Source organism: Lontra canadensis, unplaced genomic scaffold (genome assembly GCF_010015895.1).
Source record: "Lontra canadensis isolate GAN:19392208 unplaced genomic scaffold, GSC_riverotter_1.0 scaffold108, whole genome shotgun sequence".
NCBI lineage: Eukaryota > Metazoa > Chordata > Mammalia > Carnivora > Mustelidae > Lontra > Lontra canadensis.
Window position 1 is genome coordinate 157,259 of NW_022631102.1, and position 67,466 is coordinate 224,724.

The following is a 67,466-nucleotide window of genomic DNA, read 5'->3' on the forward strand; positions in this document are numbered from 1 at the left end:
GAGTTGAAAATGAGTCTGTGTTCATCTTCCACTTGTGGACTGTCCCAGGATGAGTGCCTTGAGAGCTGGGAGGGCGTCCCCTCCATATAAGCCTGGCATGCCGTTACACACACACACACCCCAAATGCTTTATGGTGGCTGCATCTTTATAGGCAGGAACTTAGTACAAGAGGAACTTCTCTGGACAACCCGGGCAGCTGGGTGTGGTTGGGGAGGAATCCTGGAGGATTGGTTGTCCAAAACCCTGGAACTCCAGAAGGGCTCTGTGACGGCCTTTCCTGAGGACCTGACAGTCTGCTGGAACTTTCCTGGTCTGCCACCGTTTTTTAAATGAATTAAAGCCTCAGGCTTCCAACTGGTGTAATGGACTCATGCTGTGTTGCAGGCAGGAAGGGGTCAGGCTCAAAGCCCCTTTTATGCCCCCACCCCCACTATCACTGAGAGCCCCTCTGCCTGCAGGTCAGGGCTCTGGGATTTCTGCTTGGACAGTATGGACTTCTGGCTCTTTGGAAACTCATTCATCTCTTTAGCCTGACTTAAGATTAGACCACCCAGGTGTGGGAACATGATGAGGCACCGGGCAGGTGTGGACCCTACTGGCAAGAGGTTCCCTTATGGGTGTGGGGGCTGCCGGGCTCCCCTTGGTCCAGGAACTGGGCATGCATCTTTCCATCAGAAGAGACACAGGATCACAGGCACAGGTGGCAACAGAGGGCGCGCTGGTGGCAGACCTCTGCTGTGCTCACGGGTGTTACACCCCAACGCAGCATCAGGGGGGCAGCTCAGCCTCTCGGGTCGGTGGCCTCCTGTAGGGCCCGGGCACTGGCCAGCTGGATGACCTCTGCCTGTTCCAGCCAGTAGCTTTGCCAGCTTTCTCTGCTCTTCCCAGGAGCCAGGCTGAGGAGGCCGCCCTCGCTGGAACCAGTGCTTATCTAGTGTCTGCTCCCGGCAGGAGGACAGGACTTTGAAACTCCTGCACGTGGCCTGCGTCCCAAACAACTCCCTGGTTGGAACAGCGGTGTGCCCGAGCCACATTGCCGAGGTGGGCACAGAAGGCACAGCAGGCCTCCAGGAGCGGCCAGGGAGGCAGGCCTCCTACAGGGAGAGGAAGAGTGGTCGCCAGGGACCCAGGCAGCCTCCTGACGCAGGGCAGGTACACAGGGGACGGTGTGATTGGGAAGGTGGGCTGCTAGCCCCCGGGGTGTGGCTGAGATGCTCCAGGAGGACTGGAGTGGGGAGCGGGCTCTTGGTGTACGAGCTCAGAGCACCACCACTGTTGCCGCTCCCGAGCCATTAGCCGCCACTGCAGCTCCAGAACCCACCCCGCGCAGCACGTGGCAGGGAACCCTCTCACGGTTGAGGCCAAAGGTTCAGATATTGGCTCATTTGTTCACTTAATAAATGATGATCAAGCCAGTTTCAAACCTCGAGAACCCAGGAAAGAAAACACAGAAAAGCTCTTACTCTCATGGAGCTTACCTTCTCCCAGACAAGGACTCTGAAAGGTCAGCCTACACGTAAAAACGCTGCACTTGTGGGTGGGGTATCACGGGGGGGGGGGGTGAGACGGGAGAGTCTGTAAGGGTTGGTGAATGGGTTATGACAGCAGATCAGGGTCTGCTAAAGGCGAAATCGGTGAAGCGGGAGACAGAGCTGGAGAAATTCACCAGATTGCAGCGTGGACAGAAATCCCGGAAGAGAGGCGAAAGGTGTGGAGGCAGGTATGAAGGTGTCTGATGCATTCACCCGGGATTCCGGAACAAAAGGAACAGGGTGACAGAGTCGGGGGGAGTGCGTGGAGGCCATGTCACCCCTGGGACGTGTCAGAGCCGCGCAGCGTTGGGAGGGAGCATTCTGAGCAGGAGAGCAGAGCGTGGAGGCCGCAGTCAGAGCCGGTGCTGGGCCGGGAGGCGGGCGGAGGGTCAGGGGGAGGAGCCCATCAGCCACAGTGGGGGGCTTTACTCTCCCCCCAAGTGGGCTACCTCCACAAGACTTCCCACAGCGGGGACAGGCCGCTTGCTCCCTGCTTCTGAGGCAGCCCGGTTGTTCTGCGGAGAATGGGCTCCGGAGGCTAAAGTGGGTGGAGAAGACACTGGGGGGCATGGACAGGTGGGAGGCAGGGAAGGGGTGGGCATGATTGTGGGTGGCAAGGGTTTTAATGCGCGAATAGGCTGGACGAGGAAGATGAGGGTGAGGGGCGCCAATGAACTTGGTGGCCACCATGTTGCTCATGGCAGCGGGTGACGGGAGGACACAAAGGGGAGACCAGCTGTACCCGGTAGCCAGATGCTGATGGTCTTAATGGGCCCGTGAATAATGCCACATCGATAAAGACCACAGTGTATCTGGGAAAGTGCTTCCAGCAAACACTCCACCTGCAGACAAGTATGAGGGAAGCCCAGACAGGGCAAGAAGGGGTGGGGAGGGGAAGTCATAGACGCCTGGAAGGAGGGAGCGGCAGGGGGCCCTGAGCAGCCCCCGTAGGCTGACCCACCTAGAAGCCCAGAGACAAGGGAGCCCCTACTTGGTAGGGGGAGTAGCTGCATGCACATCTGCTGAGTGGCCAGGTGGGTGAGGAGGAGCTCACGGAGGAGGAGACGGTGAGCCAAGGGGTGCCGCCCCATCCCCTAAAACACCTGCAGGAAAGCTGGGATCCTGTTCAGAGGAGCAGAAGAAAAATAAAATACCTGGGAACAAACTTGGTCAAAGTTAGAAAGTGTTAGAAAGTGTTAAAATTCTGCTGAGGAAAGTAAGAGAGGTTTACTCAGTCCTAACTTGAACCTGAACTGTGAGCATGTAGTCAAATTAATTCTCAGATGTACGTGCAACACTGAGTGCGAGCATAAGGCCAGGACGCTTTTGCAGGAGAAGAGGGAGGAGGGGCTGCGTTGACCCTAAGGATGGAGTGGCGGGTGTCACGAAGTAGGGACCAGCTGGGGGCCGGGGGCAGAGGCTGAGAGCCAAGAATGCGCCTCAGGCACTCAGGAGCCCACACGGTGGTGACAGCTGCACGGGGATTATCAGGGAAAGATGGGTTACCCCAAAAATGGTATGGGACAACAGGCTGGACCCAAAAAAACAAAAACAAAAACAACTTAATCTTTACCTCGCTTTTTACACCAAAATAAATTCCAGACGGAGCAAGAATTTAATCATGAAACATGAAACAATAAAGCCTCTAGAAAAAAACTGGAAAAGAATGCTTTATATGTTTTTAGTGAGGAGGGTTTTTATAAGCAAACCACAAAGCTCTAAAAGAGGAGACTCACCATTTTGTTCATGTTCCGAAAAAGCCAAAAGACCACAAACTTGGAAAATTTGCAAAAGATATATCAAAAGAACTTTTTTAACCCCTAAAGAGCTCTTGCAAATCAGTACATAAAAAAAAGAACCAAGTAGAAAAATCTGCAAAAGATAGGACCCCCGTTTCACAGCCAGTATTAAAAATTAAATTATATAAATTTACAATCCAATAAATGTCATGAAATATAAAGGTAATAAACACACAGGAGTCGTACTGCTAAGCGTAATGCATTTTTAGGACGCTCTGTGTTCCTCGTGTGTTTGCGTCTGGCGAAAATGCCGCTGGCCGCTCTCCCTGAGCTCACGTGCAGAGTGCCCGTGGGCAGCTGGAAGTTGGCCATGTGGGAGGGTCTACACCGCAGACGCCAGCAAACCCCCAGGGAGGGGGCGAGGGCCCGGAGTCATTGCTTTCCCTCAGCAGTGGCTAGGAACCTCGTGCCTGGAAGGTCTTGCTGCCAGAGCTCCCGCAGGGCTCATGATGGTCTACTTTCTGGAAGCTTCTCCCCTCCAAACAAATCCTGTCCCAAGAGCGTTGGACGCCCCGTGGCAGATGCTTCACTTCCCAGGACAAAAGACAAAGGTTGTGAAACAAAGACATCGGGGTGCCCTGTGGTCGGCAGGAACAGCACAAGCGTCCAGAGAAGAGCTTACTCCGTCCTCCCGCGCCAAGCACCTTTCTGGACTTATCCTCGCCCCCAAACCCACCATGTCAAGCACGCCGCCCGAGATCCCAGGTCCCGCACCAGGTGCCTCTTCCAGCGCCCAGCAGAAAATGAGCAAAGGACACCCCCGCCTTCCTCTGATGATGCGGTCTTGGCTAGGAAGGAGGGATGTGGACAGGGCACTCACTCGAGAGGGTATGAAGCACCCTCAGACTTTATGTCTGCACAGGCCACGGCCTCTGTCCGTCCACTCCGTCCACTGCCAGGTCTCCCTAACTTCGCACCGGCTGGAGGCTCCCACCCCTTCCTGAAGGTCCCTGGCTCCGCCCGTCAATGGCCACCCATCCCTCCTCTCCTCCCGGCCAGGAGCTGGCCCATTCTCGGTGGCTTTTCTTTTTAACAGCTTCATTGGCGTAGAATTAGCCCGTAACAGAACCCATGGGGCGCCGGGGTGGGTCAGTGGATTAAGGATCTGACTCATGATGTTGGCTCAGGTCCTGATCTCAGCGTGTCGAGGTCGAGCCCACACCGGGCTCTGTACTGGGTGTGGCATCCGCTTAAGGACGTCGACCAGAACCCACCCATTGAGAGGGGACGATCAAACGATCTTCATACCTTTGTAAAGTTGTGCAACCATCACCACCAATTTTAGGCCGTTCTCAGCACCCCGGCCCCCTCCCCATGCCCGCTAGCTGTCCCTTCTGTTGTGTCTCCAGCCCCTGCAACCACCGCCTGCTTTCTGTCTCCACAGATTTGCCTTTTCTGGACGTTTCTCCCAAATGGAAGCGGACGGTATGTGACCCTCTCATTCTGCGCGGAGCTCCCGTGGTTCCTTCCCGCGCCCCTGGGAGTGCTTTGTTCTTCTGATGACCAGCCTGGCGATGTCCCATTGCAGAGATGTGCTGCTTTCTGCCCACGCATTCACCGGCTGGAGGACGTAGCTTTGCTTCCAGCGGCAACTACGAGGACGAATGCCGCCATGAACATCCATAACAAGTCTTCGTGGGGACCCAGGTTTTCCTTCAGGCAGACTCCTGGAGGAGCAGCTGTGTAGCACGCGAACTCTTGAAAAGCGAGACTCGTCGAGAAACTTTATGAAACGGCGGTCTTCTTCCAGAGTGACGTCACCATTTTCCCTTCTCACCAGCAACCTGTGAGGGTTCCTGTTGCTTCTCGTCCTCAGCGGCACTTGCTGTCTGTCTTTTTCACTATACTAGGGGTTGCCAAACAGTATCTCCATGTGGTCTGACGTGCGTTTCCCTAACAAACAACAATCTGAGCATCTTTTCATGTGCTTTTTGGCCCTTTGTGTGCCTTCTTTGCTGAAATGTCTCATCAAATCTCTTAATTGGGATGTTCACTTTTGTGTTATTGAATTGTAAGAGTTCTTCTATATTCTGGAAAGGAGCTATCTGTCAGACTGTGATTTGCAAATATTCTCCAATCTGTGGCTTGTATTTTCATCTTATTAATGCTGTTTTCGGAAAAGCAAAGTTTCAAATTTTGGTGAAGTTCAATTAGTCAGTTGTTTCCTTTATGGTTTTGGTGCCAGATTCATGAACTCTTTACCCAAACAAGGTTCTGGAGATGGTGGTTTTGGTACTTTCTCTAGAACCTCTTTGGGATTTTCTACATTTAGATACTGTGCTCATCTTCCTGTCCAGTCTACACGCCATGCTGCCACTGTGTTTTTTTCCCCGAATTTTTACTGTTTTATTTTAGTTCCAGTATGTTACATTAACAAGCAGTATTATGTTTCCGGTGTATAATGCAGCGGTTCTACCTTCTGTACAGTCCTCGGTGCTCACCGTGGGCAGTGCACTCTTAATCCTTCCCCTGTCTCACCCGTCCTCTGCCCGACACCTTCCTTCCGGCGGACATCGGTCTCTTCTCTATATTTCAGTCTGCTTTTCCTGTTCTTCTCCTGTTTGATTTGATGCTTTGTTTCTTAAGTTCCAGATATGAGCGGAATCATACAGTCTTTGTCTTTCTCTGACTGACAGACTTCATTCAAACTCTCCAGCTCCATCTAACCTCTGCTGTTTCAAATGGGAAGATTTTGTTCTTTTTATGGCTGGATGATATTCTGTTGTGTATCTACACCACCTTTTCCTTACCCATTCATGTATCAGTGGACACTCGGGCTGCTTCCACAGATTGCCTATTGTAGATAATGCCGCTATCCACACAAGCATGTATGCTTGCGAATTAGTGTTTCTGTATTTTTTGGCAAATACTCAGTAGTACAATTACTGGATCATAGGGTAATTCTGTTTTCCAGAGCGGCTGCACCAGCTTGCGTTCCCAGCAACAGCGTAGGAGGTTCCCCTTTCTCCGCGTCCTCGCCAGCATCTGTCGTTTCCTGACTGGTTAATTTTAGCCACTCTGACTGGTGTGCGGTGGCATCTCAGTGTGGTTTTGATTTGTGTTTCCCTGACGCCGAGTGATGTGGAGACTTTTTCCTGTGTCTGTTGGCTGTTTGTACGTCTACTTTGGAAAAGTATCTGTTCATGCCTTTCACCCATTTTTAAATTGGATTATTTGTTTTTTGGGGTGTTGAGTTGTATAAGTTCTTTATATATCTTGATTACTAATCCTTTATTGGCTATGTCACTTGTAAACATTTTCTCCCAGTCTGTCAGTTGTCTCTTACTTTTGCTGACTGTTTCCTGTGCTGTGCAGAAACTTTTCGTTTCGTTGAAGTCCCAATAGTTCATTTTTGCTTTTGCTTCCTTCGCCTCAGGAGACATATTTGGTGAAAATGTGTAAGCTGATGTCCAAGAGGTTACTGCCTATGTTCTCCTCTAGGATTTTGATGGTGTCTTACCACACATTTAGGTCTTTCATTGAATTGGAACTTATTTTTGTGAGTGGTGTAAGAGAGTGGCCTGGTTTCATTCTTCTGCATGTTGCTGTCCAGTTTCCCAACACCGTTTCTGGAAGGGGCTATCTTTTTCCCTTTGGATATTCTTTCCTGCGTTGTTGAAGATAAGTTGACCGTATAACTATGGGCTCACTTCTGGGCTCTCTATTCAGTTCCCTTGATCTGTGTGTCTGTTTTTGTGCTGGCACCATGCTGTCTCGATCACTGCACCTTTGTAATAGACCTTGAAATCCAGAATCGTGATGCTCCAGCTTTACTTTCTTTCTCAAGATTGCTTTGGCTAGTCGGGGTCTTTTGGGGTTCCCGGCACATGTTAGGATTGTTTATTCCAGCCCCATGAAAAATGCTGTTGGCATTTTGATCGGGATGGCATAGAAAGTGCAGATTGCTCAGGGCCGTGTAGACATTTCAAGGATGCTGGTTCTTCTGCTCCGTCATGTGCTGCCATCATCTCGAGCCACTGCACTGGAGGCACAGAGTGACATAAAAGGGGGAGAAAGAGAACCGTCAGCCCGCTGTCCCTCGGGCAGCCTCAGGGCTGTACCTCTACCATCTCTTTCTTGACATATATACTTTGTTTTTTTCTCCAAAATCTGGGCTGAAGTATATGGACTGGGTTTTTTTCACCTAATAACACACCATGAGCTTTTTTATATCCTTGACTGCTTCTCGGGAGTGTAGCTTTCAATAGCCTTTTGGTGTCTGTGATGTGGAAATACTATAACGTGTTTACCCAGGTGTCCCTGTGGTGCATTTAGACCAACACCATATATGTGGCAAAGCATTACCAGCATCTGATTAAATCAGTCAATTATTCCCTAAAACGTTAGTAAGGGCTATGGGAAGGAGGAGCTTGTATTGTCACTATTAAGAGAATTTGGTTATGTTCTGACAAAACGTAGGAGGAAACCCAGAAAGCGCTGGGACTGTTCCATGCTCCAGGGAGTAAAGGGAAGGTCCATCCCCCAAACAGCGAACAACACAACAAAATGCATCTTGTGGTGAGAGCTGGGTGGGACCAGCGTCTGTTCTCACCTCTCCCTTGGGACAGAGCCTTGCATTGAGGGCTGGACACAAGACCCCCGCCCCCAGAGGGGAAGCCCCCTTTCTCAGCTTTCCAGTGGACGCTACGGGCATGTGCCTGGCTTGTGAAGGAATATGTGACTGTGTGTCAGTGACACCTTGTTTCTCAGTGAGGAGACTGATCCAAAGATGGTGACGGAGGAGGGTGGGGACCCCTTCGTGTGTTGGCGCAACTGGCCACAGGCGCCCAGGTCAGACATTCCTCCTGGGGCGGGTGGGGGTGGAGGGCTCCCGGGGAGACTGGCATGTGGGTGGGGGGCTCGGTGAAGCAGGTGGCTGTCCCAGGGTGCTGGGCCCCATCCGGTCCAGGGCCCGGATAGAACTAAAGGTGGGGGAAGGACGGATGTGCCCCCTTTTCCCGCCTCATCGCTGAGGGGAGATGCTTCCCCTCCCGTCCTGTCCTCTGACCGAGACTCACACCCTGGGCTCCCCTGGTTCTCTGGCCTCAGGACTCAGGCTGCGTCACACCGTGGGCTCCTCTGCGCCACGGCTTGGGGATGGCAGATTGCAGGACTCTCGGGCCCCATGGTCACAGAGCCAGGTCCTCATCACATGATCTCATAGGGACTCTCCTTGTCCATGTGCTTCGTGGGGGTCCGTGTCTCTGGAGACTTCGGACTGCCACAAGGAACTTGGGAAGCTGCTGACAGGTCCTGCTGGAAGGAGAGCTGCCTGGTTGTCCCAGAGGGCTGTCCTGAGTCCTCTCAGCAGAGACACGGGGCCTGCCACACCATGCCATCAGCCAAGCTCACGGTGTGTACCGAGTGAAGCTGGAGCTCATTGTCAGCACTGGAACCACACTTTGGAGGAGAGCAATTATCCTAACCGACGTGTGAGTGTCTCCCGAAATGGCCAGGGCCACAGCAGCGCTGGAAGCCACAAGGAGACAAAGAGGGCCGGGCAAGCAGGTGGACGGGCTCTCTTCGCGCCGCCCGCAGGATAATCAGATATCAGCCCTCCCCTGACAAAACGCCAGCAGGAGACCCAGACGGACCTCCCCGTGAAGCACAGCAAAGCCACCTCCAGGCTCGGGGGCTCTCTTAGTGTAGAACCTCCGAAGGTCATTCCTGGCTGAGGGCTGGACGTGTCAGAGGTGTCCATGGCCAAATCCACTGTCAGCAGAGTGAGACAGTGAGTGGGGGAAATGTGTCTATGGTCCCCAGCATGCTAGCCTCCCGCGAATGGGTAGGAGCCGCGGAGAGGCTGGGAAGGGTGCCCCCGCCAACGGTGGGGACCAGTCGGAGTCACAGGCGAGAGATGCTCCTGTTCCTTGCCAGGGTTCCTGTGCTGGTGCTAGTGTGGGGGGTGGGTACCAGCACCCGGGAGGGGCTGCATCAGCACCCCCCTCCGGGAACCACTGGAGGCGGGTCAGAAGACCCTGCGTGTGGCAGCACCCCTCAGCGACACTTGCCAGCGACCCCGAGGTCAACGTCAGCCCAGTAGGGAATGGGGTACAACTGCAGACCCAGCCAGCCTGCCTCCCAGCGGGGGCCCTCCAGGGTCACAGAGCAGGGTGCAGTTAGGTTACACAGCTGGCCGGCAAACGTGGCAAACACGTGGCAAAAACGTGGGGAACCATATGCGTGCAGATGCCTAAAAACAGAATCCACGGTGTGATCTTTGGCTAACGAACACGTGGGCAGGTGGAACAGGTATTTCCAGGCAGGCGAGTGTGCTCGGGTTAGAGACGGATCCGACGTGTTGAGAAAGTACCCTGCATGCTGGGCACTCACCCAGCTCGATTCCTCCTTTTTGCTTGTCTTTAGTTCCTGTTTTCTCTGCAACGCACACGCATGAATTGGACACTGCACACAGAGGGCAACCGTGCCGGCTCCGACGTCAGAAGCCAGCAGACCAAGCCGACCGCCGGCCGGGCGTTGGGTGCCCTCTGGCTGGGCTCCACCCAGGCCCGGAGAAAGCAGCCACACAAAGGGCCCCCACCTCAGCTCATGCTCCCACAACAAGCAAGAGTGCTTTCTCGCCAGGGTAACACCCAGTATCTAAGGGAATCATGCAAATCTGCAAGGCGGTTAAAAGGTCCCAGTGTGAAAAGATCAGAAAAGCAGTAGAAGATTCACAAAAGATGTCAGACGGAGGGGCACCTGGGTGGCTCAGTGGGTTAACCGTCCACCTTCGGGTCAGGTCATGATCTCGGCCCGAGTCCTGGAATCAAGCCCCATGTCAGGTTCCTTGCTCAGCAGGGAGCCTGCTAATGTTCCCCCTCTCGGTGTCTCTATGTCAAATAAATAAACAAAATTTAAAAAAGCAAAAAAGCTGTTGGGTAGAGACACCACATTGCTCACTGGCACCAGAATCAAAAATTGCAAGTTAAAAAAAGATGCATGTTTCCCCGGCTCTTGGATACACATGAGCGTGGACTAAATGTGGACCTCTGGTCACCAGGACACTGTGGTGTCTCACTTTGCTCACGGCAGGTGTCCACCCCACTCCTTAGTGCAGGCGGCCTCTCTGGGGCTGGAGCAAGCAGCCCTCTGCAGGGTGGCTCAGCTGCGGGTCTCGGGTGTCTTCAGGCAGTACAGGGAATGTCAGCAGGGGTAGGGGAAGTAGCACGTGCGACATTTCAAAGAGTAGAATTCGGGTAGAGGAACATCTGACAGCCGAGGACGTGTCAGCATTGGGGGTGCATAGGGTCCCCAGCAGAATGGACACCCTTGAAGTTGTCCCGCGATGGGGAGATGCTCTGCGCACATCACGTGGGAAACAGCGACCTGCACAGCCGAGCGCACAGCACGTCCCGGGTTTGGGCACAGGGCACGGAAGGATGCACGCATGCCTCCTGCCTCTGCCCTGGCTGCTCTCCGCCCTGAGAACAAGACCACCTTTGTGTTTAAACCTTAATCCTTCCCTGTGTTTCCCACAGTGGAAACAGTGTCACCGTTTGCCACTACAGCAGGTAAATGTTGGAGAAGAAAACCGCGAGGCCCTAAAACAGCCGTCTGCAGGGGTGCTCCCAGATAACTCGCTGGAGGTGGGAGAGCAGCAGCCGCTGGACCTCGGAACCACCCACCCAGCTCAGGGCTACTCAGCGGGTGTGGGGCTGACTTCTGGTTTTCCTTGGGACTCTCCTTATTTTCCTAATGTTTTACAATTAGCAAAAATGATCTTGGTGATCTGAAGGCAACAGTATTTTTTTCTTTCTTTTTTTTATGTGTCAGAGAGAGAGCTCAAGCAGGGGGAACAGGCAGGCAGAGGGAGAAGCAGGCTTCCCACCGAGCAGGTAGCCGGACGCAGGGCTCGATCCCAGGACTGAGCTCACCCAAAGGCAGACACTTAACTGACTGAGCCCCCCAGGAGCCAGCAATGGTGTTTCTTCAGTCGAAGAAGTGAAGGTGGGCCGGATGGCGGTGGGCCCAGGAGGTTGGGTTTGGCACCAGGGCAGAGGTAGGAGAGAATAACACAGTTCTGAGCCAAACAAGGCCTGAGAGACATGCACTTTTCACAGCTTTGTGGGACCCAGGACACAGGAGGCCCAGGGGGTGCCTATGGGTGGCGTTGCCTGCTTGGCCTGGGTGGAGACTGTGAGGTCCAGAGGAAGAGCCTCAGGGAAGAAGCCTGCCCGTGACTCGGTGACAGGCGGGGCCGTGGCAGGAGGACAGGGGGGACAAGCCAGCTCGGGGTGGGAAACAGTCCCCAGGAGAAAGAGGAAATTCAGGAAGGGGGAGATGTGGTGCAGAAGGTCACACACACACACACACACACACACACACCACGCCAGCGTCTGGATGTGGGATTGTGCGTGGGACGTGCTGTCTGTCTGTAGCACACGTCTGCAAAGTAGCCCGGAGTCACAAGGATGCAGAACTTCTGGAAACTTCCAGACAGTACAAACGGGTGGGAGTCACCCTGACAGGTTTGATCAGTGGAGGACAGCAGGGAACTGGTCGGCGGCTGCCTGCCCAGGATGGAGGGACGGGAGTGGGCTTTGTGGGACCTGCCAGCCCAGAAGACAGCAGGCATGGCATCACCCTTGTCCGGGGCGCAGATCCTGTCTATCCAGCAGGTAAGTAGTGGGCGCCTTACCCTTTGGGCCAGGAAATCATGTGTTTGTACGTAATTTTAAATCTTGCAGGAGACTGGGAGTCTGCGAATAGGGATCCAAGTGTCCTACCGACTAATGTTGCACCGTTGCCTGGCTAATCCAGATGACCCTGGTTCAGGGGCTGTGTCTCCACCTTGATGGCCCCTCTCCCCAGGTCCTTCCCTTCTGGGAACGTGTGTTTGGGTCACTGGATTCAGCTGAGGCTTGGAGACATCAGGACATCCTGAGAAACTCAGTTCTTGATCTGAGCTGCAGAGGTGGGTGACCGTGCTGGGTCTGGACGTGGGAACGCATGCCCTGGCCCTCAGCTCCCGTGGAGGAGGATAGACGGAGCCCCACCAAGCCTCACGGTGAGGGAGGGGTATTCTGAGCTGTCTGAAAACAAAACCAGTGTCCATAGGATATTGGTTGCTCCCCCAAGTACTCCTACAAAATGAAGACAGAGGGACCATCACCCCTATTATGCAGACAGGAGGAGAGTTTGGAGAACTGGCCCGTGGCCGTGTATTGGGTGGAAAGGCGAGGTGATGGGAGCCTTAGGATTGGTCTCTGGGCTGAAGGGGTGGCCCCTAGTGGTCTGGAACCTGGCCCTGGGGTCATCCAGGGCAGAGGGATAGTGTCCTGGACTGCAGGAGAGCAATGACATGGGGCAGACGGGGTCTGTCTAGGGGTTGGTTGGTTTGTGTATCAAAGGAGAGCCCAGGCCAGCGGTTTGCTGTCTTGAGGAATGAGCTGACCCTGGGTCTGCATGGCCACAAGGCACCAAAGCGTCATAAATGTAGAAAATTAAAGAAATGGCATGACGGATACAAAAAGCTGCGAGGAGGGGGCCATCTGTGGAGCCTGGCCCTGGAACCCGACTGGCCAGGCTGGTTCCCAGGCCCCAAGGTCAGGAAACCCTCTCTGCTTCCTCTCCTGGGCGGATCAGCTTAGCTTAAAGCCAGTGGCTTTCCAGTCTGACAGCCACGCTGCTTTCTGTTGTCCCCTCTAAGGAATGGTCACATCCTGAGCCCCCGGCTGGGGCCCAGCCTGGCTGCTCATGTGTCCCTGGGATCAGAGAGAGCAGGAGAAAACCCAGGGCCCTTTTCACGGTTGACTGGAGGGCACCACTTGCCCTTCCCCGGCCTGACTTCTGCTCCCTAACCTGCTCACACGGGTGCCCTTGTGGGTGCTCGGGGGCGGGCGTCATGCCCTCTGTCTCCCCATGCTTGGCCCTTTGAGCTTGTGGCCCAGCCCATCCGAGGGGCTCAGTGAGCATCTTCTGTGTGCCAGCTGCTGGGGGCCGCCCAGGGGGGCCTGACAGGTGCCCCAGGGGGGCAGCTTCCCTGCGTTCTCACTCACTGGCTCCGGCTCCATTCTTCGTGCCCACGCCCACCTTCGGGGGGCTCACTCGCTCTGTGGTCCGTCTGAGCAGAGCCTTCTTGGCCCAGGGGTTCCTGGCAGGGGCGGGGCTCAGTCAATAAGCGTCTGCCTTCGGCTCAGGTCATGATCCCAGGGTCCTGGGATGGAGTCTCGCCTGGGGCTCTCTGCTCCGCAGGGAGTCTGCTTCTCCCTCTGCCTGCTGCTCCCCTGCTTGCGCTCCCTCTCTGTCTCTCCCTCCCTCTCTCTCTCTCTCAAATAAATAAATAAAATCTTAAAAAAAAAAATCTTCTTGGCCCTGACGGCACCCCCTTCTCTCCATCACCCAAACCAGCCACACTCTTCAAACCTCTTGCCCTCGTGGGTGCTGCCATCCCCAACCCCTGCCCCGTGTTCCCTGAAACTCCCCACTCGCATGCGAGGGCCAGGAGGGCCCCGGGGTCCTCTGCACCCTCTCCTCCGGGAGTTTCCCCGCAACCCCTGCCAGCTCTCCGACTGAGGACAGGATTCAGCAGATCCAGGCAGGATTCCGGCTTTGTCTGCTGTAGGCCACGTGGATTAGGGCTGTCCGCCCTCAGACTCTCAGGGGCTCCACGAAATGCAGGGAACAGGGCCTGCAGCCGCACAGCATGGCCACGAGGGCTGAGTGTGGCCGTGTGCGGAGAGGGTGTGTGCCCAGAGAGTGTAACAGATGGGGAGTTCAGAAACCAACCACCCCATCCCGTTCCCTAAACTAAACACTGAGCATCCGAATAACCCTTGGGTCCACCAAGAAATCGAGGGAGAAATTAGAAAGAACAGCAGATTGAACAAAATGAAAACTGAACATGTTGAAATTTGTGGGATTCGGCTAAAGTGGTGGTTAGAGGCAGATGTCTAGCACTACAAGGCCTGCATCATAGAGCAAGGAAGCCATGTCAATGAGCTCGTCTCCCCCCAGCAAAACCAGGCAGAGAAAGAACTGATTATGAACCCCACTTAAGCAGAGGGGACAACAGAATAAACATCAAGAGTAGAAATCAGTGAAATAGAAAACAAAAGCAGTAAAGAGAACCAGTGAACCCACTGTGGTTCTTGGAGAGGGTCGGTAACACTGGGAAACCTCCGGAGAGCAGAGACAGAAGGCAGAAACGGCCAGTTTCAGAGCTGCGGATGCAAGTGGGGCAGGAGGAAGGTCATGGTGTTGATTGTGGTCATGGGTGTCAGCACTCACCAAACTCACCAAGTGGCCCCTGGGCCAAAGAAGAAACCAGAAGGGAAACTCATCAAATCACACACATCATTACGTGTGGCTACCCCATCCCTGCTATAGCTCCATAAAGCTGTAAACAAAACCGAAAAGCATTTTCGGGAGAAATTAACAAAGACCTACATAAAAGTCAAGGGGTGGGGGGAAGAAAAGGCAAGCAGAGGTATGGGGAGTCTCACAGAAGGTGGAGGTCCAGGACTGCCCTGCAGGGCCCGGGGTCCCTGGTGACTCCTCGGACTCGGGGTCCGGCCCCTAGGAGGCAATGCCTGCAAACAAGAAAACAGAGTACCCTCCCCAAGCCCAAAACAGAGCTGGAACTCTATCAGTGCCTGACTATATCAAGGAGCGGCCCTACCCTCTCTGAGTGACAGAATAAAAATGATTTCTCTCTGAATTACAAAGACGTCTCCCCGAGCCTCAACGTTTTCTAGCAGGGGGATCCTCATTTATCCCAAAGTTATCAGGTGTGCCAGGAGACAAGGTCCCACAAACCAGGAATAAACAGTCAACATGGACCCATGGGTCACCAGATAGGAGAATCCCTGCAATGGACCTTAAAATGTTAATACGCACAAGAACACAAGTGGGAAAAGGGAGAATTTCTTCCGGGAACGGATGTCTCGAGAGAGAGTACCAGATGCACGTTGGAGAAGTGACATCAGCAACTAAATGGATTTTTTAAAAGGTTTTTGTTTTTTAAGATTTTATTTATTTTACAGAGAGAGAGAGAGAGAGATCACAAGTAGGCAGAGAGGCAGGCATAGAGAGAAGGGGAAGCAGGCTCCCCGCGGAGCAGAAAGCCCGATGCGGGAATCGATCCCAGGACCCTGAGATCATGACCCGAGCCAAAGACAGAGGCTTTAACCCACTGGGCCACTCAGGCCTCCCCCAAGTAGATGGTTTCAACCACAGGTTCTGGAATGCAGAAAAGAGGATTTGTGAAGCGGAGCCTGGGTGAGTAGAAAATACCCAGGGGCAGGGTGGGGGCGACGGGGACTACAGATACAGAGCTGCGTGAGGGAGGCATGGTGCCCGCTGCTAACGGGGCCTGGGTGTCGCCCCGACCCAGAGCGGAGGGCTCCCAGACGATGGCGCAGAAGCAATATTTGAACGATATTGGCCAAGAATTTTTTAAAAAGATGAAAGACAAAAACCGTAGATTAAAGACATTCTATGAATTTTAATTGGCATAAGTACAAAGGAAATACACCTAGGAACATCCTAATAAAACTCCTGAAAGTCAAAATTTAAAAGCATCCAGGAAAACTGGTATCTTATTCTCTGGGTGCAACAGAAAGAGATAACACAGAATTTTTCCGCAGAAATGATGGGAGCAGGAAGAGAACGGAAGGATGTTTTGAAAGAGCTGAATGGCAAGGACCCCCAGCCTTCAGTTCTGTATGACGGTTGGGCTACAGCCGCCCCCCTGCTTCCCTGGCCCGTGGCCCAGCCGCTCCCCAGTGCCCCACCTGACCCCACACTGTGGGTTCACCCCCGTGCCCTCTCCCTGTCGCCCGCCTCAGGGCTGTGCATCTGGGCCCGTGAGGTCTGCAGCCAGGTCCCAGAGGGTGGGCTCCCCTCCAGATGCCTCCCGCACAGGGCCCAGCAGGGACGACCGCCTCCTCTCCCTGCTCCCCACTGCTCCCATGGGGGAGTCTCGGTGGGGGGGGAGGGGCCCTCTGCCTGGAGGCCCTCGGCCTCTGTGCAGGCGCGCAGGACAGGCGGCTGGAGACAAGAGCTCTCCGACTGCTTCCCGGGCGCCGCGGCTGCCGTCTCGGGCTCGTCCCAGTGCTCTGTCCCCTTCGGCTGTCTGTCCTTGCGGGGACATTTCCCTTCCGCCCCCCCGCCCAAGTGTGTCCCGTCCACACTGGCAGCAGCCGGGGCCTGGCGGCGGCCCTCCCCCCCCAGGAGCCTGCAGCGCCCAGCCAGAGTGACCACAGCCACCCCGCCTGGCTCTCCCGGATCCCGGACCCTGAGAAACGGCGGGAGATGACAGATGTTTGTCGTTTTAAGTCGTCAAGCTTTGTGGTCATTGGTCAGGCAGCCACTAATAAATAATATTAGGGCGCGGAGGGTGTGCGACCTCTGTAGCCCCAGACGTACCCCGGGGGTCTTCGTGGGGTTTGCCCATGTGCGGGGGGCCCACGAACACGAGGTTCACCCCTGCAACAGCCTCACGTCCTCAGCAGGAGATGCCACGCAGAATCCCGTCTGCGGTTTGCACCATGGAGGACACGGCAGCGGCGGCGAATAGGTCTCAGTGAGCAAATCCAGCCGTTTTGAGGAGGAAGAGGAGGGTGCGTGTGCGTGTCTCACAGACACCCGACAGCACTGCTTACGAGGAGCACAAAATCCGCTTGGGTGGAGGGGGCTGGGGGCTGGGGGCTGTGGAGGGCTCAGGTCCACGCAGGCAGGGAGGGGACAGGTGTGAGCCCACCAGCGCTGCGATTCTCCCAGAGGAGGCCCATGAGGGGAGGTGAGCCAGCCGGCAGGACGGGAACAGGCTGTGGTGCGGATGGGTGGTTTTCCCGGGCTGTTTTCCTATCTTCTGCCTGTTTTTGGTCATGAGTGAAACGTTTTTATGAAGAAAAGGCCGTTTCCAGGTAAGTTCTTCGGGATCTGGCCTCTTAGGCGTCTTTGCCTGTGCCTGGGACTCACCCACGCCCTGCTTGGGCCGCGTGGGCCTGACGCCCGGCGCCGCAGTAGGGTGGTGGGCCTGGCGCTGCCCGGTGCGGGAGAGCCGGAGCGCCCGCGCACGGCCGGGCTCAGAGGCCAGCCCGCGCCCCGCACAGCACAGAGCGGAGGCCTGGCATCTGCTGTCGCCCGATGCCATCCGGCCGGCCCGGCTGGACTCCTTGTGCTGGACGCTACGTGGAATACGTTCGCGGAACAGGGGAGGCCGGGGCTCAACGGACCCCCTGCCCACTCTGAGTGCAGCAGAAGCCGCAGCCCTGTCCGGAGGGGCTCGAGGCCCCTCAGCTTCTGCGCGCGCTGGGCCGCCTGCCCCCAGAGGGGTCGTGCCGCGGGGGGGTCCTTGCGCGATCGGCCGCGGCTCAGCGCCCGCGGCTCAGCGCCCGCGGGGGGACAGGGCGGCCCCTCCTCCGGCGTTTGGCCGTTCACCGTCCCACGGTCCTGACCGCGCTCGCGACGGCCCGGTCCGGGGGCTGCGGGAATCCGCTTCCCAGGTCACGTGCAACCCGCGGGCGCCGCGCCGGGCCGAGGCCGACCGGACCGCCGGCTTCCCGCTGCGAGCGGCCGCGTCCCGGGGGCCTGAGCGCGGCCGCGTCCCCCCCCCCCGCCGCCGAGACCTCAGCGTCCGAGCAGCGCGGCCCCGCGCGTGTCCGCGTCCGCCCGGGGGCGCCCCTAAGTGCCGGCCACGGCGGGCCCCTGCGGGGACGCCACAGGGGCCGGGGCGCGGGCGGCCGCGCACCGTCAGGCGGAAGCCGGGGAGCCGAGGCGAGCCTCCAGGACGGCCTGCGGGCTCCGCGGAAGGGAGCGCGCCCCGCCCGCCGCCCCGGCCCCGCCCGCCGCTCCCGGTCCGTCCCCGGCGGCGCTCCCCACCCAAGCCCCGCCCACCGCCCCGGCTCCGCCCACCGCCCGGCCCCGCCCACCGTTGGCGCCTGCGCGCGGCCCGTGAGGCCTGCCGGTCAGTGGGTCTGAAGTCCGGCGGCGCCGGCGTCCGGAGGTGGCGGGTTCGAGTCCTCGCGGCCGCGCCGCAGCCCCAGTGCCCGTCCCCGACGCGCGGGCACGACCGTTGCGGGCAGCGCGGCCGCGGCCTGCGCGGCGAATCTGCCGCCGCGAATCGGCGGGCTCGGCGGCGGCGGCGGCCTCGCGAGAGTCGGGCGGGCGGACGCGCGGGCGGGCGGGGGCCGGGGCCGGGGCCGGGGCCGGGGCGGAGGGGCCCGCGCGGGCGCCGCCGTCATGACGGGCCGCGTGTGCCGCGGCTGCGGCGGCACCGACATCGAGCTGGACACGGCGCGCGGCGACGCCGTGTGCACCGGCTGCGGCTCGGTGCTCGAGGACAACATCATCGTGTCGGAGGTGCAGTTCGTGGAGAACAGCGGCGGCGGCTCGTCGGCCGTGGGCCAGTTCGTGTCGCTGGACGGTGCGTCCGCCCGGCCGGGGGCGCGGGGGGCGCGGGGGGGCGCGGGGGGCGTGGGGGACACCGAGGACGCCGCGGACCCTGGCGTGCGGGTCACCGGGTGGCAGCCCTGCCGTAGCCAGGTGGTCCCCCAGTGCCCGAGCACCCAGGGCCCCCACGCCCCGCACCCGGGCGGGAGCTGATAACGGAATGCACAGGAGGGACACCGGTGACGCGGCCGTCCTGTCCCCCCAGACCTCCGGTAACACGCCGCTTCGGCCGGCTGTGGGACGGCTCGGTGCGGGTCAGGGAGCCCGCCCAGCGAGCACAAAGAAAGTTCAGTAGCCCCAAGTCCCGGGAGCTGGCTCCGCAAGCCGCCCGTCCCCGCCGCACCGCGCGGGCTGTGCTCTGGGTCCCCACCTCTGGGGCGGCGTCTTCCCCTCCGCCGCTGCCGGTGACTTGGCCCTGGAGGGTGCTGGTGTCCGTGGCGGGTCCTGTCGTGGCTGCGGCGTGACCCTCCCCAGGACGGAGGACGGGCTGTGGAAGGCGCTGGGAGGGGACGGAGCTGCTGCAGCCCGTGGGATGCCCTCGGTGCACACAGTGTCCTTTCTGCAGCCCGTGCTCCTGGGCCGCGCGAGCGCCCGGCCAGCGGGCCCTGGGAAGTGGCTGCAGTCGTGCAGGGCGGGGGTGCGGCCGCGGGGTCGGTGTCCGTTGCCGGCCTCTTCCCCGCCGCGTCGCGGACCTTGAGCTGTTCGTGGAGGAGAGCCTGGGCAGCAGTTCCGGGGTCCTCCGCTTACACGGTCCCGGTGCCCCTGAGCAAGGCCCGTGTCTCTGTCTCGCGGCCCAGCGACCTGCCTGCCTCGTGCCCAGGCTGGAGGGGGCGCTCTGTGCCGCCCACTGAGTGTTCCCGCAGCCCTAGGTTTTCGGCCGGTGAAGGTGAGGAAGCCCCATTCTGCGCCGGGTTCCCCGAGAGTCGTTACCGCCAGCGAGCGGCGCTGGACTGGCTGCTGCGGGACCGCCGGCTGGTCTCCGCGTCTTCAGTCGCGGGCGAGCGCGAGCCTTCCCGCCGGACCTGCCTTTCCTCAGGGTAAACCCACCTGGTCCTAGAGCGTTGCTGTCGCGGGCGGCGGAGTCGCTGTGCTGGGGGTCTGCTGGGTGCTGTGTGGATACCGAGGTGATGGCTCTCGTGGGACCCGTGGGGACCCGCTCCGTCCCTCGTGTTTTGGACGAGACCGTAGCGTTGCTGTTCTTGCTTCCCTGAGCGGTGGTGCCACTCACCAGTGGAGACGTCTGGGCCCAGAGGTTTTCTTTCCGGACGGTTCGCAGCCCCGAGTCCCGGATCTTGGGCAGCGTGGGCTGTAGTTCATTCGCGGTCACCCTCTCCCCGGGGGCGGCTTGGCGGTCGGATGGCGTGGTCCAGGCTTGGTCCATTTGCTCTAAGCGGCAGAGCTGTGGCTGCCCTTCCTTCATCCTTTGAGGTCTGCGGGGTCTCTCGTGGTACCCCGTTCTCTGGCCCCACACTTCCTTTCCCGTCTTCTCTCTTCCCTTTGTCCGTCCTGCGGGAAGTTGGCCGCTTCAGATGAGCTTTGCGAGGAGCGGTTGGGGTCTGCCTGGCTTCTCCCTCCCGCTCTCCGCCCAGCATCTCTGACGCAGGGCGCGTGTCCGCATGCGCTTCTGGGACGACTTCCTGGGGTGACTTCCTGGGATGCCGGGGCGAGGGCTGTGCAGCACCGTCTTGTGGGTGTGTCACACATTGTCAGACTGTCCCTCGAGTCCCTGGAAAGAGTGAGGACAACAGGAAGGACAGACGGTTGCAGGAGCCAACACTTAGGGGCCCTGTGGAAGGGCGCTGTGCTGAGCACACCCCGCACCTGCCCACGGGCCGCCCCCCAGCAGTTGGGGACACAGGCTGCAGGGGACAGGGCGCCCCAAGAGAGTCGCGGACGTGAGCAGGGTGCTCCCGCCGGCGTGCAGTGAAGCCGTCTCACAGCCAGCTGCCCCGGGAAGGCGCGGTTCCACGGTGTGAAGACGCTTCCCCAGCCCAGCCCCGCTCTGTCCCGGGGCTTGTCCTCCGGGGGGGGCCCGCAGGGAGGGGTTGCAGATGCTGCGTGGCTCTTAGCCCCAGGCTGGGGAGAGGTGGCTCCTGGGGCCGCGGCTCAGTGCTCTGCCGTCCCCCCGCCCCCCATGCCCGCTCAGGGCCGTGATCTCACGACCTGCTGACGTGGGTTCCCCCAGCTCCCAGGCAGAGGCGCGTGCCAGCGGCTCCTCTCGGGCCCTCCTCCGCTGCAGCCTCACCTGGAAGCTGAGCTTGCTTCTTGGTGCTCAAGGCCTGAGATCCCTCCCATGGGCCCTCATCGGGGGCCCACGGTCACTGTCTTCCCTGTTCCTTGAGAACTGCATAAGGACCGTTAGCACCGCGGCACACCTGGGACTCTGTAGATGAGACGCCAGGGCCATGGGGCTAGAAGCCCTGCCTCTGTGGGCTCCTGACGGGGCTCTTTCTGGCAAGCACCCATTGTGGGCCACGCCTGGCCTCTGGGACCCAGGAGCTCTGGTCCCCGAGTCCCCGGAAGATACTCTTGGACCAGCCCAGTGTGAGGCCGGGGTCCAGTGCTGGTGGTGTGAGTGCTCCTGGGGACCCGATGGGCACGGGTGTGAGGAAGGCGACCAGCCGAGAGGAGGGGTGGCTGTGTGAGGACGGCACGTGGCTCGGCGTGGCCAGACTGGCAAGTCAGTGGGCAAAGTCGGCCTGGTTGGGGCCTTAGTGGGGTCCTGAGGCAGGGTCCTGCCTCTCCCCTGGGGAGGGGCTCGGCCTGTGTGTGGCTTCCCAGCGGGGTAGGAGTGAGTGTGCGGTGCCGTGTGTCTACCCTGAGGGAGCCAGCAGCCCTCCCCCCGGCTGTCCCCTCTGCTACCGGTGGTGCCGACCCCGCTGTGGACCTCCCCCTGGACGTGTCAGCACCGCTCCCCAGAGACGCGGCCTGCAGGCGGAGGGAGCTCCAGCACCCAGCCGCCTGTGGTTCCTGCTCCCCTGGGGTCCTTTCCCCTGTCCCCCAGGGAGCTCCTGCCGTGGTTTCCACAGTCACAGCTTTTCACGGCTGCAGACGTCGGCTTGTCAGTCACGGCGTCTGTGAGCGCCGCGTTGTCACAGACAGCAGTGCTGAAGTCCTTTCCACACGCTTGTGTTGATGCGCCCCCAGCCATAATACAGTGAGGAAGGTTTGCAGCCCCCAAACCTGGACGGGGAGGGCTCCCAGGACCGGGGCCACTCTTGCTCGCTGGGAAAGGTCCCTCTGCCCTGGGGAACGGTGGGACCCGTGCCCGCCTGCCTGGCTGTGCCCGGCCCGGCCGCCTGTGACTTAGGCCTCTGAGCACAGGGTGGTGTCCTGGCCAGAGGGCCTGTTCTCAGGAGACGTCGGCTGAACTCCGCTCAAGGCCCCGGCTGGACAGGGCTGCTCTGTCTCCGACGTCGCTGCTGGCGTTTCTCGGCGCCACGCTCCATGCTGTATGGCTTCCAGAATCGGTGTTCATCCCTTCGGAACAGGGTCTTTGGGCGCGGCAGCGGGTGGAGAGGGGTCTCCGCTTAGCTCCCTGTGTCACCCTGTGTCCGTGTCCAGGCGGCGTCCCGGAGCACAGCACTGCCATCGCCTGGTCCGGGGTTTTCTGGGAGCCCCCGAGGGGCTCGTGTCCCGGACTGCTGAGCCCACCTCCAGGGCGTCTGGGGAAGGGCTCAGCAGCAGTGACAGAGACCCTCCCTGTAAGTCGGGTCCCTAAAGGCTGTGCTCAGCCGCGTGGTGGAGTATGTGGGTGAACAGGGGTGGTTCAGGGGTGCTGAGGCCCCACAGCCCGGCCTCCTCTCCCCGGTGTTGAGGTGCTGGTGTTGCTGGCTTTGGTCCCTGCGCTCACAGGGGCCAGGCTTGCGGTGGCCCCTCGGCTCCTGGGTCTGCAGGTGGCGGTGGCATGGGGCGTGGCATCGGGCCTTCTGCCGCCGTCTGCGAGGGGGCAGTCTTGGCCCGGTTGTCCCATCCTCTGGCCGCCCCGCTGGTGCGCTTTTGTTGCAGCGCCGTCCGCGAAGATTTCTGGGGTGCTGAGAAGTGGCGGGAGTAGCCTGAAGGGGTCTGAAGGCCAGACACACCCTGCCTTGGCCGTTGTGCCCACAGGCAGTCGTTCTGCTTCCCGTTCAGAGCCCCTCGGCCTCCTGCCTTAGCGGTGAGACCCGCCAAACACGCACTTTTTGTACCGCGCACGCGCACATTCCAGATTTCGTGTCCTCTAACCCAGCCCTGGCGGGTGTTGTCTGCTGGGTGCCAGACTCTGCCTCCGGGTGGCCGGCGGGCTTGCCGGGGGCACTGAGTCTGGAGGGGACCAGATCCCAGTGTGTCCTGAGAGCACCTGATGCCCTGAGGCTGCACTGGGGACCTCCGGGAGCATGGGGCAGGGGTGTGTGTGTGTGCGCGTGCACCGGCCCGTGTGCGAACGGGTCCGGAGACCACCCCGGACGGAGCCGTGCGGGACACGGTGGCCGGTCCTCCGGGAGAGGCGGGGACGGACAGCACGGGAACAGCAAGTAGAAGTCTCGGAAGAGCGGAAGGGGGTGGCCTCTGGCGGTTTGGCGAGATTCCGAGGAGGAAGGAGATCACGTTTAATACCCAACCAGAGTGCAGTCGCTCTTCTTCCTTTTTTTTAAAGGTTTTGTTTATTTGAGAGAGCGGGCATGGGGGGAGGGAAAAGCGGGGATCTCCCCAGGTAGCACCTCGGTGGGGTCTGCCTGGCGCCTTCTGTGTCTGAGCCGGGGGCGGGGGCGGGGGCCGGCGAGACACCCCTGGTTCTTGTTCCTGCAGGCGGGGCTTTGTAGGGTTCATAGTGTTTCAGTGTCCTTTTTCTTCCCTTTTTCTAGAGGCCGTATTTATTTGAGAGAGGAAAGAGGGACAGAGAGAGAGAGAGTGTGAGCACCAGCAGGTGGAGAAGCAGAGGCAGAGGCAGAGGGAGCCCAACGTGGGGCTCGATCCCAGGACCCGGAGATCATGACCTGAGTTGAAGGCAGACAGTTAATGACGGAGCCCCCCAGGCGCCCCCGTTATCCTTCTTTTGTTTTTTTAATATTTTATTCATTTGACAGAGACAGAGATCACAAGCAGGCAGAGAGGCAGGCAGAGAGAGAGGAGGAAGCAGGCTCCCCGCTGAGCAGAGAGCCCGATGCGGGGCTCGATCCCGGGACCCTGAGATCATGACCTGAGCCAAAGGCAGAGGCTTTAACCCAATGAGCCCCCCAGGCGCCCCTGTTATCCTTCTTCTAATGCAGTAGTGCAACTGTTTATTAAAAGTACACATGCGTTTTAAGTATGACAACATGGTGACGTTTCTCTTTTCGTAAATTAAAAGCTGGGGAGGTGCTGGAGACAAACAGGCCAAGGTGTGGCTGCCGTGGCCAGGTGCTTTGAGTGTGTAGGCCTTCCTCATGGTTCCCGTATGAGAAGATGGCAAATGTAGAGATCCCCAGGTTGGAAGAGGCCACCATCGCCGAAACTGCTGGGTAGGAGATGCAGAGCCCTGACCTCAGCCCTGCAGCCCCGGGTCGGGCTCTAGGGGACTGGCAGGTGGTTTGCTGGTGGTTTGGGGAACCCCTTGGTGCCCGTCCAGGTGGTTGAATGTCCTCTGGGCCCTGCAGCTCTCCAGCCCCCAACAGGCCTAGCCTGACCCTCTCCAGGCCCTTGAGGACTCGCTGCTGGTCCCTGTCCCTCCCTGTCCTGTGTGACCAGTTAGTTTCCTGAGGACAGGTCGTCTGCGGCGGTGCTCTGCTGGGGCAGCAGTAGAAACCAGAGCTCTGGGTGACAGCAAATCTATCCCCAGGTGGTGAGTGGCCCCTGTCCTGGGCACCACACTCTACCGGACAGGGTCACTGGGAGGGTCCTGAGGCTTTGGTAACCATGGTAACCACGCAGGAAGCAGCTGAGGACGCTGCCTGGCTGGGGTCTTGCCCTCCCAAGGCCCCTCTGCCCTGCCGTGGGGGTGGGAGTGCCAGGCCCCGGGCAGCAGGCTCCTGGCCAGCCCAGCCCAGCCCAGCCCGGGGCCCAGCAGAGCCCACCTGTTGCTCTTTTCCGTGTTCTCTTGTCTTATTTCTTCTCGTTGCTGACTGAACTTCAGACGTGTTTTGCTGAGAGCGTTAAGGAATCTGTGGGGGCTGCTTCGGGGTTTGGTTGCGGTCCCAGGCATGCTGGACACCATGCTTGCTCTCCACTGTCCGTGCTGCTGGCTGGCCGTGGGTGATCCGGAGGTCTCCGCTGGCCACACACGTGGGTCATGTGCTTTCCCTGGGGCCTGTTCCGGACACAATCTGGGTTCCCAGTCCTCCCAGGGCTGAGTTTCCATTTCATTGTCACGTGTGTCCTGGTCCATCCCGCAGGCCCGACATCCTGCAGCTGAGGCTGTGAGGTGTCCTCTACGCGCAGAAGCCTCTCAGCCCTCTGTGGACACGCTCACAAACGCACTGGCCCATAGGATGGCCGCGCTTCCCCGCTCTGCTGCCTTTCCTCGGCCACCTGACGGTGGGGCGCTTCAGTCCGGCAGGCGATCCAGACGGCCGCCTGCCTGTTCGCAGAGTGTAACGGCCAAGTCCCAGCCCCAGGGCCATGCAGAGCGGAGTGCATGGCCCATCCTGGGGCGTCTCGGCATTGGTGCAGGACCCAAGGCAGGGTGCCTGCAGGCCTGGCTGTGGCCACTCCTTGGGACCGGGGCCCCCTAGGCTGTCGTTCTGTGGGTGGGCTGCACACGGGTGGGTGAGGAGTGCCTCCTGTAGGCCGGCTGGCTCATAGGCTCTGGACCACAGAGGCCCACAGTCCTATGCCTGGGGGGACGGGTGCAATGACCAGCGGCCGCGGGCAGGTGTAACTCCTGTGCGAGGGCTGAGACGGGGCATGCGGAGGGCCCTGGGGCGGGTGAGCTGTGCTCTCTCTAGCTGCCACGGGCCAGCGTGTGCTCTGGAACACGTTAGAGAGTGTGGGTGGGCGTGGCCCCCTGCCATGGCTCAAGGTCAGGGCCACACGCGTCCTGGCGTGCCCGAGGGTGCGGAGGTTTGCCAGTTGCTAAGAGTGGCAGGGGAGGCCCCAGTCCTCCAGCCGTGAATGCTGATCCCACGTGTCCTCGCTTCACAAACGCCCCATGCCGTGAGGTCGGCTGGTGTAGTTCTCTCCTGCAGGGGCTGACTAATCAGTTGGGTTTGTTCTTCTAGGTGCTGGCAAAACCCCAACGCTGGGCGGCGGCTTCCACGTGAACCTGGGAAAGGAGTCCAGAGCTCAGACCCTGCAGAATGGTACTCCCGCGGTGGGCGCCCTGGAGGAGGGCAGGGTTCCGGGGGCGAGGGCGGGGGCGGGCGGCCTGCAGTGACCCTGGCGAGTGCTTCCTGAAGCGGTCGAACAGGAGTGTCTTACTCCTGACTTCTGGGGAAAGTGCCCGGTCTCGCACCGGTAAGTAGGACGTTAGCTGTGGTCAGCTCAGGGGGGGTCGCGTCCTGCCAGGCCCTCTTGGATGTTTGCGTGAGGACAGTCTCAGGAACGTCAGGCCCGGCACAGTGCCTCCTGCTGCTGCACCCTGCGTTCTGTGGTCTTCACGCGTGGACCTCGGAGACCCCGCAGCTTCCGCACAGACTCCGCAGTAAAGCATCGCGGCGCAGAGTCACACGGACTGGGGGTCCCGGCGCCTGCGGAAGTTCGCACTCTGCTGTGGTCTGTTACACGCGCGGTAGCGTCACGTCTGGGAGGTCAGTGTGCGCGCCTCGGTTAAAACTCCTCCTTGCTAACCACGCTCACCGCCGTCTGGGCTCCCAGCCCGGCCCCGTCTTCGCTGGAGCAGGTCCGGCCCCCACGGCGCCGGCTGCTGACCGGTGGCGGGTGCTGGGCCTGGGGTGCCCACGGCAATTTCTTAAAAGAAGACAGGAAGGACGCTGGTGGCACCGACGGGCTCTTCCTTTCACGAACGATTTCTCAGTAGCAGGCGACGCTGCTGGACAGCATCTGACCCACGGGAGAACTTCTTCCCAAACGGGCGTCGGTCCTCCCCAACCTGCCGCTGCGTTGTGACCCAGTGTGCGGGACAGTCTAGGTCCCTTGTCGTCTCAGCCGCCCGCACGGCCTCTCCCCCGGGAGCAGTCCCCGTGTCAGGACCGCACCTTCCCCGCTCGCCCACAAGACGCCCGCCGCCGCCTTTCAAGATTGATCGGGAGACTGTGGCCGTTCAGTCCCGTCTTCTGGCCCCGCTTCTGGCTCTGGTTCTCTCGCTGTTTCCACCACATCGGCAGGGACTCCCCCCACTCGAGACTCGGACCCTCACCGTCACCCACGACGGCTGGAATCCACTTCCTCCGAACCCCTGTGGATCTCTGACTCTTCCCACACGTCGTGGCTCTTCTCGACGGCATCTGGAACGGAGAATCCTTTTCGGGATGTTTCCATCGACTTTGCCCCGATCCATCAGAGGAATCACTATTAGGGCAGCTACAGCCTTAGGACAGGCATTTCTTGATAATAAGACTTAAAAATCAAAGTGATTCCTTGATCCGTAGGCTGGCTGTCGTGGCAGCAGGCGTGAGCACAACATTAATCTCATCATCCATCTCCGTCCAGGCTCTTGGGCGCCCAGGTGCCCTGCCAGTGAGCAGTAAGGTTTGCTGGACTTTTTTTTTTTTAAGATTTTATTTATTTATTTATTTGAGAGAAAAAGCATACGCAGGGGGAGCAGAAGAGGGAGAGGGAGAAGCAGATCCTGCTGAGCAGGCAGTGGGGCTCGATCCCAGGACCCTGGGGTCACGACCTGAGCCAAAGGCAGAGGCTTAACCGACTGAGGCACCCAGGCGCCCCCGAGCAGTAGTTCTGGCAGGAGATCTCTTGTTCTCTGAGCAGCGGGTCTCAGCAGCGGGCTGGAAATACTCAGTAAACCGTGTCATCGGGGCTGTGGTTCCGCTCGTGGAGCGCAGGCAGATAGAGGCAGGAGGACTGCAGGGGCCCAGGTGTTCAGGAGGGTGAGTGAGCGCGGCTTCCACTCCGAGTCACCGGCTGCGTCGCCACTCACAGGAGCCTCAGCCCGGCCTCCGGAGCTTAGACGACAGGCACTGGGCTCGCCTCTCCGGCTGCGGAGTCCTAGATGGCCCCTGCACGGCTCGCTCTTCGGGAGAACGTGCTTGGCCTCTCCACGGGCATGGCGGGCTCCCCTCGCACGGGTGGTGACGGAGCCGGCTGCTGCCTTAAGCCCGAGCCCGCCTGTGCCGCCTCCAGTCTTTCCCGGTGCAGGCGCGTCCCCTCGCCGCCTCCAGGGGACGGAAGAGTCGGGGCCTGGCTCCGGACCAGGCTTTCGCGGGAGGGAATGTCGTGGCGGCCGGTTTGATCTCTCCGGACCACTCAGCCTTTCTCCGATCGGCGCGAAGGCCGTCTCGCCTTCTTATCCCTGTGCTCGCTGGAGTGGCACTTTTAATTTCCTTCGAGAACTTTTCCTTTGCATCCACGGCCAGGCTCACTGTCTGATGTCAGAGGCCAAGCTGTCGGCCTCTCTCGCCTTCCACGTGCCTTCCTCTCCGCACTCACTTCCAGCTTTGATGTAAAGCGAGAGACGGCGGCTCTTCCTTTCACCGGACACCACTTGGCGACCACCGTAGGCTTGTCTAACCGGCCGAATTCCAACATTGTTGTGTCTCAGGGACCAGGGAGGCCCGAGGAGAGGGGGAGGGAGGGGGAACGGCTGGTGGGGGGAGCCGTCAGGACACACGCCACATTGATGAGGTTCATGGTCTTCCGTGGGTGTGGTTCGCCACGGCCAGAAGCCATTGCAGCAGGAACACCGAAGATCACGGCTCACAGACGACCGTAATGGCCCAAACAATGAGTAAAGTTTTGAAATGTTGGGAGAACTACCAAAGTGTGACCCAGAGACACATACTGAGCAAGTGTGGTCGGGAAAATGGCGCCCACAGCGGTGCTGGCAGCAGGGTGCCAGGAGCCCTCCGCCTGTGAGGACCGCGGCGTCTCTGCAGGACAAGACGCCCGCCTGCTGGGGAGGCGGCTGGGAGAGCTTTGCGCTCAGGGACCTCCACCCTGTGGGTGCGTGTGGGACCCGCTCCGGCCACGGCCCGGGCGTGTGGTCAGCACCTCGGACGCGTGCTCCTTCCTTCACGGCCGTGGTTTGCTCTTAGCGTGGCTCTTTCTCGTGAGTGGGGACGCCGTGTGCAGGATCTCCGTCCTTTGAAACGGTGGATGCTTGCCTTATGGCCCGGCACGTGGTCGCGTCTGGTCCCCAGGGCTCGTGAAAGGAGGGTTTTTCTGCACACGTGTGTGCATGTCCCTCGGGCCAGGCTCCTCGCGATGCTTGCTGAGTTCGGTTTGGCTCATTCTGTCCCCTGAGGGCACATGAAGACCCCCACGGTGACGGTGGGTCCCCCCGTAGCGTGGTCGGGCTTCTGTCCGACCGGGCACGCACAGACGTGGACGTGTTCCTGGTGGGCAGCCCGACCGGCTGGTGCACAAGGAGCGCTCTGCCCCCGACCCCTGGCGCTGGCCCAGCTCCGCCCACTTCCTTCCCGCGGGTGCAGCCACACCGTGTGCTTCCTCCTCGGCGGACCTGAAGGTCGCCGTGTGTGCAGGACGTTTCCCGGTGCAGAGCGTCTGCTCCCACACCCAGCACGCTGTGTCCACCGGGCTCGCGCGTGCGTCTGAGCCCGCACCGTCGTGAGAGCGGCCTGGGTGCCCACACACGTGGTGGAAGACCGCAGAAGCAGTGCATCCCGTGAGGAGGACTGACCCCTGGTGCAGTGTGAAGCCGACAGGGCGGGGTGTTCCAGGGGTGTCAGCCGAGCTCCGGGGGGAAGCGCTCTGCCGCCCGGGCAGCCTGCCGCCCGGGCAGCCTGCAGCCCTGAGACCCTCGCTGTGGGCCTCTGCAGACCCGTCCGCGGGGCTCCTGCTGGGGGATGGCGGCCTGGTGCCTGCAGGACGGCCTGACTGCCCCTCCAGCAGCCTGGGTGGGTGTCCCCTCCTGCCACGGTCAGCATCACATCTTTGCCCCCTGAGTCGGGGCTGCGGGGCTCAGGGAGGCCAGCGGGTCCAGCCCCTGTCCTGTTGCTTCTGACCAGAGCTGTCCACACAGTGCTGGGGCCGGCGCGGTCCTTCCCTGGGCCTGCGCAGTATTGCCCTCCTGTCCCCAGAGATTTCCTTCTCTCTTGGCGCTGGCGGGTGGACGGCGTTTCATCTCCTTCCTGTCACCTGGCACGTCGCCGCGGGTCCTGCACACACTGTCGAAGGCGTACTTGGCGCGTCTCTGAAGTGTTGGGGCTCCTCCCACCTGCTGTGGGCCTCGTGCCTTCCATGCCTGCCGCTGCGTCCCCGCTGCTGGGTGCTGGTGCCCCTCCTGCCCCGTGGGCACGCGGTGCACTGACCCGCCGCGGAGCGGCGCTCATGGGAGCCCCGGCCGGATGCCACACCCTCTGCCAGCTTTGGGTGCAGCCTGGGAACGGAGCTTCCGGAGCTTCCGTCGGTGTAGGTGTGTTAGGTGCTGCTTGCCGCTCTAGGAGACGGGAGAGCTGGGGCGTGAGCCGCCTGACAGCGTCGGCCCTGGTCGAGGTGCACGCTCGTGGGGCTTTGCCATGTCCTGGCCTCCGTCCCGAATGGCGCTGCTGCGCACACCTTTCCCAGGCCGGTCTCTGGTTTGTGGCAGTGGACTCCGGGTGTGGTTTGCAAGCAGGCCCACGAGAGAGACCCTGCGGGCCCCTTGTCCTCGCTCTGGGCACATGCGGAGGGCCCGGCAGGTGCCCCGCAGAAGGCAGGAGCTGGTGACCCGGGCCGTCAGCATGGAAGGTGACTGCCAGGCTGTCGGTCTCTCTCTTCATCTTTCCCACCTGGGCCCTTTGCAGTTTCCGTCTGTCTTTGGAGTCGTGGCTCGATGGGTCCTCTTCTTGGGAGACACTTCTGTCCTTTCCGTGTGTCTGTCTGCGAAGTACTCGGAGAGTGTGGGGCACCGGACGCACCGGCGGTCAGCGCACTGCCCTCTGAGCGTCCGTGCTGACGTGGGCCTCACCGGTCAGGGAGGTTGTGTTCCCGGAGGCCAAGCTGCTGCTCTGCCCTGGGGCCTGTGCTGTGTGGGGGCACCACGCGGCCGCCCTCTAGGGGCTTCCCTTCCGGCCACCAGCCACAGCCACCCGTGTCGTCTTTCGGTGACGGCAGCTGGTGGGCATATGCCCGCGGGGGGCGTCTGGGGCAGCCGGGGACTGTGCTCATGTGAGCACGGCTGAGCCGTCCGCCCGCCGCCCACGGCCCTATGAGCGCAGGACCACGCGGTCCCTGGTGTCCACCGTGTGTGCGCTTGGGCCGTCGGGAGGGCCCGTTCCTGGGAGGCGCCCGCCCGCTGTGCCTTTGCAGGCGTGTTTTGAGAAGTTGAGCTGCCGTTCTGTCCCTGCTTGGTCGATGTTTTCACACATCCCGGGCCCGAGTCCTTGCTGGAACGCACGCACCGTGGGCCCTTGCCCCAGCTGATGGCTGGGCTTTTCACGCTCCTGTCTCCTAAGGCATAGAAGTGTCCGAGTTTCCGTGAAGTCCGAATACGTTGGCTTTCTATGTTAGGGGGTTTTGTGACTTAAGAAATCGTGTCTCCTCCAAGATCTGAGGACCCCCCGTGTTTGCGTCCGGAGGCGTTGTTTCCTGGTGCGCAGTTAGGGCTGGGACCTACCGCGGGTCGGTCTCACGCAGGTGGCGTCAGGGTGCGGTGAGGTTTCCATCTCTCAGTGCGGAAGTCCAGGTGTCCCGCCCATCAGCAAGGCCGTCCTTTCCGCAGGATGCTGAACTGGTCCATTTGTCCCCAGTGGCCATATGTGGGACAGTCGACCCCCGCCTGTGCTGGGGCACCAGAGTCTGTGGTGTCTCTGTAATGGTGCTCTGTGGGTCTGCGTGTGCCGAGGCCGGCACGCTTACCGAGGCCTCCCACGTGAGGCTCTCGCGCTGTCCCCCTTCAGCCCGGTCTCGGCTTCTCTGGCTCCCTTGTGTGGCCGAGTATGGCAGTCGGCTGTGGCTGTCCGCAGGGAGACTTGCCCAGAGTTTGGTTGGGGTCAGCTGGTGCAGAATGGCTCCGTTTCCTTAGAAATGTGGTCACCGGTAGCTGCCGCCCCCTGGGCAGTCCCGTGGTCTGTGACCGCCATTACTCCTGCCCCTTTCCCCATCTTCACGCTGTCACTCATGTCCCGGGCTCCGTGCGTGTTCCTGCTGTGTGCCTGTGGCTGCTGTCCCCGGCGCCGTGGGGCAGGGTGGTGACCGTGTGTGTTCTTGGCCGGCTCCTGACCTTGGCGTGACAGTGGCCACTGGCGTGTTGTCCGCAGGCATGATGTTAGCATTTCGTCACATGTCCGTGTGGGTCTGTTGAAGTACTGGTATGGGTTTTCTTTATGTCCGGTTGCTGTGGTGAACTGCCCTGATCCTGTGGATGTTAGGCTCCCCTCGTGCTTCTGGGGCAAGCCCCCTGGGGCCACGGGGCGCCCTGTGTGCTGTCTGTAAGGGCCCCAGCGTCCTCCTAGATGTGGGAGAGGACATGAAGCCATCTGGGCCTTCAGTTTTCTTTCTTAAGCCTAAAGGTGGAAGGAGCAGCTTCTCGGATACGACGCCTCCTCATAGGGTTTTGTGGGACCACTTCGGTTCTCTTCCCCCTTGTCGGGCTTGGTAAGACGTCATTTTCAGACTCAGACTGTTGTTGGGGTCGCTGGTAAGACCCTCCCCCTGGGCTCCGGGGCCTCCTGACGCGGGAGGACGGCCTTCTCCCCTCCCGACCATGCTGATCTGTGCTTCCCCCCGTTCCCCTCAAGCGGTCTCGCTGGGGACCGATCAGGCTGGCAGCCGTGTTCACCTCCGCAGAGCGTCCGCTCGTGCCCTCTGTCCTGTTTGCTTCCGGCCTGGCTGGAGTCCTCTCTCCCTCATTCCTTCCCTGCGACGTTTCCGGCTCCCTGTTCGTCTGCAGCTTCTTGGCGTGGAAGATCTGGCCACTGTTCCAGGCCTTCTCGTGGTGGCGTCTGCGAGGACAGCGTGGATGGCCGCGGGCTCTGCTCAGCCGGGACCCTCAAGCTCAGAGACGGCGCTTTCTCCCTTTTGTTCCGTGGCCTTCTTCACGCTTGGTTTTAAACGACTTCTGGTCTCCCAGCGCAGTTGCCGGGCCGGCCCCTGGAGCGCGCCCTCGACCAGCGCCCCTGGTGCAGGGGTCCCCCACCGCCCGGCTGCTGGGCCGCTGCTTGTCCCAGGGGCTGCGAGCCGCCTCGCCGTCCTCAGCCTCCTCCCGTCCTCGACCGTTTCTCCCTGGGCACATTCGAGCAGTCCTGGCCGTGGATTTGGGGCGATCCCTTGTCTTTGCCCCACGTCAGGGTGTATGGGCTCCCGTGCCTTGGCACTGGTGACCCAGCCTTGTGTGCTGCCGCGTCCCTCCCTTCCCCGTGCTGTGCTCCTTAGAGACCGGCCCCCGAGACCGGCGGGCTGGGGCTGTGCCACGACCGGCAGAGCCGTGGAGATGGGTCACGCTTCTCCCCCGAGTGTGGCGCTGCCCCCGCGGCCTCGCCGTCCACCTTCCTTCTGCCCCACAGTGCTCGCGCCCGTGTCCCCGCCCTCAGTTCTGTGTGCGAGTCGAGTCCTTGCTCCACAGGACTGGGGTTTCTCCCCGTGGCCTCCCGCTGTCCTTATGCTGTGTCCTTGTTCTTTCCGATGACCCTCCTGCAGGAGTCTGCGCCGCATCTGGAGGGAGAAGCCTCTGAGGCAGCTGCGAGCCTCCCTGTGGACCCCGCTGGCAGCCGCCCTCCGCCCCGAGCCCAGTGGCAAGGTCTTTATCTGTGTCTGCTCAGCCCTCCGCTTGGTTTTGAGTTTTGTTTTGTTGTGAAGTAGGCCCCACACCCAACGCGGGGCTGGGACTCAGGATGCGGAGAGCGAGACCGGAGCCGAGGTCAAGAGTCAGACGCTCCACTGACGGAGCTACCAAGAAGCCCCTAATTTTGAGTTTTATCTCATTTTTTATTTTTTTAGAACAATTAAAAAAACCATTTTTATTTATTTGAGAGAGAGTGAGAGGAAGAGAGATCGCAGAGGCAGAGGGAAGCAGGCTCCCCGCTGAGCAGAGAGCCCGACGTGGGGCTCGATCCCAGGACCCCGGGACTGTGACCTGAGCTGAAGGCAGACGCTTAAAGCCTGAGCCCCCAGGCGCCTGCTCCTGATACATTTCTGTGAACGGCATCTTTTCCGATACTCTGGAGGGCGACATGGGCTTTGAAAGTGTTTTCTGTTACTGGTGGCTTGTGGAGCCTGGAGTTTGTCTGCCTTTTCTTGCCTTTTCCCATGAAGTCGCTGATTCTCGGTGTCCCCTCTCGCGTCTGCAAATAGGCTTCTGTTGCAGGTGCCCCTGAGCCGGGCAGGGGAGTCGCTGTGACGCGTGGCCTTGCTGGGGTACCATCGTGGCCACTGCACTGGCCTGACCGTGGGGCCTGGCCAGTGTCACAAAGGTCCTCCTGGTCTGGGGTGTGGTGGGGGCTGTCCTGTGGACGGAGGGCCTGAGACGTGGGCAGTTCTGCCCGAGACCCATCTTCTGCGTGTTCCTGGCACTTTCCCAGCCCTGGCCCTGCTCTGCGCTCATTTTGCTGCCCTCGCTGTTGCCGCAGGCCCGGAGGATGCTGTCCAGCCGCTGGCTCGAGGGCAGAGACGGGCCCAGTTCTCACAGGCCGCCGGTGTTGAAGGCAGCTGTGTGCTAGCGTGCCTGCTTGTAGCGTCCCCGTTAGTCGGCCACCGGTCATGCAGGAGTTTCTATGCGTTAACGTAGTCCCACGTCCCGGGACTCTCCAGTTTGCCTGCGGGGCTTGCTGACCCCACACAGCGGACTCTCACCTGGAGCGGGTGGCTGGCGGGGCGGGGGGACTGCTGACGGGAACGGGGTCTCTTTGGGGTGATGAAATAGTCTGGATTGCGGTGAATATGCAAAAACTGCTTTTTTAAAGACTCTGTTTTAGAAGTGGAGGGTGCGGGCGCGTGCAAACACAAGCAGGGGGAGCAGCGGGGGGCGGGGAGCAGACTCTGCCCAGCAGGGAGCCTGACACAGGCCTCCACCCCAGGACCCCGGGATCATGACCTGAGCTGAAGGCAGACGCTCAACCGGCTGAGCCCCCCAGGCGCCCCTAAAATACTGAGTCGTGTACCTAAAGTGGGCAGATTTTAACAGTGTGGACTGCACACAAGAGGATGTTACAAGGTAACTTACTGCAGTAATTCCGAGCCCCCAGGCCACCAGGGAGCCCCGCTTTGTTCCAAGAACTCCCAGACCAGTGGGGAGCCTGTGCTAGGCCCCTTTCTGTCCAGTCAGGGCCGTGGCCCTAGGGACGGTGACCCCCGCCCGTGCCGGTTCAGCCGACTGCAGGCCTCCAGGCTGGACAGGGTGCTCTGCCGGGAGGGGTGCTGACCATGCGGTCCCCCGGCTGCCGGTCCCTTGGGGCGCTGGCTCCCCAGGTGCCCACCTGTGGCCGGCGGGCACTGTTCGCCGTGTGCGTGGGGCGGGCAGGCCGGGCCGAGGGAGCTGAGAAAGCCCACGGCCCCCGCCTTCCCCAGCCTGCTGTCCTTGTCAGAGGGCACCAGCCTTCTGTGGGTGACACGAGTCCCTGGCTGCTTTCCCTGGCCCAGCTCAGCGGGGCCTTTGCCCGGAGAGCATGGATCTGGGGAGCGAGAGGGTGCCGGGTGGGGTGGGGAGTCTGTATGTCGGGGTCCAGTGTGGTAGCCGGGAGTGGGGTGCGGACGGGTGCTTACAGTGCAGCTCTTGCTCTGACGTGGGTGTCTGGCTTCCTGGTTCTGTGCCGTTTGGCACGTGGCCTGCGGCGACCCTCCTGTCTACACACACAGGACGTCTGTGTCCCCCCCTCCCAGCTTCTGGGATGCGCTTACCCAGGACCGGGCGTGTGCACATCAAGTCCCGCAGTCCACTCATGTCCCAGCAGCCCCTTCCCACCCTGAATCTGCCCGGTGCTGTCCCCGCCCTTGGGGCCCCGGAGGGCTGGAGCCACAGCCCTTGGGGTGGGGGTTGGCATGGGAGCCGCTGGCCAGGATGCACGCAGGGCCCTGCTGGGAGAGCCGGGGGCCACGACCCAGGCTCCTGGGTGCCGGAGCAGGAGGCAGGCACTCAGCTGTGGGGCCGTGGCTGTCTGGCCATGTCGTCCGTCCCTGTGAGGAGGCCACGTCTGTGTGGAGCACGTGGCGATACTCAGTGGCAAGGAGTGGCTCCCGGCTGGCCGACACGCGGCTCTCTGCCGGCCCCGGAGCCGCCGGGGTGAGGAGGGGAGTGGAAGTCGTGGGCCCCTGGGCCCGCACGCGAGGCTTGGACGCCACGAGAAGTGGCCCTGCCGCCGCGGAAGGGCACGGGCCGGCGTGCGCCTCTGGTGCCGGCGGCCAGTGGTAACGTCGCGTGTTGTGTCCTAGGGAGACGCCAGATCCACCACCTGGGGAGCCAGCTGCAGCTCAACCAGCACTGCCTGGACACAGCCTTCAACTTCTTCAAGATGGCCGTGAGCAAGCACTTGACCCGCGGCCGCAGGATGGCACACGTGATCGCCGCCTGCCTCTACCTGGTGTGCCGCACTGAGGGCACCCCGCGTATCCTTTGCCTTGGGCTCCTCGTGTGGGATGGCTCTGCACGGTCGCCCGGACTGGGCTCAGTCGCGGCCGTGACCCGCAGTCTGTGTTCCCTTCTGGCCCTGGGGACGGACTGTCGCGATGGATGCTGTGGCCTCTCACCAGCTGGGAATGGGGCAGCCGGGCGCCTGGCCCCCGTGGCCACTGGGGAGGGCAGGTTGCACCCTGAGACTGGCCGCTGTCCTGCCGTCCTCCTGCCCGCACCACCGTCCGCCAGCCCTTCTTGGAGAGGATGGGGATCTGTGGCGGTTGGGCTGCCGGCCCTCTTGCACGGACCTGGCAGGCCGTCCCGTGCGCCCCCCTGGGAGAGCCTTTGGGGCTTTTTCGCCCTTTGCCCGGGCTCCTCTCCCTCTGCACCTCCTCTGTTCCATGGCGGCTCAGCCAGCAGGTGCGTGGGTTGGGGCGGCCCCCGCCCCTGGCAGCGTTGGGAGCTGTGGGGGGCGTTTTGTCTGCGTTTCCAGGGTAGCCCCAAAGGCGAGTTGTTCCCACGTGCTTGTGAGCTCCGTGCTTCTCCTCCACGTGTCTGTTCGGACTTTGAGCTGTTACTTGGCCTTTATTTTATGATAATCGTGCGAACAGACGTCATGTTTTAGAGCAGTTCCAGGTTAGAGGCAAGACTGGTGCGGCCTCCCCCACGTCCCCCGACCCCACGCACGCCACGTCCCGGCCCACACCCACGTTGGCGCGCTGTGCCTGTCCTGTCGCACCCATGCCCGTGACGTCATGCGGAGGCCTTACTGCCTCGAGGGCCCCCTGTACTCCCCTCCATCCCTTGGCCCCACCCCACCCCGACCCAACCCCCGGTAGCCCCGACACGTCGACCGTCCCTGGAGCTCTGCCTCCGAGCTTGCTGCGTCTTGCGCATCTGTCCTGACACTGCGGGTTCCCGCTCGCTCCTGCGGGGCGGCTCCTGTGACTCCCCGGCTGGCTCTTCTCTCCGCACGTGGTCCCAACAGCCGGTCTGTACCCACCCTGTCATCTGGTGGTGACCCTACTGCCCGAGGGCACGCCTTCAGAGACGGCGAGAAGCAAGCCTGCCCCTCAGTCCAGGCCCTGGGAGGTGGTGGTGGGGTGTCCGGGACCTCGTGGGGCTGTGGCATCGGGGCCTCTTTCTTCCTCTGTGTGTGGGCCCGGGGTCTCCCTCCCGACACGTGGTCTGGCTCTGATCTCTCTCCGTTACCCTCTCAAAGCCGCAGCAGACCCGTGAGTGATGGGACATTTCAGCACGCTTTACCGGGTGCCTTCCCTGGCAGCTGGCGTCCTGTGTTCTTTGTGTGTCCCCCTGGGTTCCAGGTCACGGAGGACATGATCTGGTTAGTCTTTAATCATCTGCTGAAGAGTGAGGACAGGTCCCGTGCCGGAGTCCCCACAGCTGTCCCCTCAAACACCAGCACCATGGAGGTGCCACCAGCCACCAAAGGGGACTAGCTACGTGTCTGTCCCCCAGGAGCCACGCGTCGTGGCCCCATGCAGCACCTGGTAGGCTCTCTGTAGCTACCAAGGGATGGAGTGAGTGTCCTGGGCTCCTGGGCTGTGTCCACGGGGGGTAGGGGTGCTCTGCGAAGGGCGACTTCACTGGCTCTGGGGCGTGGTTCCCAGGCTCTGTTCGCCTGCCGCCGGCCCCTCACCTGTCCAGGGAGACCCAGTGCTGAGCCTGGATTTGCAACGAGGTGCTGTGGCGGGGGGCTGGGTCTGCGCTTTGGGAAGCGGTTGGGTCCTGGAGCCCGGGGGCTCAGGTGCAGATGTTCCTTGACTCCCGCCGCAGACATGCTCCTCGACCTCAGCGACCTGCTCCAGGTATCCCGGCTTCCCTCCTGAGCCCCTTTCCCACGGGGGGCGGGGCTGCACCCCTCAGCCCGGAGACCAGTCCTCAGAACAGAGGACACACCGGGTGGGGGGCCAGTAAACATGGGGTCACCGTGCTGTCCTGGGGGCCGGGCGGCCTTGGCCTCAGAAGCAGTGGAAAGACCCTGGAGAACTTGGTCCAGAGGGGAGGGAAATGCTTTAACAGAAAAACAAAGCACTGAAACGCATGTTTCTTCAGCAATATAAAAGCCCACACCGTAGTCTACTTAGGGACCCTGCGTGGGTACCAGGAAAGCATTTTCCGTTGCTTCCCTCGTTTCTGAACTACTGAAGATGATAGAAGGACCTAGCATGGGGGCCACCTGTGCGGACAGGACACTCACGGGGGCAGGGTCATCGAGGTTCTGCATCCTGTCCCTGGGGACAGCACTGGGGCCGGCGGGGGGATCACTCCACAGAGGGCTCAGAAAGAGCAGGGGGGCACGGAAAACAGACGTGATCACCGTGTGAGAGTGTGTGTGGGTCCCACAGAGATCCCATGCCTTTGAGGAAGGCTTGGTCAGGTGGGGGTGCCCCACACGCCACAGGGCCCTCGCGCTGACGGAGCTTGCCTTCTCCCCATGTGCGTGTATACACAGCATCTCTTGGGAGTCCTGCTGAAGCGGTCTGTGACCTGTCGGAATGGGGGGGCCAGCACTCCTCGCGCCGCGCCCCTTCCTGGGCTTTCCAGCAAGGTCGGAGGGAGGCTGGTGTGGGGCTCCCAAGGGCTGACACAGGCTCAGAAAGTGACACTGAGCACCCCCTAGGGGGATCTGGGGGGGTCTGACACCCCATGAACTTGTGGCTGGCACAGGGGCACTCGGCTGTCTTCGTGCAGAGCCCATCTGCCCGGTGGACAGGAGCGGGAAGACTGGCCAGCCACAGCCAGCCGTGACCAGCCGCCTCCACGGAGACGAGCCATAAACCCAGGGAGGGGTCCTCAGTGTCCGTGTCACTGTTTCTAACGCCTGCCGATGACCGTCAGCGTCTCCGGCAGCGACCCCGTGCACTGTCCAAGTGCGGCCTTGCAAACATTTGACTTTGCAGAAAGCCCTTCTCATCCAGGTCTCTGTCTGCCTGGGCCAGGGTCAGGGAGGTGGGAGTTGGGAAGGGGGCGGTGGGTCAGGGTGGTTCTGCTGTAGTGGGGAGGGGCAGGTGAGTGCCACCCTGATCCCAAGGGGCATGAGGCTAGGAGGGTGCAGGAGCTCGGGGTGCCGCCAGGAGACGCTTCCACACGCGCACACTCCGACACGCTTATTGCGTGTGCAACCTGGTGGGCAGGCTGGGGCAGACTCCTTTCAGAAGGCAAGCTCTGGGAGCCACCAGCCCTGTGAAGGGGGCTTGGAGAAGGCGGCCTGGGTGTGAAGTGCAGCGCCCCCAGCCCCTCCATCTTCTCCAGAGGACCTGGGACGGCCAGAGGCACCAGTCTGTGCTGCCTGGGAGCCCCTGACGGGCGCTCTTGACTCTTCTTTCTGGTCTTTTCTGGTAGCTTCCTGGGCACGAGGCTAAGGGGCCCTCATTCGGGAACTCACAGGCCAGCCTTGATGGGGCAGAGGAACTCTATGGGGAGACCAGCGGCAGGGGGCTGGGGCCAGGACACTGAGGCCTGCAAGTCGCGGGGGCAGGGGCAGGGGCCAGGCCTCTCTCCAGCTTGGGCTGAAGGGGCTAAGCCCAGGCCTTGCCCAACTGTGCACCACATCCACACGGAACAGCTTCTCCCATGCCTGCCATCAAACAGAAGCCCCTTACCCCCAGGCCCCCAGCCAGGCCTTCATGCGGCCTGGGACTGCCTGAAACCCCAGGCTGGCCATGCTGGTGGTCTGCACCCCGGAATCCTAGACCCCGTGTCCACCTGCCAGGAACCTGGCGGGGCAGTGGACTCCACAGCAGCTTTGGGCTTGATGGGAGCAGCTGGGGCAGGGGCAGCCCCTGAGACCTGCAGAGAGCCACGGCCAGGACGGAGCGGGTCCACAGGGACACAGACAAGGATCCCAACGAGGGGCTGAGGCCACGGCCCGCAGGGGCATGCAGGGGTGCATACTGATGTGAATTACACAGTGAACTCCGGGCGCGCACACCGCTCTCAGCGGTTTCTCTTAGCAAATGCAGTCACTGCGGAGACAGGGGTAGGGTCTGAAGACATTGTCTGGGATCGGGAAGCAGGGTGGGCGTGGGGACAGGGGCAGGCAGGAGCACCAGGAGCTCTGACGTGGGACCTGTCGTCGGACTGAACGGTGAAACGCGTGTTGTAGGGAACCGAGCAAACGTTTCAGAAACCCCGATGCCCTCCTCAGTTGTGGCCTCTTCCTCACAGGTGAACGTGTATGTGCTGGGGAAGACCTTCCTCCTCCTGGCAAGGGAGCTGTGCATCAACGCGCCGGCAATAGGTACGGCGGGGCTGGCAGGGGGGCCGCAGGCGGGCCGGAGCTCGGAGTGGGAGGGGGTCCTGTGCAGGGACCGGAGCTTTAGCAGGCAGTAAGGGAGATCTGAGAGGGAGCCGAGAGCCCGACAGCTTGGGGGTTACCTCTGGCTTGAATGCAGTGCGCCCATGGTCAGTCCCTGGCAGGTGTAGAGGAGGCCACAGAGGGAAACAGGCCCCATCTGTCCACTGTCTGGGGCAGGCAGGACCCCGATGGATGGAGTGGGGGCTTCCCTAGCCTGTTGCGGCTTTCCCGAGAGGAGCATTGTCAGTCACCAGTGGGGGCCTCTCCCCGTGCCACCCGCCATCCTCTACTCGTGGATCTCAAGGAACAGAGTGCAGCTGGGTGGGGGGTGGGCAGGGGGTGCAGGGTGGTCCCCTGGGGCTGGGAAGCCAGGGTCTGGCGGCGTGGGTCAGGAGAGGGACGTGGCTGCTTAGCTAGGCCAGGCTAGACCCCCTTCCAAGAGGCCACGTCCTTATGCCGAGCGACACGGTCCGCCCTCTGGGGGTCAAGCTGAGGTTTTTCAGAAACAGAGCAACTGTCCACAGAGTGTGTGTAGCCTGGGAGGACAGAGGCCAAGGGCCCAGAGAGCCTGTCTTACCCCGAAGCCTGCCTGCACGGGGCCGTCTGGGGCCTGCAGCCCGAGGCCGGCAGAGAGCCCCACCGCGCCCCACCACCCTCAGATCCAGTACGGCTTTGTCTGAGAGGCTGGGAGGCCTCAGGAGGCGCGAGGCAAGCGGACAGCCGGCCTCTTCCAGAGCATTCCAAGCCAGCCCCACAGCGGAAGCTGACAGACACACGCAGGGACAGGCGGCCCCCGGGAGGCAGTTTGTTTGGAACCAGGAAGCACGGCTTAGCTGTGGAGGCTTCTGTGTGTGCTGGAAGGGACACGCCGTTCACAGGCGTGCGGGAAAGCGTGTGTCTCCGCTTCCCAGTCCCTCGCTTGCTTCTTTCTTGGTGGTTCTTGTTTCGTGGAAACCATGTTACGGAAATGCAGTTAGATGTGGAGTTTTAGGTGACTTTTCCCAATTTTGGTTTGAAGGGAAGGTTTCGGGTTAAGCGTGGTACGGCCGCGAACTCACAGGGACGGGAGGGATGGCAGAGCCCACAAAGCAGGCGGTGTGGGCCCTGGGGGAGGGGCCTGTACGAAGCCTGCCTTGTGCCCCCGGGTCCGCCCAGCAGCCAGAACTCAGAACCCCCGGCCCTCGGCGTGCGGGAGAGCCTCTGGCTCCTGCTCTGGGCCGCCGCCGACCACAGACAAGAGAGATAGAAAGAAGCGAAGCCTTTAATGATGTCAGTAAGGCAGCCGGCGGGGCACAATGGGGTCGCAACATCCCCCGCACGTCCCTTCCCGGCGGGGCCAGCCGCAGAGAGAGGCCTCCTCCTGGTGCCCGACCTAGCACGGCCACGCCGCCCCTCAGCCCCTCAGGCGTAGAAGATGAGCTCGGGGATCTGCCCACCCTGCACCCCGGTCCCGTTGGTGCTGTCCGAGGAGCACTGGAACTGGAAGGTCACCTTGCCGCACTGTACTTCCGTCATGCCTTCCTGCCCGAAGTAGCTGAGCTCACTGCCGTCCAGGACGGCGCTGGCCGTGTAGAAGGTGTCCTGCTCCACCTGCACGGGGTGCTCGAACCACACCGGGAAGGTGCTGCTGGAGCCGTCCGACACGAACCTGGTCCGCTTCTGCGCCAGCACCAGCCCCAGCCGCTTGAGTTCGATCTTGACGCTGTACTCGGCTTTCCCGGCGCTGGAGCCGTACAGGCCCAGCCCCGCGACAAACACCCTCCTGTCCACGGCGAACTGGATGCTGTCGCAGCGCCCGCGGTAGCGCCACTGGTTGCTGCGGTAGGCGGAGGACTGGAAGCGGTGGCAGCGCTGCGGAGCCAGGCCCTTCCTCTTGGTCAGGGGGAAGCTGAGTGGGGGCTTGTTGGCCGCCGTGTACCACAGGAAGATGCTGTGGGTCTCCTCCAGGGTCAGGACGTCCGACTGCGCCGCGCCGTTGGCAAACTCCTCCAGGCTCATGGTGGGGATTCGGACCAGGTAGAGGGCGGGCCCCAAAACGTGCCTCTTGTTGCGCGCGGTGACCGGCAAGCCCTGTCTCTTGCACTCTGCCTCGGCCCAGTTGAGCACCGCCTCGAAGACCACCGCCTCCTTGGCGTTGAGGGCCTCCCGCGTCACGATGATTTCCAGCGTCTGCCAGTCGATCTCACAGAAGCCTTCAGACCGCAGAGCCATCTCGGCCTGCGCGTCGATGACCTCCCAGCAGCGCTGGGTCAGCTCCGGCTCCTCAAACAGCCGGCTCTGCGACAGCAGGACGCAGGCGTTTTTGGCTTCCAGACTCGTCTCCAGGAAGTGGACACAGGCTTTCGCTAGAGCCGGGACAATGTACTTCTTGGCAGCGTAGAGGGTGGCCAGCACCGTGTCGGCTTCCAGGTCAATCTCGTCGCTGTACATGTACCTGGGCGGGGAGCGCGGGCTGCGTCACAGGCTGCTCAAGGTGGCGGCGGCCGCTGGGGCCTGGCCCAGGGCAGCGGGAGCACCCCACGGCCCGGGCACCAGCGGCCGCCCCTCCCTGTGCCCCGGGCGGCGCGCTTACTTGAGCAAGATGAGGAAGGCCGCGGGCTCCACATCGGGGATGTGGATTTCCGACTTGACTTCGGCCAAGTCGCCGTAGAACATGGCATAGAAGACGGAGCTGCCCACGGCCAAGACGTACTGCGGAGGAGACCGGAGCTGCCCTGAGCCGCGTCCCGCCCCGCCCCGCCCCCGGCGGAGGCCTGGAAGCCGCGAACCACCTCCCCGCCCCCCGCCCCGGGCTGGGGAGGGCGCCCCGGGAAGGGCCCGGCGAGCCCTCACCTTGTGGGCGGGCACCCTGCGGGCCGCTCCCGGGGACCCCACGACGAAGTGCACGTCGGCCATGAGCTCGTTGTTGAACATGAGCGCGTTCCTGCAAAGGGCAGACGGGCGGGGGTCAGGCCGGGGCGGGGGCGCGGGGGTCAGGTCAGGCTGGGGCGGGGCGCGGGGGTCAGGTCAGGCCGGGGCGGGGCGCGGCCCGGCTCACCGCTCGCGCAGGGTCGGGTGCACTGACTGCCAGCTGGGGCTCTCCAAGTTGTTGTTGTCGGGCGCGGGCGGCGCGGGCGCGGGCGGCGGCGGGGCGGGCGGCGGGGCGCAGGGCGGGCCCTTCCTGCCCGCGGCGGCGGCGGCGTTGCTGTTGGCGATGTCCGTGGCGGTGGCGGCCGCGGCGCCGGCGGCCGGGTACAGCTCCGCGGCCATCTTCGCGGGCAGGGCGGCCTCCGTGCGCGCCGGCGGGGGACCGAGCGCCCGAGCGCCGCGCCGGGGCCGGGGGGGCGGCTCCGCGAGCACCAGGAGCGCCGTGAGGCACTGCGCCACCCGGCCGTGCAGGCAGGCCAGGGGCAGCAGCATGGGGCCGCCCCGCTCGCCCGCCCGCCGGCGCGCAGCCCGCAGCCCGCAGCCCGCAGCCCGCAGCCCGCAGCCCGCAGCCCGCAGCCCGCAGCCCGCAGCCCGCAGCCCGGCCGCAGGGGGCGCCGTCCCGGCCGCCCTCGCCCTGCCGCCCAGCGCCTGCGCGTCGGTCTGCGTCACGCCTCTCCGCCGCTCCTACCCCGCCGCGCGGACGACGTGCGCGCTCGCGGCTCGCGCCGCCCCGCCCCGCCCCTTCCCTCGCGCGGACGACGTGCGCGGCCCCGCCCCACCCCCTCGCGCCGCTTCCGCTGGCTGCGCGCAGACGCGCGTGAGTCTCGGTGCGGAGGGGGCCCCGGGAGCCCTCTCGGGAGGCGGGGGTGCGCGCGCCTAGTCGTGCCGCTCGTGTGCGCGCGCTGCCGTGGCCTCCAGGACTGCTCTCGTTCCCCGGGGGCCCTGTCGCCCGGCCGATCGCTCCCGGGGGGCTGCTGGGCACCCCGGCTGGACCTTCCCTTAACCCCCGTGGGCTCGCCGCGCTCCGCCTGCAGTGCGGTCTCGCGGGTTCCACCTTCACCCCAGGCGGGGGCAGAGAAGGAGCCCGAAGGTGAGGGGGTCGTGACCTGAGCCCAAGCCAGGCCCTTAGCGGAGGGAGTGCCCTCCCTGGCACCCCGGTCCTTGCTGGTCCGCTGAACCTTTGAGTTTGCAGCTTCCCGGACAGGTTGTCCTTGAAGGTCGCTGTTGAGAGGCGCCCGCCGAGCTCGTCTCTCTGTGGCCCGTCTGCGCTTGGGGCGCCTGAGGCAGAGCATCCTGGGAGGGCTCCCCGTGCGCGGTGTCTCCAGGATCTCCTGGCCGCCGGCCGGCTGCGGGGCACTGCCGGTGCCAGCCCACATGGGGCTTCCAGGGGCGGGAGCTCAGTCCCGTGGCCCCTGTGGATGTGGACTGATCGGCCCCCCGAAGGAGGGTGCTTGATGTTGGTGGACAGCAGGGTCCTGCCGGTCACCATCTGCCCCACACGCCTGCTTTCTGGCTGGCCTGTGGCCCCCTCAGGGAGCCCCCTCTTCAGGCCTCAGCAAGGACTTCCCGACGATCCCGCCCAGAGCAAGTCCGGCCCCTGATGTTCCAGCGGCCCCACATGATTCGGTCAGCACCCTCCCAGGGAGGGAGGGTGTGTGTGCGCGTGCGTGTGTGCGTGGGTCCCTCCTGAGCTTTCCCCTGCGCGGAGAAGTACGGCCACTTGAAGAGCTGCCCACGCACCTGCAGACGGCAGGGAGAAGCCTCGGCTTGAGTTCCAGATGGTGGACTCAGCTGGCGGGTCGGGGGCAAGCAGGCTCTGTCTCCGTCGCGACCCGTCAGGTGCCAGACACAGCAGCAAGGTGTCGCGGGTGCCCGTGCAGGCTTAGCGCCTGACCCCTGCGGCCGCTGTGGGAGGGACGGGGGCCACCAGCCCCGACCAAGGGTCGGGGAAGCCGTGCAGTTGGAGGAGCAGGACGGTCACCCCAAGGACGGGTATCCTGCTGGGTGGTGTTTGTGCGCCACCCAGAGCTGGAACACACATGTTCCACGGGGCCTGGGGGGGAGGGGACGCGCCCTGGGTGGCACTGAGGCGCCCATGTCTGCGGCAGATCCGTGCCTGTACATCCCGCGCTTTGCTCACCTGCTGGAGTTTGGGGAGAAGAATCACGAGGTGTCCATGACAGCCCTGAGGCTCCTGCAGCGGATGAAGAGAGACTGGATGCATACTGGCCGGCGCCCCTCGGGCCTCTGCGGGGCAGGTAGGACGGCCCAGGGTCAGGAGGCCTGGGGTCAGGAGAACCAGGTCCTCTCGCGTCTCCGTCGGGTGGGTAGGACGGCATGGGGTCAGCAGGACAGGCCCCCTCGGGTCTCTGTGGGGCTGGTAGCATGGCCCGGGGTCAGGAGAGCCAAGTCCCCTTGGGTCTTTGTGGCGCAAGTGGGACAGCCGGGCTCAGGAGGCCCAGGGTCAGGAGGGTCAGGCCACCTTGGGTTTCTGCCGGCAGGTAGGATGGCCCAGGGCAGGAGGCCCAGGCACCCTCAGGTCTCTGCAGGGCAGGTAGGATGGCCTGGGGTCAGGAGGGCCAGGCTCTGCTGGTTGTGGGGGTTACTGTCTCCAGAGCTATCCTGTCCCTTGAGGGCTCCCACGAGGCCAGCCCTGTCCCTGGTGCCAAGTCACTACTGTTGACTATCCCCGGCCTTTTGGGCTGGCTCCTTGGCCCCCCAAAGGGTAGCTGTTCGGTCTCCCTCTGTGTTCTCTAGCTCTGTCTCTGACGCCTTGGGGTCTGACGTAGCTCTTGGGCCTGGAGTCCTCCCTAGCAGGCCTTTATGCCTGTTTGGTGGCCTTTACTCCAGGACACCCCCCCCCCCCGGCTCCGGTCCTTCCTGGGATGCCGAGAGCCTGCGTTCCTGTGCTCCGCGGCACGTGGCCCACTCTGGGCCTCTCCCAGTCTGCCTGGCTGTGGCCGCCTCACGGGGCCGCTCCCTTTTCTCCCCAACCTGGGCCGTGTTCCCAGAGTCCTTATCTCTGTTGCCAACAGGTGCTTGTTGAGAGTCACCTCAGAGTTCGCTCACCAGCTTTAGGGGTCACACGAGGTTCTCAGGAGATGCGTTTTCGTTCTCTGTGTTTGAGACGGAAGGCGCGACGACGCACTTTCTGACTCCCCGCTGTGGCGTAGTTGCACACAAAGCAGCCTGTGGCTCTCGGGTGTGGGACCGTCACGAGCACTGGGCAACGGTCAGCCACCGTGAGCCCCCACAGGCCTCCCGGGCAGGACTTGCACCGCCGAGGTCACCACCCTGACCCGTCCCGAGGCCTGACCTCCCCCGTCCCTTGGCCTGTCATGCTTCTTTCCAGCACTTCTGGTTGCGGCCAGGATGCACGATTTCCGGAGAACCGTCAAAGAGGTCATCAGCGTGGTCAAGGTGTGTGAGTCCACGCTGCGCAAGAGGTAGGTGGCTCTCGGTCGTGGCCTGGGGTTCAGGCACCTGCTTTGTGTGCTGACCACACCTGCCTCTGCGGTCCTGCCGTCCACTGGTCTGGCCGGGACCCAGGACGGCCCGGGTCCTCGAGGGGCTGCCCGCCTCCCTCCAGGGTCTTGGTCTGTCTTCCTGGCCCCCACCAGCTGCGCCTGCAGTGGCCCTTCTGCCCACACCCCAAGGTAGGTTGGGGTGCACTGAGAGCCCCCCCAGGAAGCCCGGGTGTCCACAAGCCCCCACTTTGGGCTGCGGTGTTTGTGGGGTGGCCAAGCTCAGCGGCAACGTCGGCCGCGGGTGGGCTGGACGGGGTTGTCGGTAGCCCGATCACCGGCCCCTGTCGTCGTGGCCGTTTTCACTGTGAATGTGCCACATGCGAGGTGTTTCTCGTCTGAGAAACAGACGGCACTTTCTGAAGCAGTAAAGTATTTTGCACATTTGATGTCTAGTTCTCTTTGGAAGTTTTTTGCTGAGAAAAAATTGTTTATTCTTAGACGTCTCGCGGGTCGTAGGAGACGTGGGTAAGCTCTAGCGGGCGACTCCCTGGGGCTGCCGGCTTGGCCTCCTTGCGTCTGGGCCTTCTCTGGGTCTCCCCGTGGGAGCGACCAGCGTGCGTGGCCTTTCCTCCCCGGGGCCCCGCTGTTGGCCGCGGTGAGGAGGGCTCATAGCGGAGCGTGGCCGGGGCGCCAGGCGGCTCTCTCCAGGGGCCTTCTTGTTCCAGGCTGACGGAGTTTGAAGACACGCCAACGAGCCAGCTCACCGTGGACGAGTTCATGAAGATCGACCTGGAGGGGGAGTGCGACCCCCCCTCGTACACCGCCGGGCAGCGGAAGCTACGCATGAAGCAGGTGAGTGCCCCGCGCTGGCGGGCCGGGCCTGGGCTGTGCAGCACGCCGGCATCTCGCGGCGCTACCACGTCCTGTGTCCTGTTCTTACTTCAAAATGGGCCAGGTTGGGTCTGTGTCCCCACGGCATGCAGGGAGAGGTGGGCGGACAGGTGGGGTTAGGGGCTGAGCCGGGAGTGTGGGACATGGGGTGCCAGGTCCCTCGATGGCCCCCACATCTTCCCCACAGCCATCAGGGTCAGCCCCGGCTCTGCCCTGGGCGCTTTCCAGACAGTCCAGTTCCTCTGGCGTGGGAGTTGGCATGTGTCTGGGGGGCTGGGGACCCGAGCGCCATGAAGCTCGCCGCTCCCCCACATGGCCTCTTCGTCTCCACTGTTGTTTTAGCTCGAACAAGTCCTGTCCAAGAAACTGGAGGACGTCGAAGGTAACCCGCCCGCCTCACCGTGACAGGTGCCTGGGGCCCCTAGAGCAGTGGGTTTGAGCTCAGTGTGCGCGGTCGCCCCCTCCAGGTGAGATCTCCAGCTATCAGGACGCCATCGAGAGCGAGCTGGAGAACAGCCGGCCCAAGGCCAAGGGGGCCCTCGCCAGCCTGACCAGAGACGGTGAGCGCAGCTGCGTCCCCCACGGCCTCCAGGGCCAGCCCTGCTCACGTCACCCACGCCAGGCACTCCCTGCTGGCCAGCCTCTGGCCCTGTCTGCTGCTGCCCCGTCCAGGGCCGCAGGGCCCCCCTTTACAGGGTCCCAGCCCTGGACACCGCCTGACCCTGACATGCTGTGCTGGGTGTCCAGCTGCTCCCGGGACCTCTGTGCCCCCAGGTTCTAGCCTTCGGGGGAAACTGGTCCTCAGCACCCAGATCTTAATTCTGGACTGTCCTGCCCCTGCCCCCGGAGCCCCTTCCTGCCGCCTCCGGCGCCACGCCTGTACCGCCCCAGCGGCCTTGCGGTGTCCTCCTCCCCGTCGTGGCTCCCACATAGCAAGGGCATTGCAGAGCCGCTGTGTCCGTGCACGGGTCTCCACGCACACGGGGTCTTTCTTTCGCTCCTGGACGCTCCCACGTTGCCTTCCTGCCCAGTCCTCCAGGCCCCGTTGTGAAGCTCTGCGCGGGGCCCCGTTGTACGTCTCTCTGGTTCAGCAGGGCCTGGTGCTTACCACCCCTGCCTCGGACTGTCTGGAGGGCGGGTGCCGCTGCTCCCCGGCTCCCGCCCCAGCCCAGCGCCCTGTGGACCCACTCCCAAGAGTGGACATCTCCCGCCCCGTGGGTGTTCCTGAACCGCTCTCTGGGCCAGGCCACCCGCCCGGTGCTGCTGCCCTGAGTAGTGTCCTTCCCCATCTTCTGCTGCTGCCAGATGTGGAAGCCCCAGGTTTCCAGGTCAGCTTCTGTGGGCTCGTGGGTCGGAATTCTGTGTCCACCCTCACTGCTGCATGCTCCGCCACGGGTTTTCCACGTGAGTGACCGTGCCTTCTGCAAAGACCGCTGCTTTGTGCTCACCACCGACGTCCGGTCTTCTACATCTCCCGACGCCCGGGCCGTGGCCTGGCCTTTCAGCCCCTGCTGAGTGGCAGTGGTGGCCACGGGCATGTGGCCCAGGTGCCGCCCAGGACATGGTGCTGGCTTGGGGCTGGGTGCCACCTTGTCCTGAGAGGGCCGTGCCCACGCACGGTTTTCGCTGGTTGTTGTCTGGGCCATCGGTGAGCGCTTCGACATTTGTGGGACCTGTGCAGAGCATGTAGGGTTTCCTGGGCTCAGTGCGACCTGCCCCCCCAGGGATGCCCCGGCCGGGTGGCCCCACAGTCTGTGCGTTTGCTGGTCTGTGGTTGGGGACACCCATGAGCCCCTGCGTCCCCCAGGGCGTTGCTAGCTCTTCTGGTCCTCACTCTGCCCGGTGACGCCTTGAGGACGGAGGTGGCCAGTGTCCGCTTGCCCGTGTGGCGACTGCCGTGCTCTGACAGGGGGCGTGTGTGCGGCGTGTGACTCTGTGGTGCCCCAGCCGGGAGCTTTTGTCCTCTAGTAGTCGGAGCCCATCCCCAGCGCGCCCGTGACTCGGGCGGGGTTCTCTGCACCTGGGGAGGCCTGGCTCTGCACCCGTGGTTTTCTTTCTGCCGTTTCCTGCACAGCACCTGTGTGCGCTGCCCCAGCGTGAGGAAGCCGGCCGGCAGTCGGCCACCAGCAGGCCCCCCCACCTCCTGCCCCAGGCTCAGCTTCTCACAGCTGTTCTGACGGGAACGTCGGGGGCGCTCCCTCTTCCCTGCTCCCCACGTCTGCTTTCCTGTGTCATGGGGTGGGAGACATTTCATGTTCTGTCTGGACTGAGCCCGAAGCTAGGTGGGGTCATCCAGCGGTGATGGGACCCAGGGGGCCTGCGTGCCACCCTCCTGCCCAGCTCCCAGGCTCCCTGCCCAGCCCCCAGCTGCCACGCAGTGCTGAAGGGACTGGCCAGGGCAGGCAACATTTGGGGAGAGGCCTGGGGAAGGAAGGGAGCCCTGTAGCGGCGCGGGGGAAGCTGCTGCTTACGTGGGGTGCGGTTGGGTTGTGGAGGTCCCGAGCGGAGGCCGAGGGATGACTCCGTCTAACTCAGGCTGAGGGGCCGGGGGCTGGGAGCAAGGAGGCCAGTGGGGAGGCCTGACTCTGCCGGTGCTCCCGAGGCCCAGCCTGTGGGACGGGGGTGCAGACGTGCAGGGTGCAGGGGCGCCCAGACATTGGGGTAGGGGCGCGGCAGGGTGCCGGGAAGGATCATCGCCCGCGCGACTTTCCTGTGCACGAGGAATTGGACGGCTTTTTGCCCGCAGAGAAAAGGTGACAGAGACGCGACGTGCCGCGGGAGGCTCCGTGCTTACCGGGAGCTCTCACGTTGGAAAGCGGGGGGAGGCGTTCTGGGGCGGACGTCCTGCACGATAATCGCCGTGTTGGGCAACGTTCACAAATTTCGTTCGGCAAAGCGGGACGCAAAGATGCAGCCCCGTGCTGAGTCTCCGCCCCGGGGTCCATCGTGCTTTCTGGAGTTCTGTGTCCACGGACGGCGCGGCATGTCTTGACTGCCCTGCGGCCCCGTTGTGGCGGACGGAAGCTATCCTGTCCACATGCGGGAGAGGTGGCCGGTCGAGCACATGCGGGGCGATTCTGGGTTTGGGTCGTCGCACACGTGGTGCTGGGAACGTTTGTGTGCAGGCGTCGTGTGGATGTGCACGTGGTCGTGACCGGGGCGCACCGAGCTGCGGACTTGCTGGGTCGGCTGCAGGGCACAGGCCCGGGTCTCGGAGAAGCCGCCCGCCGTCTGCCCGCAGCCGCGCCCTGTGCCTCGGTTGGTCGTGTGTTCTCCTGGCGCGGAGCCCTGGGCGCTCCTGGCGTGCTGCGGACACGCACTCACGGGAGGGCAGAGCTCCCTAGTCTGCCGCGGCCCTGCGGGCGCGTGTGGGGCTGCCTGACCCTGTCCCACCCGGACGTTTTGCCCGATTCAAAGCTGCGCACGTTTTCCGTCGTCGATTCCTGAAGCGTTGGTGCTCTTAGCCGTCGTGTCCGTTTTGAGGGACTTTCTGTGCAGCGTCAGGTGTGTAGGCCCCGAGGGCTCCCCGCGGGCACCTGGACGTGGGGCCGCCTCCCAGCGACACGCTGCCCGCCTCTTGACGCAGTGGAGCGAGTGCCTCCTACCTCTGGACGGTCGCGTCTGCCGGCGTGGGGCGGGGGGGGGTGGCTCCTGCAGGGTTCACAGGGTGTGTGGTGTTGCGTCCGTAGGCTCCGTGGAGGACTCCGCGTCCAGCTTGTTTGGTGAGGAGGACCCCGAGGACGAGGAGCTGCAGGCCGCCGCCAGCCACCTCAACAAGGACTTCTACCAGGAGCTGCTCGGCGCCGGCGTCTCTTCCAGTTCTGGGGACGCAGGAGGCCCCGAGGGGGACAGCCGACCCCCGGCCCTGGAGTCCCTGCTCGGCCCCCTGCCCACGGCGGCCAGCCTGGGCATCTCAGACTCTATCCGAGAGTGCATCTCCTCCCAGAGCCAGGAGCCCAGTGAGTGCCCGGGAGGCCCAGGGAGGGGCGGATGGGGACAGGGTGGGATGGGGGCTGTGGCCGCGGGCTCTGGGTCCAGGTCACCCCGCCCCATCTGTGGGGGGAGAGGTGCCGCCGGATGTGGCCTCACGGAGGGCGGGCTGGGAGGGTTCTGCCAGGTCCCCCGTGCCGGGCGGAGTGGGCCGTCGACCCCAGCGCGTGAGGACAGCCTGCATACCAGCAGGGCTTGCCACTGCCCCCAGACCCCTCCTGTGCTGGCCCCCTGGCTCAGGGCTGGGCCAGAGCCGTGTGCTTGGTTGGGTGGTGGCTGCAGGCTCCTTCCTGCCTGTCCTTCTGCGTCTCTCTGAGCTGACCACCTGGTGGTCAGAGGGTGCCCCAACTGCTGGGCTTGGGGCTTGTGCTGTTGACCCGGGGGGATGGGGGGTGGCCAGCAGCGTTTGGGATTGTCCCGAGTTCATCACCGAGGACTGGCTGAGGGCCCGTCTCCTGGACCGGTGAGCAGAGAGCCAGACGAGCCACGCTTCCGCGCTGAAGGTGCCGGTGTCGTAGGGAGCGGACCTGGAGGTCTGCTGGGGCTAGTGTAGTGTCCTTTCCGCACGCAGCCCTGGGCTGTGAGCCAGGCAGTGGCACACGGAGGGGACTGGGCTTGCCGGTGACGAGGGGGCTGTGGTCAGCCTTTGGCCAGAGCCGAGGTCCCAGAGGAGGTGGCTCCTATCCTGGAAGGGGTCCTGAGACGGCCCCAGGGACGTCTGCGCTTGCTCAGCAGAAGCTGACTAGGCAGACGCCGCGGCCCTGTGCTTCCCTGTAGCCGGAGCGCGTGGGGACGGCGAGCTGGACCTCAGCGGCATCGACGACCTGGAGATTGACAGGGTGAGCTCCACTGAACTCTGCACGGTCGGGGCCTCAGGCTGCCGCCCCACAGGCCCTCCCGTGCGCGGGGCACCTTCCTCGCGGCCACATGGCCCTGGAACCCGTGTCCGCCCACTCTGTGCCTGCGGGCCGGTGTGTGGACCCAGCCCCGCTCCCGGCCTCAGCAGGGGTTGGGGGGGGACGGGCGTCGCTGACCGGCTCCCAGTAAGGAGCCTGTGGCCCGCGGGTCAGGGCCCGCCCTTGACCGGCTCGTCCGTGGGGAGCGTGTTGGCAGCGAGGCCTGAGTGTGGCTCTCTGCTCTGCTCTGCCCAGTACATCCTGAACGAGGCGGAAGCCCGCGTGAAGGCTGAGCTGTGGATGCGGGAGAATGCGGAGTACCTGCGCGAGCAGAGGGGTAAGCACCTGCCCGCCCGCCCGGGGGCCGGGGCCGCGGGGCCCCTGCTCATCCTGCCGTGGGGGACTTTTCAGAGAAGGAGGCGAGAATCGCGAAGGAAAAGGAGCTGGGGATCTACAAGGAGCACAAGGTGAGGCTCGTTTGGCCCGTGGAGACCCGCCTTGCCCCTCCCCGGGTCACACGAGGTCTCCCAGGGCGGCGGCTCCGGCCACCCGGTCCTGCACGGTGCTGGCCTCTCCTCAGACAGACGCACCCTCAGCTTTGGGGAGGTTCTTAGGCTGAGTCGGGGCGTCGGGACCCCCACTGAGGGCCCTGCCCCAGCTCTGGGATCCCCCCTCTGGGCCCTGGGAAAGCCTGCTTGTCGCCCGTGTCCTGCGGGTGGTCACAGAGACGTGGCTTGCTGCTTCTGTGTGGCCGGACAGGGACTCTGGCCGTGAGGGTGTGGTCAAGCCCCCGAGCAAGAAAGGCAGGAGCTAGGCATGTGCCCAGCGTGGGTCGCTGGTCTGCTTGAGAACCTTTCCGGGGGGTGGGCCTGCAGCCTGGGGTCTGGGCTCGAGGCCCCTAGTAGCGTGGTCAGCAGGCAGGTGGGCAGGGGAGGAGCTGGCAGGAGGCACAGTGCAGGCTCCTGTAGGTGGCACACACCCAGGACAAGGTCTCCCCACGCTGGGTGATCTGTCCAGAGCACGGCACCTCGCTCTGCCTTGTTCAGGTGGCGACAGTGTCCGGCACAGCCAGGTGTCCATGATGGGCTTGTGGGCAGCTCCCAGTGCCGCTGCGGGTGACCCCTCCCGAGAGGCCTCACACCCTGAGCCCTGCCATCAGCTCCGCAGCTGAGGGATGTGGGCTGGCCTCCCCCTTCTGAGAGGAGGAGGTCGGAGCCGTTCCTTGGGGGGCCTGGGCCAGCGCCCTGTACACCTGGGCTTCTGGGGGTGGGGCTCCCCAGCAGATGCTGGCTGCCCGGCCCCTCCCCCTCGGGGTCTAGCTGGCAGGGCCCCCACCTCGCCCGAGACACCTAGCAGGTCCCCAGGGGGCGGCAACTCCCCTGTTTCTGTTGAGCCCAAGAAGTCTTGTAAGCGACGGGAGCCCATCCAGGCCAGCACAGCTGGGGAGGCCATCGAAAAGATGTTGGAGCAGAAGAAAATCTCCAGCAAGATCAACTACAGCGTGCTCCAGGACCTCAACAGCAAGGGCGGGGGCAGCCTGCGTGGGGGCGACGCGCAGCCCCAGGAGCGGGCCGGCGCCCGGAAGCTGTCTCGGAGGAAGACGCCCGCTGGCAGGAGCGGGGCTGACCCCGTGAGCAGCGTGGGGAAGAGGTACTGTGCTGGGTGCGGGCAGGAGGCCTGGGGGGGGGTGCGTTCCCCACCTGGATGCTGGGAGCAGACGTCTGGGTCCCATGCCGCACCTGCGGCCCTGGCCGGCCCGTTTCTGTGGGGGGGGCGGGTGGCTGGGGGGGGGTCCTACCCTGCAGGCTGTGATCTGTCTCTGGGCGGAGCGAGCCAGCCTCTTTCCCCGGAGGGTGTGGAGTGGGGAGAGTAGAGCCTCCCTGTTGGCCTCTCCTCCCGCTGTAGGGAGGACCAGGACCCAGGGCGGCCCAGGGGAGGCATCTCCCGCTGCAGCCACTCCCTGCCGTCCCCACACCCTGCTGCTGAAGCAGACCTCCCAGAACCTTGACCAGCAGCAGCTGGGCGGCAGCCTGGAGAGCCCCGGGCAGTACAATTTTAGGTCACGTTTTAAAAAAACTTACTTTAGGGAGGCAGGGAGAGAGAGCTCACAGAAGCGTGAGTGGGGGGAGAACAGAGGGGAGGAGACGGGAGGGAAGGACTCAGGTGCAGCAGAGCACGGGGCTAATCCCTCAGCCCTGGGCCTTTCGGCCAAGAGTCGGACGCTCCCCACGTTGAGCCCCTGGTGCCCCCGATTTTAGGTTCTTACTCGTCAAATGACAAACGAACATCAGATCTGCCCAGGGCTATGTGCCATCGACCGGCATAGCTTTTGAGCTAAAATCTGGCTTTGTTACCAACATTAAAAAGGAAATTTTCACAGAAAAACCCTGATTTCCGGTTTCCGGCAACCGCCCCGGTCCCACCCCCACTCCCAGTACTGTGCCGTGGCCCCACGGGGGGTGGTACTCAGGCTTGGTATCACTTGGCCCATGGGGTGGCGACTTGGGGCCCATCGTGCTGTCAGGAGGGGACAGGTGCAGTCACTCACGCACTTCTGTGTGGCACGTATGTGGGGCGTGTGTGCATATAGGATACGCCCTAGCAGAGGGGGCACGGGGTGGGCGTGAGCCCCAGCAAAGGGGGCAGAATGCCGACTGGGCCGGGACAGGTGAGGAGTGTGAGGCCGGGAGGCTCCGCTGGGAGGAGCGACATCAGGGTGAGTGCTGAGGAGGGGGTCCGGCTTCTGGGTGTGGGGTCTGGGGGAGCAGAGTTGGAGGAGGGGGGCCTCATCCTCACCCTAGGGCTGGGCACTCAGTGGCCAGTGCCACCGCCAGAGACGCCGCCCCTTAGCAGGCCCCTTGTTGTCCCCCGACCCATAGCTGTAGCCTGGACTGAGGCCGCCACGCTGTGCTCTCTTTCAGGTTGAGGCCGATGGTGTCCGCCCAGCCGGCCAAGAAGGCAGCTGTGGGGGAGGTACGTTGTGTGGCCACAGCCCGGGGCAGGGGCCTGGGGACTGTGTCTGTGAGCCACTGAGCAGTCGGCCCGTGGCAGGGAGGGAGCGTGGGCTCTCCTGGCCCATGCACCGTGGTCCTGAGGCCCACGGGTGGCAGGGGAGTGGGCCTGAGCACCCCAGCCACATACTGTGGGGCTGGGCCACATCCTCTGGGCAAGGCCCATGGCCTTGAAACGGAAGCCTCATCGGGGCTCGTGAGTGTGGACGGGCTGGATGGAGGGGCTGCCTGGGAGCTGTGGGGGCTCCGAAGGCTGGGAAGCGTCCAGGACACAGGATGGGCCAGTGGGCCCTGGGAGCCCAGGCTGGCGCTGTGACGCCCGTCCCCCGGGGCAGGCGGCCTCCCACAGCCTGTGCCCCGGTTGCAGACCTTGCTCCCAAGCTCGCCCAGCCTGGGAGCCGAGCCCATCAGGCCCACAGCGGTGGTGGAGAGTGGGCCTGTGTCCTACCCGCCCGAGGAGGACCCCGACGAGGAGGACCCCGACGAGGAGGACGGGGAGCCCTGCGTCAGCGCCCTGCAGATGATGGGCAGCAGTGGTGAGGGGGCCCTGCAGGCGGGATGGGGATGACAGGCCCGGGTGGGAGCGGGGGTTACTTCCTAGAAGGAGGCACGGATCCTCTGCTCCTGACTAGCCCTAAACTCAGAGCTCTCGGCTTTGAACGAGACCTTCTCTTACTCCGGACGGAGGTTGGGACCAAGACTCAGATCGGTGCGTCCATGTGGGGAGCCCGAGCGCTGTGAAGGCCGTGGGCTCCAGTTTGCAGGGGTCTGCCTGGCCAGCGAGAGCCAGGCCCCAGGGCCTTGGGGAGGTGAAGACAGCATGGGCAGAGGGGGCCTGAGCCCCTCCAGGAGGGGCCGCCCAGGTGGGCCCCGCCCCAGGGTGTTCATGGCTCTCCTCTGTGCCCCACAGATTATGGCTGTGATGGCGAGGAAGATGATGGCTACTGAGCCGCAGCCCTGCAGCCTCACCATAGCGGCTCCGCACCTCCGTGGCACTTGCCAGGATCCCGTCTGGAGCGCCGTGAGGGGCGTTTGCCCGGCAAGGGGACTGGGCCGGTGTCTGCGCGTCTGGTCCGATGTGGGTCTTATGGCCCAGGAACCTTGGCAGGCGGCACCTGTCCTGCCCCACGGGAGGACACTGAGGCATGAGGAGGCCCACTCTGGGAAGTGAGTGCTGGACGAGGGGGCTGCCCCTGCGGAGCTAGGTGCCTCGCCCCCGCCCCTCCCCGGGCTGAGAAGTGCCGCACCCAGCCTTCCCGCCCCGGTGTCTCCAGCCTGACCGGCCTCTCCTGCGCCGGGCGTCGCCCAGCCGCCGGTGACCTGAGTCAGCAGTGCTCTCCGCAGATGAGGGACCGTCGGGTGCCCAGCGGCCGTGGGGGTGCCCTGTGCAGCCTGTGAGGCTGGCCTGACCCTGCCCCGAGCTGGAGTCAGGAGAGCGGGGTCTTGCTGGAGCGGGGCCTGGCTCGGGGTCTGTAGACGGATGGCAGGCGGAGCGTCCTGGCCGTACCACTACCCTCCCCTCCAGCTAGGGGCCCAGCCCCGCCACTTGAAGGCCCAGGGACCACTCTGAGGGCCGCAGTGTGGACATCGCTGCGCTGGACATGGCCAGGGAGGCAGGGCAGGAACTCTTGTCCCTCGAGGCCACGGCCTCGGCCCCCCTGACGGCAGCCAAGCCAGGCCATGTCACCTCCCCACGGCTTAGCCCTCTGTGTCCAGGCCGGAGTGTGGCCAAGTCTGTGGGCAGGGAATCTCGAGGTCCTTGGCTGCACCCGTCCTGGGCCCCAGAGAGCCGGAGAGGGCTGTGCGGTCGGCGGGACAGGAAGACCTACCAGAGCAGACACCCGCCGAGGCTGTGGCCTGTGCTGCCCCACCGGGCTCTGCGGCCGGCCCTGGAGGAGGGAGGCCACAGCAGGGCACCCGGCCCATGGGGGTGGGAGAGGCACACAGCAGGCCCTGGCCCTGTTGTCAGAAGGACGGTGGGGACGTGGCTCGCGCTTCATCCTCACCCCCTCACATCCACCCCGTAAGCAGTGTCTGAGCCTGTGCGTGGCGTGGGCTGTCCTGGCCGGGGCCCCTTGTGGGAGGGAGGGCTGGGATGCAGCGGCTCTTCAGGGAGCCTCGGGCACTGGCCGTCTGGCTCTGGGGTGTTCGCTGTGATTCAGGAGCAGAGGGTGGTGGGCCCACAGGACCCCCATGTGGAGGGCTAGCTGTGGCTTTGGAGGTGACCGGGTCGCCTTCTGGGACCCGGGGCCGCCGGTGCAGCATGGTGTACGTGGCAGGCTTTGAGACAGGGCTCAGCGAGGGGGAGGCGCCTCCGCGGGGAGCCAGGGCCAGAGCGGGTTTCCGGGCAGAGGCTAGTGGGAGAGCCGCACTTGCAAGGCAGGGGAGGGAGGGGATCCCACGGGGCGTTGGCAGAGGGGAACGGGACTTGAGAGAAGAGGCAGGCGCTCAGGGTGGCCGGCGGGGCCAAGGCCCAGAGGTGAGGGAACTTAATGGGGAGGAGGCCCGGGGAGGCTGGATGGGCAGGTGGGGCTCTTGGCACATGAGGTTTGGGGGCAGATGGCAGCGAGCGGGAGTCTGGCTGAAGCAGGAAGGGTCAGGTTCCTGCATAGCTTGGAGGTGGGTCAGGGAAGAAGGGCTGGTGGAAAGGACTGTCCCCTGAGAGGGTGTGGTGTGGAGGGTCATGTGGGTGGGAGGGCATGTGGGGTATTCATGCTTGGGTGGGGGTCAAGGTGCTGGTCATGGGTGAGGCGCAGGCTAGCAGCTGGTAGGATCCCTCTGGGCTGTGGCCCCGTACCCTGTGTGCCGGCCACCACGGCCACATGTGTGGGCTTGAGGGGGACATGCAGGCCTGTCTGCACCTGTCCCACATCTGCGGTTACGGGCTGCAGCGGCTGGGACAGGACCTCAGGCCCCCACTTCACCACCTGCTGGCCTGTGTTCTTGCAGGGTGGGCGGCAGGAAGGGGCACCCTAGAGGCTCAGAGAGCCTGGGCGCCCGGGCCAGGGAGAGGGCCAGGGCCTTTGGGAGCACTTGGTCCAGGGTCCAAGGGTCAGCGTCCCTGAGATGCTCCGAGGGCCAGGGGCCTGACTCAGGCCGGGTCCAGCCCCGAGGAGGAGCACCGGCCAGCGGCCGGAGCACACGTCACCCCCGCAGCATGCCATTGCCTGCGGGTGAGGCAGCTTCCAGCATGGGCTCCGCGGCCCTCCCTGCGGGCGGGATGCGTGTGGACCGCCTGCCGGCTTGGACAGCACCACGGGAGGCCAAAGGGCACAGGCGCTGTCATGGAGGGGGCCTCCCTGGGCCGCATCCTGACAGCCATCCCCCTCCTGGGTGCCAGGGCCTGGCCGGCGACCACAGGCTTGTCCTGAGAAGGGCACATGGCTTTCCACTACCTCACGGCAGAGCCAGGGGAGGTGGTGAGGAGGTTCTGAGAGCCCTGGACGCCTGTCTGTGCTGACCGTCTGGGAGCCCATGTCCACCCACTAGCATGCACGTGCCCATCCCTGAGCCTGCGGAGCTGGAACCTGAGGCCAGCACGCAAGCAAGGCTGGGATTCCTGTGTGGGGGCCCCAGGCAGCAAGCAGTCACGTCCAGCCCCGTTGGCCAGCGGGTCCCCTCCCCAGTGTCATGTAGGGAGGGCTTGAGTGATGGTGGAACGGGATGGACGAGCCAGCGCCAGCCTGGGCGGAGGGCAGTGTGCAAGGACACACCTGTCCCCGCGCAGCCATGCACGCCCCCACGTGTGCCACCCTCGCGCTTGTGTGTGCCGCTCCCTGCGTGCGCACACGTGCGTTCACACACACCTGTCTGCGGCCACCGGACCCCTCCTTTCTGGGCGCCAGGCCCCAGCAGGCAGGTGAGCTGCAGTGGGGGCTATGGCCAGATGGGGCCTGCTCCCCAGAGAGGAGGGTCACCTAAGACCCAGGGCTCGTGTCTGTGTGTAGCACCCGCTGGTCGCCTATCCTGCCCCGAGCTGTGGGGCCTATACCCTCCCATCCCCCAAGCCCTGGGGTTGGAACCACAGTTACCCTCTGACAGGGCTGCAGCGGGCGGGTGGGCCATGGCTCCTCCGAAGATGGGGCAGGTCTGCAGCTGCACCCAGCCCGCCAGCACGCTGGCTAGTGCCTCCTCGGCCGTTCCGGGCTGTCCCAGGCAGGCAGCGGGCCCTGGAGGGCGGGGAGAGGTGGGCAGGGGGGAGGCTGGGAGGAGTGCTCTCTGCGTCCACCTCTCCAGAGCTGTCCCTGGTGAGTGACATCTGTCCAGTGGCTCTAAAAGCCCACCCTCCCACACCTGCCCGGCCTGCTGGCCACTGTCACCAGTAACCATGGGCACACCAGCCTGCTCATTCCCCAGCCTTGTGTGTACTGGACCCACACAGCCCGCCCCCAACGAGGTGCCCTCCTCCTGTCCCACGGTGGCTTCCGGCTGGGTCAGGGCCCCGAGCAAGAGGCGGGACTGGTGGCCATCCATGGGTACCAGCACCGCCCGACGGCAGTGAGCTCTGGGGAGAAGGGGCAGGGGTTGGGCATCCCTCAGGGACTGAGGTCCCCGGGGCAGTGTCTGCTCTGTCCGGGGCTGCCTCCAATGCATCCGGCTCAGGGAACCCAGCGGGAGCCCCATGGGGTCTGCTGGGGTGAGCACCTCCCCTTGGCCGTCCCGGAACTGGGCAGCAACACCTCTGTCTGCCGCCTGCTCTTCCCAGGGTCACAGTGTCCCCCTCCGTCCACCTCTGGGCGGCTGCAGCCCTGACAGACTGCGTGGTGGGGAGGCGCAGGCAGGTCCGAGGCCGGCAGTGCGGGGTGGCCGTTGTGGGTATGGGTGCCCAGTCCTTTGTTGATGCAGCTGGGGCCTAGGAAGAGTGTCGGGCGCCTGGGCAGCCCAAGGCTGCGGACAGTCCAGCCGGGCTCTCAGGGACTCAAACTGCAGACCACACATGTAACCGCTAGGGGGACAGGGTGCCCAGCCATCTGTCCTGGCCCTGGGCACTTTGCTCAGCTTCCCTGCCCCCTGGCGGCCACTTGGGCACCGTTGGGCGCCACCCTTGGGAACGCTGTATTCCCCGAATAATAAAGACTAGAATACTCAAAGTGGGTGTGCGGTCCTTGTGCACAACGTGTCAAGGCCACCAACATGTCGTTGGAGGGCCTGCCTGGCTGGGCTCCCACCACACACAGGCATCAAAGGCTCACCATCTCATACAATGGCCCTGTCCCCTAACTGGGTCTGAGGACCCCCTTGCCCAATAAGGCAGCAAAGACTGGCCCGGAGAAAAAGTGACCCGAGCCCCTAGCCCTGGGGGTTTAGTGGGAACCTCCTCGCAGCCCCAGACCTGCTGCTTCCCGGACCCTGACCGCCCCTGTACTGTGGGTACCGTGGGCACCGTGGGCACCATGGGCAGTCAGCCTGCAGCCCACTGGATGCTGCACCTCAGCTGCCTATGGTCCTAGACAGCCCCAGATTGTGGCCCCCTTCTCTCCGCCTCCATCCTGCAGCAGGGGTGCCCCAGGACCAGCCAGGCTGGGGGGGTTGGGACGTTGTGCTTGTCCTCTGTCCTGCAGGAGGACCGCTGGCCCTTCCTGTGGCCCCCACCCCAGCTCCAGCACCAAGAGCCTGCCCATGCCCAGGCCCCATGCTGTCTTCAGCAGGACACACACACCCCCCACCCCCACCTGCAGCCTGGCCCCAGGGGGACACCAGAGGGGCTGATCGGCTCCAGCGGGGAGGGCTCTTGAGTCGGGGCTTCCAAGCTTTGTGTGTGGCCGGCCGATTAGTGCCTCTGTCGGCTGCTCCCTGGGGAGGCTTGGGCCCCAGCCAGGCGGGCAAGGGGGAGGGGCCAAGGGACAGGCTCCAGAGCTGCAGGCCCTTCAAAGGGTCGTGGGTGGTGGCAATGGCGTGGGGCTCTAAGGCTTTCCTGCCAGCAGAGGAACTGGGCTCAGGAAGCCATTGTCCCCATACAATGGACCCGGCTGGGACCTGTGAGGGCAGGGGCTCCAGACTGGTGGAACCTGACCTTGACCCTGATCTACCACCGATAGTCCTCAGCACTGTCTCACGGCCACTGTGGCCAGCCCTGGCCAGGAAAGTGGACAGCTGCTCCCATCCGAGGACTAGTGCACCAGGGAAGGGGTGATGGGTGGCGAGCACTCGTGGAGCAAACCGGGGTGGGGGGGCTGTGGAGGAGGCACCCACCAGCCCTGATCAGCTCGTGGGTGGGCAGGGAGGGACAAGTCCCCTTCCACCACAGGGAACAAACTGCTGAGGCCTTGGGGACTCAGCCACTGCATGGGAGGCCGAAGCTGGACGGAGAGCCTGCCTACTCTGCCGGGCCGTGTGGGGGCTGCCCTTTCCTGGGGGGGGGGGGGGGTTTGCACCAGCCTGAGTCATTGGCCACCCCCCGCCCCCAGCTTCAGAGGTCACAGTGAGTAAGGACAGTGTCTGCCAGGTACCAACCTGCTGGGGCCTGGGAAACAGCTGCCTGGCCCATCGCAGGGGCTGAGCGTGGTGGCTCCGGCACTGCCTTCAGCAGGGACCCGGAGCTGAGCAGGCCGCTGGCGTACTGTGGCTTGGCCAGGAGGTCATGGGGCCTGATGGCAGGTGGTCGCACGTCCTGGCAGACGGCGCTGCGCCCAGAGCTGGGGCCGGGATCGGCACCTGTGCACGCGGGCACCACACTCAGGTGCACAAATAGAGACAGGTGCGTGTCGTGTCAGTGAGGGGAAAATGTCTCTGAGCCCCCCCCCCCCCCCCACAGCCTGCACTGATCTTCCTGAGCCCTCACCACCTCTGGGCTCCCTTCCCCCACAGAAGCTTCTCATCGGGAGAGTGTTTGCTCCAGCCACACACAGCTCTGGAGAACACAGACCTCCCACCCGTCGGTTCACAGATGATTCGTTCAGCCCGTGTTGGCCAAAGCCTGGCAGCCAAGCTCTTATCGGCATTGGCTGTGGGGACCTGGCAGGGATGCGCCTGCCTCTGGGCCGTCGGAATATCCAGCCGATGGTAGGGGGTTGCTGCCGAGAACAGGTGTGCGACCAACTGGACCAACTGGACGGATGGGGAGCTCGGGCGGGGTCTGAGCCGGTGGGCCCTGTTGCGGGGGAGCAGCAGGTTTGGGGCTCCAGAGAGTGCGCAGAGCTGTTGGCAGGGGAGTCTAAGAAAAGGGGTCGACACCTGGAGCTAGCCCCCCCGCCCGTGGGTGGCGTTCAAGGTCTCAGTGCAACCCCGGCCTGGCCCTGGGCAGGGCTGCTCTTCAACTGACCCCAGCCTGGGGACGGAGGGTTGTGGGGCGGGGGCACAGTGGTCACACGGCCACGACACAGGGCTGGAAGGAACCCGCAGGCACACAAGGCTCTCAGCCCTGCCGCGCTCCCCCGCAAGCCCGCCCTGCTCTGTGGGCTCCACATGTTCTGCGTGGGTCCGGGCCACTGGGTCCCAGCCAGCAGGCGGCACTGCAGGACAGCTGGGAAGCCCAGCCTTGCAGGTCTTGTGTGCGCGTGCGTGTCTGTGTGGGTCAGGGCCCCGAGGAGCCCCGCTCCTGGGAGGAAGGAGCCCACCCTGATGGCTGGCCCCTTTGCCATTTACCTTTGCACCAGGTGGTCCCCTGATGCGGGCAGTGTGATCAGACCAAGACGACCGCCCAGGCCCTCTCCACTCTCCCCTCAACTCTGCTTCCTGTGTCACCTGCAGTGTCCCCAGGCACCCTGGGTGAGGGGGGTTCTTCAGGGGACAGCAGGCTCTGGGTCCCCACTGAGGGTCCAGTGTTTGTGGAAGAGGTGAGATGGGTGTAGGGGTTACCCAGGAATGCTTCCTGGAGGAGGAGGGGTCCACACTGGGACCTGAAGGAAGAAAAGGTGGTAGAGCCACAGTTGGTCACAGAAGAGGCAGGAAGGCTACCAACCTGGGGTCATTGGTGACAGAGGACAAGGGAGGGGGGAGAGATTCGGTAAAAGCTTCTGAGGGTGGGAGGGGTCAGGGTCCCAGAGGATGGCGTGTCATGTTTCTTGCAGAATGGGTGGGAGGAGACTGTGGAGCCAGCAGGTGGGAGCAAGTATGTGGCCCAAGAGGTGGGCGGAGGAGAGGATATACTGACCCAGGTGGGCCCGACAGCCCTGGCAGCTCACCCTACTGGCTTTGGGCAACTTGGGTTTTTGGGGAGAGCAGACAACCCTGGTGGTTGGGGTTGGGGGAGGGGGGACCAACAAGCATTTCCCAAGGGCAGAGCTTGACCCTAAAACATGGGGAAGATGGTGGGTGGAGAGTGGTGGAAGCGCAAGCCTGGGGCTCCTGGGAACAGCCAGGTGCAGGCTTGGGTGAGAGCAGGGGGGCCTGGGCGGGGGAGGGGTGTGTGTGTATGGGTGGGTGGGGTGTCCCCAGGCCAGGCTCCCGGTGAGTCACTGCTGACCCGTCGTCCCGGCGCCGTGGGGGCCCAGGCTGGGCTGGCCGCAGGAAGCTGATAAAGGGCCAGAGTCAAAAGCCTCCAGGCCTCCCACTTCCTGCAGCCCCAGGCAGGGCGCGGTGCTGGGGGAGCCGGGGGACTGGCAGGCATCTCCCGATGCAGCCACAGGTGTCCACGACGTGGCCTGGATGGCCCACAAAACCACAGAAATTGTGACCCATGACGCCCAGCTGTGCCTGTGCAGGATGTAGTCAGGGTCATTGTGGTGGGTGCAACGAGGAGGAAGAGCCACAAGTCTGGGGCGTCAGAGCAGGGGCAGCGTGAAAGGGAGGCCGGCTCTGGGGCTGCGGAAGGGCACAGCCGGCAGGCCGCGGCGGGTGCGTGTTTACCTGACCGTCAGGCTGCATCCACCTGCGGTCAGGTGTGTGACCGCCTGCCCAGGCTGCCGAGGGGTCCGCGTTAATCCAGATCCCCTGGGAGTGGGGTGCTGGGGGAGGTAGGAGGGGCAGGAGGGCGGCTGGCAGGGGTGGTAGGGCGCCCCAGAGCACCACTCCCAGTGACTGCAGCTGCAACGCACGCAGCCCAGCACTTCTGCCACGCGCCGGGGGACAGCCCTGTCGCAGGGGCGTCACCGGGAGCGAGAGGACCTCCCAGGACACCACCCCAGCGGGTGCTCCACCGCCAGGGCCTCAGGCCGGCGCCCCACCCCCACCGTCACGCCACCAGCCCAACCTCTGGGGCCTTGGCAGAGTCACCAGGCGCGCGCCCTCCCTGCCAGGGGGGACCCCCGAGGCCACCTTCTCCAAAGCCCCCGCCACCATCGCGGAGACGCGTCCCCCGCAAGCCAGGCGACGGACGCGCAGAGAGGCGCCCACGTGCCCGAGCACCAGGGCTTCGGCTGCATCCGGTTCGCGCGGAAACAGTCAACGTCACGCGCTCCGCACCGCGCGGCTTCCCTCGCGCGCAGGGTCCGCCCGGCGACAGGCAGGTCCGCGCTCCGGGGCCCGGGGGCGGGGCCACCGCGGGGCGGGGCCGCTCTGCCGCGAGCTCGCGGATTGGCCCCCGCCCGGCCGGCAGGGGCGGGGCAGGCCGCCCATTGGTCCGCAGGCGGAGGGGCGGGGCGGCCGCCAGCGGCGCGCGGCCGCCGCGGGCCCCGGAGCCAAGCGAGCCCGCGGCCGCCGGGGCAGCGCGGAGGATCGGGCCGGGCCGGGAGTCGGTCCCCGCGCCGGGCGCCGCGGAGCAGGGCCTTATCAGCGCGGGCAGCTTGCGGCCCGTGCGTGCGCGAGCGCCCCGGCCCAATTCAATGGCCATTGTCCGCCGGCGCCTTTGTTCGGGAGGCGGCCACTTCCTGCGGGCCGGGCTGGCCGGGCTGGGCCGCGCGGGCAGGAAACGCTCCGAGCCGAGGCCGCCCCAGCCCGGGGCCAGAGGCGACGGCCACCTGCCCGGGGGCGCCCTTGCCTTGGGGCCGGGGCCCGGCGGGGCTCAACCCGGCGCTCGGCGCGGAGTCGCAGGGGCCGGTCCGCGGGGAGGGCGCGCGGGGCGGGGGAGGCGGGGTGTGGGCCGGGCCCGCGAGGTCAGGCCCTAGAGGGCGGGGGAGGGGCAGAGGAAGCCGGAGGGATATCCTCAGAAGCAGGGGTGCCCCTCCCAGGTCGCTCCCCTCCCAGGTCGCTGGCGGGTGGACCCCCGCAGGTTAGGAGGAGCATCGGGCAGGACGCAAAAGTCGGGACGGAAATCCAGCTCCTCGCTGGTCTCTAGGGGAGAAGGATCGGTCCCCTGGAGACTCCAGGCTGACAGGACTGGGGCCTGGGGTGGGAAGTTGTGAGGGAAAACAAGGCCCCAGGTGCGCCCCAGGCAGGGCCCGCCTCCTTGCGCCTTCCCTGGGGCGCTGCTGCACAGTCCGGCTCACCAGGGACAGGCTGTCTTAGGGTCCCCCACCAGGCCTCCCTACCCTGCTTCCCTCTGCTGCCCACTCCCCAGGGCCTCTGGGGCAGCCGGTCAGCCAGACCTTGATCACATGCTGACCCACAGCTTGGAGTGTGGTCTACAGAGTGGGTGGGAGATGGGAGCTGGCCCAGAACCAGAGCTCACGGTTCCTGTCCAAGCCAGAACCAAGCTGGTCAAGGCACCGATGGTCACAGCCTCTCCACTGTCCCACCCACCTGGCAGGGACCTTCCTCGGCCAGCCCCCATCCTGCCCCTCTCCCCAGTGCCCTGGAGTCCGTTGCACTTCCTTCCTCTGAAGCCCCCATGCGGCCGGCCTGAAAAGCAGTCCCCACACACCCCATCAGAAAACTGCATTCCAAGGGGAGATTTAATGAGGTTCTGGCAACAGAGGGCTTGGAAGGCTACAAGAGCAGCACCACAAGGACAGTGGGGCACCCCGGAAACAAGCTGCCACCCGGGGCCCGAGGGGACAGCGGAGGGCTGCTGCCCAGCCCTCAGGGGCTGGAGGTGCCCCTCTGTGACTGTTCCCCTCCAAACACATGGCTGTGATACGGGGGGTGTGCAGACCTAGCGAGATGTCACACAGCACCCAGTACAGCGCTGGGACACAATAGGCACTTTACAGAGGGCGTTTACCAAGGGACTAGTCCCCCACCAGGGAGAGAGGGGAGCCATACCACCCTGTTGCCTTGGCCTCAGCAGCTGGAGGTCACAAGGTCTGGGAGAGGCTTGAACTTGAACCCATCTGAAAGGCCAGTGCCAAGTAGTTCTAGGGAGACTGTGAGTGACAAAGGAGATTGGGCCAGAGGGGCAGGGAGAGCCCCAGACCCCACACAGGATGCCTGCCCCCAGAGCCCAGAGGGGCGGTGGGCCCGCCTCTGCACCCCCGCCGTGTGCTCCATGGCTCCACACGGGCTGGGAGCAATCAATGCCATGGGGTCCTAGGCCATCCCCTGGTCTGTGCAGCAGGATTTCCAACAGGAGCCTGGCCCGTGGGGCCACGTGGGCCAGTCCCACACAGGTGTCAGGGATGCTCAAGGAGAAGGATTGTATGTCACCCAAAACAAGGTGGTCGGTCCTACTGTCTCTACCGTGGGGACCCCGAAGGGGAAGGGCAGGGCACGGAAGAAAGGTGTGTCTGGGCAGGACCCCAGCACTGCAGGGGGCAGCGGTCTGGCCACCAGGGGTTTGCTGTGGGCACGGCAAAAGCCTCAGCAGGCGAGAGGGTGGTTTTCCAGGGCCGTGCCCAGAAAGAGCGAGACGTGTGCGTGCACAGAGAGGGGTGGTGGGCTGGGGCAGTGGCAGGGCTCCTTGATGTCACATGGGGCCTTTGGC

The 67,466-nt window shown here is 63.5% G+C and overlaps 2 protein-coding genes across 2 annotated transcripts; one reads left to right on the forward strand and one right to left on the reverse strand.

Moving 5' to 3' along the window:
* Positions 1-18,470: 18,470 nt before the first annotated feature.
* On the forward strand, positions 18,471-57,067 carry BRF1 (BRF1 RNA polymerase III transcription initiation factor subunit). The gene is made up of 18 exons (XM_032839641.1): positions 18,471-18,705; positions 25,907-25,987; positions 36,126-36,299; positions 38,104-38,135; positions 40,498-40,570; positions 45,643-45,792; positions 46,887-46,980; positions 47,727-47,853; positions 48,235-48,274; positions 48,360-48,452; positions 51,582-51,851; positions 52,660-52,721; positions 53,034-53,115; positions 53,190-53,245; positions 54,172-54,428; positions 55,700-55,751; positions 56,157-56,325; positions 56,700-57,067. The coding sequence occupies exons 1-18, from the start codon at positions 18,522-18,524 to the stop codon at positions 56,735-56,737; spliced, it is 2,034 nt and encodes a 677-aa protein (XP_032695532.1). The 5' UTR covers positions 18,471-18,521; the 3' UTR covers positions 56,738-57,067.
* Positions 41,926-44,101, reverse strand: BTBD6 (BTB domain containing 6). The gene is made up of 4 exons (XM_032839643.1): positions 43,665-44,101; positions 43,460-43,550; positions 43,200-43,318; positions 41,926-43,061 (listed from the first exon to the last, which is right to left on the reverse strand). The coding sequence occupies exons 1-4, from the start codon at positions 44,024-44,026 to the stop codon at positions 42,029-42,031; spliced, it is 1,605 nt and encodes a 534-aa protein (XP_032695534.1). The 5' UTR covers positions 44,027-44,101; the 3' UTR covers positions 41,926-42,028.
* Positions 57,068-67,466: the final 10,399 nt, after the last annotated feature.

Coding starts and splice junctions, on each gene's coding strand:
- BRF1 (XM_032839641.1), top strand. CDS start 18,522: ATGACGGGCCGCGTGTGCCGCGGCTGCGGCGGCACCGACATCGAGCTG. Junction 40,571..45,642: donor CATCAACGCGCCGGCAATAG/GTACGGCGGGGC, acceptor TGTCTGCGGCAG/ATCCGTGCCTGTACATCCCG. Junction 53,246..54,171: donor GGATCTACAAGGAGCACAAG/GTGAGGCTCGTT, acceptor GTTTCTGTTGAG/CCCAAGAAGTCTTGTAAGCG.
- BTBD6 (XM_032839643.1), bottom strand. CDS start 44,026: ATGCTGCTGCCCCTGGCCTGCCTGCACGGCCGGGTGGCGCAGTGCCTC. Junction 43,551..43,664: donor CACCCGACCCTGCGCGAGCG/GTGAGCCGGGCC, acceptor TGCCCTTTGCAG/GAACGCGCTCATGTTCAACA. Junction 43,319..43,459: donor GCAGGGTGCCCGCCCACAAG/GTGAGGGCTCGC, acceptor TCTCCTCCGCAG/TACGTCTTGGCCGTGGGCAG.